The following is a 69606-nucleotide window of genomic DNA, read 5'->3' as shown; positions in this document are numbered from 1 at the left end:
ATTTTCTCTACCACAAATACACACACACAATTAAAGCAGTATGTCATTGGAGTGTGGGAGAAAACCGGAGCACATGGAGGAAACCCACCCGAACACGGGGAGAACATACAAACTCCACACACATAGTGCCCTGGTCGGAATCTAACCCATGACCCCAGCACTGTGAGCAATGTCTATATCAGTCTTGGATCTGTCAGGATTAGTTTATGCATGGTAGAACAGTCAGACTGGAGGAAGGTGTCTAATTATTATATGTATATTGTGCAACTTAAAACTGCATTACCACCTAGGAAAATATTTTCATACGATGCCCACTGGGCTCCAGCAAGGGCTGGGGGCACCTTCAGAACATATTTCCCTAGGTTCCAATGCAGTTTTAAGGCAATATAAATTGTGGACAAGAGGAGTACAGTGGATGAAGGCAGTGTGTGTACCTAGTGGATACGGAGGCTAAGGATGCTAAATTAAAGCATCTGGTGAATGGAATGAATAGGGAGAGATTGTGGACTGGGGAGAAATGTAATTAAAGTAAATCAGGAAAAGAAGGTTTATTGTAGTGACTAATAATTCAGGAGCTTATTGACTTTGGAGACCAGTAAATCTGGGATCATTGCGGGCTGTGAAGAAATTCAAAACAAGGACATATTGTTGGCTGAAATACGTGTAGGCATCACAATTTGTTGTGCTCCAGGAAATGACTGCGGGGCAGGTTGGGCTGGGAGCGGGGGGGGGACATCTGCCCCCCCCCCCCTTCACCCGAGGTCGGCCCCATAGTGGGCTTGGTCACTGGGCCCCCTGCACTTTTTTTGCTTTAAATTGTTCCTAATAGGCTGCTGTTCTGAGTCTCGTTCCCCCAGGCTAAACTTTACCAGCCTTTCCCTGAATGACTGTGAGCCAATTAATGTCAATCTTCTCCATCACTTTATATTCTTCTCACAATTCCACTATTATAAACACTGCGATGTTTATGTGCATGTTATATTTAATCACTTTAGCTAATAATTTCTCTGTGTTTGCATTTCATTCTGTAAGATTTCTGCTAGTGAAATGTTGTTGGAATAAGGTTTTATTTCTATGCTTCTTGTAGTAGTTACTGTACAGGATTTGTTTTGTTAAGTTTTTAAAGGAAAATATTGAAAACAGTTAAATAAAAACTGAAAGCTGACGTGATGTGTATTCTGTAATGTAATTATCTGCTGCTAACAATATTAAACCATTAAAAATCCTTATCTTTTATTATCAGTTCATAAATTACACCTAGATTTGTTTCCAGTTGAGCAATCCCTTGTAATTCCTACCAATCATTCTACCTTCTAGGACAGCCAAAGTAGTTGTAGGTTACATATTAAAAAGACAGTTGTTGTCCTCGATTGTCCTTAGCCACTAGCAAAATGAAAACATGAGGTTCGTATTTTGATCAAAACATTTAAGCCTGCATCCCAACATCAAGGGTACCTCACTGTATGCAGGTCCTACACTGACCTATATCCTTCAAACACGAATATGGCAAGAATATTCCTGTATTCTACCTCTAACTGCAGATGGTAAAAACACTACCAGAATAATTTGAGAAAGAAACATTTCCATCTGCAGACATCCACAGGAAATATAATTTCCATCTATATTCTTTATACATTTCTTCCCAGCTTTAGCTGTGTTTATGTATGCAGGGAGGTGCGCCCTTACACACTTAATGACTAGTTCAAAAATAAAAGGGTGTGATTCAATGGGGCGCTCCTGGATGTACTGTGACTATAATTAAAATATTTAATCTTGAGTTTCAATTTCCTTAAATATTTATACATCAATTTCAGAGGATCCCTCATATATAGAGAGCAAAATGACAAAAGCCAAGTTTGTGACAAAGTTATTGTAGACATGAAGTGGATGTGGATTCAAAATTGCAGGGCTTAATGCCATGTGCTGCCAGTTTTTTTTCTTGTACATTGAAATGATTGAAGATATATTGCCAATTCATTTTAAAATTGTAATGCTCCCTTTAAATGTAATAAATGGGGAAATTATATTAAATGTTGGTATTATTGTTTCTGTAATACTGAAGCAGCATTCTAACATATATGGATTTGGGCTCAGAAATCAGTTTGTGCTTTGTGTATATCATGCACTGAACTTGTGTGAAACAGGTGTAGACCTGCGGAAGCCATTTAAATAACATATTCTTGATTACTAGTCAATAAAATACCTTAGATCTCTCAGGTATTGACTGTTGTCTTAGTGATAGTTTGCTCACATATCCACCCCAAACACACATAAGTTCCATTCTCCCCATCAGGGGGATCCGTAATACCAGAACAATACCCTCTCTGTGCTACAGGACTATATATACATTGTATGAAATTTATATCCCTGCAGTATACATAGATATGACGACAGTTATCCTGTTGACCTGAAAATGTCATCAGGCTTAATGCCGGCAATTCCACTCTGGTGACAGCTTCAAAATGTTGACAGTGTGGTAGTCGACATTCACAATGTCGACAATCACAATGCTGACATTAAAAGAGCAATTCTGGCCAGTCCGGCTGTATAAACTAAGATGATCATGATGATAATAATAGCAGTGCAATGTGAACTACATTTATGATAATTAAATCGTTAAATAATTGTGTATATATGAACCTTAGTATTAACATTGAAAATAGTGCTTTTGGTAGTTAATGGTTCTAATTAGTAAGCATACGACTAACACAACAAAAATATGATCTAGTATAAAAAAATTATAAATTAATATGATCAGTCGTTAAAAACAAAAATACAATGTATTTGTTCCCCAATGGTTTGTATATACATTTCAGGAAGATGCTTTACTGTAAGTAATATATATTTGTCCTGAATATTTTGAGCCTAAATTATGCTAAAAACTGGATCTCAGATTGAAAAATATACCCTTGTTAATGTGTCGTTGGAGCTATTTGGCAAAAACTTAGAGTTTTATATGTCTGAGAGGAAGAAGAGGGAAGTTCATGGCAGGTGATGAAACAACTGATGATTCATATAGTAATTATAGTGTATGCATTGCGTGCAAGTGCAGCTTTGTTGTTTTACATTTATATATAGAAAGACTACACACAAAGTGATTCGGGTTTGAACCACCCACTTTAGCACCTTGCTACATAAGCCCAGGACCTGCATTCTGCAAGTCAAGGAGTCATGTTTATGAGGCTACATGAAGATACGCTTACAGCATATCTCTTTAGTATTTACTCAAGAGCTGGTGCAGGAAAAATACCTCACATACCTCCCTCCTCCGGAAATTAAAATACCCAGCACCAGTGCTGTAGACGAGTTGGTTACCGCTAAAGCAAGGGGACAAAAAGTACAGGGACCCTTTGCAGAAGTGTTAACCAACACCAGGCTTTGCTAGGCAGGGCTGGTCACACCATACCAGGGAGACCAACTGACCCACAGGGCTAAAGCTACTAGGCTCTAGAAAGACATGCACAGAAGGAAAACCAGCCCTCTGTTGAATAGCACTGCGAGATCGTTACTGTGGTCCCAATAAAATATGCAAATCCCGCCCACAAATGAGTATATTTGGACAAAACTCTGCCCACTTTCCTATTAATGCCCGCCCTGTTTGCTACCCGTGGTATGCCCCACCGAAATCAGGGCAGTTGAGAGGTACATTAAAGAGCATCTTGATCACACATGCCAACCTTCAAAATTTCTTAAAGTCATGTGACATGGGGTAGGAGGAGGGCTTTGCGACATTGTGGCGTCACCACAGCCCCGCCCCCACAATAAAAAGCCAAAATTCACGGCATTGAATGAAGAGGGTGGGGCTTAATGTCGTGGTTAAGCCCCTCCCCCTCCATTCAAATGCACAAGCTTTGCCTACTCTTTCGGGAGTCCGTGAGGACTCCCCAAATTTCGGGAGCCTCCCAGGAATTCCTGGTAGAGTAGGCAAGTATGATCTTGATGCAACCACATACTTACACACTATTTTGAGCCACATGTATCTAGATTCTTAATAAATGGACAGCTCAAAATATGCAGACAAGGCTAAAATTTTGTGGATGAAAGTTTAGTTTAATATTCAGGCAGCAAAACTATACCTACTCCAAGTCCGGCCCTTTCTGTCATTAGGTCTCTTATTTCATCCCCAGTCGCTCTCTGTCCCTGTCTCTCTCAGTTTTACCCCTGTCTCATTTACCTGTCTAATTTCTTTTCTATCCTGGATCCTTTTACCCTCCCTGCTGCCATGCAGTGAACTCAAGCCCTTCCTACCCCAGTCGTCGATTATATAACCTGGTTCAATCAAAATTCCTTTCATTACCTGGAACGAAGATTCAGCATTCCAAGCCCCTGAAAGAGATTTCAGACACGTGACTTTTAAGTCAAGCAGCCAACGGAATAAAATAAATACATTAATCCTACTGTCATGCTTTCCTAGAGTGAGGCATGATCTCCTTAACACACCTGGGGGCATATTTACTAAACTGCCAGTTTGAAAAAGTTGAGATGTTGCCTATAGCAACCAATCAGATTCTAACCATTATTTATTTAGTACATTATACAAAATGACAGCTAGAATATGATTGGTTGCTATAGGCAACATCTCCACTTTTTCAAACCCTCAGATTATACCCCCTGCTCCTTACCATGAGTAGAAGTACAGATAGACATGAAAAATAAAATAATATCAAGTAAATACATTGAGGATTATGTAATAAGTCCAGGGCAGATCATTTACCATATCAATGTAATAAATTCATGATAAGATAATTACAACCCATATCTTGATGTCATAAACAATATTATATAAAGAATATACAATATATACTTAACAGGTTGGGTAGAGCAGATTTAAAATTATATTTAATTGATTGGCTGTTAAGGCCAAGGTGAGCCAGAATTAAGGCTTACATAACAAAGTAGAATTATATGTGACTAAAATACTATAAATTATTTTATGGGGATCATTATTTGAATAGTGAAAAAAGAAAGTTCCTCAGCCTGTCAGTAAAGACATTTCACAGTTTAATAAATAAGACAATGATATGTTATGTTCAGTCTTCACAATGCCAGCATGATGGGTCACATCAAGCTGTATTATTTGTGTGTATAATAACAGTATATTAAATTAGCAACTTATTGCAGTTTAAGAGACAAACTAACAGAAATATATGTTGCTTGGTCATCAGCCAACAAATGGCAAATCATTGCCCTGAAATCTTTCCAAATAACAAAACATTGTGTAGGGAAGGGTTTCCCAAACCCAGTCCTCAGGGCTCCCCAACAGTGCAGGTTTTCTGGATCACATGTGACATAATTAGGACCACCTGTGGATCTGTTACAATGTGTCAGTCAGTAATGAATACACCTGTGCTCCAGCAAGGAGATCTGGAAAACCTGCACTGTTAGGGAGCCCTGAGGATTGGGTTTGGGAAACCCTGGTGTAGGGTGTTTATGCGCTGGCAATTTACAGAAACAGTTAATATATAAGACTTACAACGTTCTGTTTTTGGGGATGTCAGACATATTATTGGGGTCTGCCCCATAATTAAAGAGTTCTGGAGAAAGGTTGCACCTCTTGTGAAAAATAAAGTGTTTGTAACTTCGTCCCTGACTCCTGGTGGGCTGAACAAGCGTTACAATAAAGTTTCTTATTATGTGCAGATAAAAAGCAGCTTACGTCTGTCAGCTTGCCAATGGGCAAGTCATAGCTGCAGACAAAATATATAATATGATACGTTTCATCATTGGATGTTTGGACTGCTCATAGGATCCAGTCATTAGGTGATTATAAGAGTAACTGGATTGAGAATAAGATGTGTGCTTTTCTTCTATTATTTTAGAGTTTTATTAGAGTTTAGAGTTTTTTTATTTAAATACGAACGGTTAATATCTTATAAGTTACACAGAGCATAGAGGCACAGGGGTGCACGCAGGGGGGGGGGTTCCCCTCCGCGAAAGAATGGGCACTAAACATTGCCCTGTACTGTACAGCAGCCCCGGCGCTGTCACAGAAGCGTCCGCGGACGCTTCTTTGACAGCGGCTGCTGTACAGTACAGTATCCCTTTCTTTATTTATTTTTTTGGGGGGGGGAATCGTGCTTTGCCCCTGAGGCAGCAGATCATTTATACAGAGCACAGAGGCAGCAGATCATTTATACAGAGCATAGAGATTGCAGATGGTTTATACAGATTATAGAGCCCATACATCATTTATACAGATCATAGAGCCCACAGACCATTTATATAGAGCATAGAGGCAGCAGATCATTTATACAAATTATAGAGCCCACAGATCATTTATACAGTGCATAGAGCATACTTACCTACTTTCTTCAGCTCCCTTCCGGGAGCCAGCCAGTGGAGGGGGGCGTGAAGGGGCGGGGTGGCCGAAATCGCGTCATTTCGGCCCCGCCCCCTGTGACGTCATGACGCAAATTGCGTCATTTGACAGCGGGGGCGGGGCCAAACGCCGCGATTCACCGGGAATCGCGGCGTTTGGGATCTAATTCTGCCCACTTCACTAGGAAGTGGGGCACTTCCTAGTGAAGTGGGCAGAATTCGGGAGATTGCCACACTCGCCCGGGAGTCCGGGAGACTCTCACAAAATGCGGGAGTCTCCCGGACATTCCGGGAGAGTTGGCAAGTATGGCATAGAGGCAGCAGGTCATTTATACAGATCATAGAACCCACAGATCATTTATACAGAGCATAGAGGCAGCAGATCATTTATACAGTTCATAGAGCCCATACATCATTTATACAGAGCATAGAGGCAGTAGATCATTTATACAGATCATAGAGCCCACAGATCATGTATACAGAGCATAGAGACAGCAGATCATTTACACAGAACATAGAGGCCATAGATAATTTATACAGAGAATAGAGGCAGCAGATCATTTATACAGATCATAGAGGCAGCAGATCATTTATACAGAGCATAGAGTCAGGAGATCATTTATACAGAGCATAGAGGCAGCATATCATTTATACAGAGCATAGAGACAGCAGATAGTTTGCATAGAGGCAGCAGATCATTTACATACAGCATAGAGGCAGTAGATCATTTATACAGAGCATAGAGGCAGCAGATCATTTACACAGAGCATAGAGGCAGCAGATCATTTACACAGAGCATAGAGGCAGCAGATCATTTATAAAGAGCATAGAGGCCACAGATAATGTATACAGAGCATTGTCGAAGTCAGCAAATTGGATAAAGTCATTTCAATTAATATTGAGCAAACTTGGTTGTCTTTGTCTGAAAATTATGCATAGAGCACGTGGAGAAGCGTATCCAGCCGCAACACGTGGCAAATAACAAGTTTATACATTTACACGCTTTCACACGAACATACACATTTGTAATTAGTACACATTAATTGTAGTTGCAACACATAGTTATTTATGTCGAAATGTAGAAAAATTATGTTTAATATTATAAGTTATATACATATTAGTGAAATCAAAGGTTCAGGTTGCAGGAAATTTGTCATGTTTAGTATCATTTTGATCCCCTATTCATCCACAGTTGTCCGGTTCATTTGTTGAAGGGATCGCACATTGCATACTCTAGTTAGCGATGTTAGGGTATAAATGTTTAAAATGTTGCTGCCTGTATAATGTAAATAGACTAGTTTAAACTGGATTCTTGGCAGGAAAATCGGAGTGCATTCCCTGGAGAGCTGACCCCCACCTTTGGATATTTTGGTTTGAACTGGCCTATGACCTGGAACTGGACCTTCCTGAAGCCTGGATCAATAGAAGCAAGCCACATCATCTGCATTGTTTTACTGTATTCACTGACTGTATATAAGCAGGGGCTCCGGACCTAGTGGCCAGTCTACTTGACCACAGCCTTCAGACCTGAATGACTGTACACTGGATCCAGGGTGCCTGCGATAAGTAAAGGCTGTAATTATTTTATTCTGACTTGTTATTCTGATACTTTTGGCTATTAAATCACATTGTGCTTTGGAACCACACATCGGCAATCGACAATTGTTATTGGATTGCAATTAGACGTGCATAGAAGCATAAAGGCAGCAGATCATTTATACAGAGCATAGATACAGCAGATCATTTATACAGAGCATAGATACAGCAGATCATTTATACAGAGCATAGAGGCAGCAGATCATTTATACAGAGCATAGATACAGCAGATCATTTATACAGAGCATAGAGGCAGCAGATCATTTAAACTGAGCATAAAGGCAGCAGATCATTTATACAGAGCATAGATACAGCAGATCATTTATACAGAGCATAGATACAGCAGATCATTTATACAGAGCATAGAGGCAGCAGATCATTTATACAGAGCATAGATACAGCAGATCATTTATACAGAGCATAGAGGCAGCAGATCATTTATACAGAGCATAGAGGCAGCAGATCATTTATACAGAGCATAGAGGCAGCAGATCATTTATACAGAGCATAGAGGCAGCAGATCATTTAAACTGAGCATAAAGGCAGCAGATCATTTATACAGAGCATAGATACAGCAGATCATTTATACAGATCATAGAGGCAGCAGATTGTTTATACAGATCATAGAGACATCAGATGATTTATACAGAGCATAGAGGCCACAGATAAGAACACCAGGCCCTCATATAGTCTGCTGTAGATATGTTTACATTATTGTTTTACAAACCATATAATTTTGTTAGGCTGTAAAGTGCTTTGTATTGTTCATTCCTTGCTCATATCTTGGTTGTATATAATTATAGTAAGAAATGTGTTTGTTCATGTGGGTAATATAATAGCAGTGTTAGCTATAAGCATGCCGTGTGTTATTATATCAGTGTAGATACTCCCCCTTCTAAAGACAATCATCCTAGCTGGTAGTAGGATATTCTACCCACATCGCTTGTCCACTAGATGATGAAGCTCAGTGATTCACGCACAAGACAGCTAGTAGTTCCCGCTGCTGTATAAACATTGATGATACAGTCATACAAAGAACTGTGGATGACAAATGTGAATATAATTTCTAAGGATACCTTTTAGCTGCCGGGCTGATCCATCTCTATACATTGTATGCAATACCTGTCATGCTGCTACACCCTCACATTACAGGTATACTATGACCAGAATAAAGCCTCTATTGTATTTTACTCAGCTGTCACATATTAACCTACATTGTACACCGAGCACCAATATATAGAGAGAGAAAAAAGTCGCTCTGTGCGCCCCTGGGGATAAATGTATCACGCTGAGAGATTTCCGGCGGAATTGAAAAACCAATCAGATTCTGGCTGCCATTTATTTAGTACATTCTACAAAATGACAGCTAGAATCTGATTGGTTGTTATAGGCAACATCTCCACTTTTCAAACCCGCCGGAAAACTCTCAGCTTGATACATTTACCCCCTGTAGTGATTCTGTATTTGGTGACATGATCACAATTGTTGACCGTGATATTTGATACTTTGTTCATTGGTTCTAAATTTAGGGCAGCACGGTGGCTGCCTCACAGCGCTGGGGTCATGATTTCAAATCCATGGCCCTATCTGTGTGGATTTTGCATGCTCTCCCCGTTTCCTGTGGGTCTCCTCCCACACTACACTGGTAAGTACGTTAATCGTATACTAGCCAACTTTCTTGTTGACGGGATCTTGCCACCGTGGCCCTCCCCTGCTATGTAACACTGATATTCACAAGGTAGCACAGCTTGGGAGAGGGGGGGTTAGAGGGGCGGTGCCTGATGTCATGAATTGAGTCATTAAACCTGGGATGTGAGAAGGTGCCTGCTAGGAGGATTCCCTAAAATTTGGTTGCCACCCGGATATCCGGTTATGGTTATTTGGCTCCTGATAAACTTAACCCTATTGTGCGTGTGATATGGAATATAGATTGTAAGCTCCTCCGGGGCAGAGACTGGTATGAATGATTAAATATTCTCTGCAAAGTAATAGGATGGAGCTATGTAATTAACAGAAATTAATAATGGAATGAATAAGTAGAAGGATGATACTGTATTGTCCCCAGTAATACAATTTATAACTAAAATGGTAATTGCAAAAGGGATTATTTCTTTACATAAAAATTAAATGTTATTTAAGGCTTTATACAAAAAGTATTTGAAATACATTTTATTAGGTACTATACAAATATATGAGGGGGCTAGAGTTACTGAAAATAGGGATGAATGGAAGTGACGTAACAAAATTAATTTACAGACATACATTTCAAATGTCTAAAATAAGTTGTAAACCAGGTCTGTCCAACCTGCGGCCCTCCAGGTGTTGTGAAACTACAAGCCCCAGCATGCTTTGCCAGTAGACAACCTGTTGATAGCTGGAAGGGCATGCTGGGACTTGTAGTTTCACAACATCTGGAGGGCCGCAGGTTGGACAGGCCTGTTGTAAACTATCAAATGACTAAGATATGAAAATTTATAAATTCAAGAACAATATTACTTTGGATTGGTTGAAATAAATGTTTATATAACCCATATATGCATCTTAAAGAAGGTAGAATGTGATGAGGAGATAAAATAGGTGTAGGCTAGTAGAGGAGGGTATCTCTCTGGGGCAGATATATCAAACCTTCAAAAAGGAAAAGAGGAGTTGCCCATAGTGACCAATCAGATTCTAGTTTTTGTAGTACATTCTTGAAAATGAAAGCTAGAATCTGATTGGTTGCTATAGGCAACTGCTATACTTTACCTTTTCAGAAGGTTTGGTAAATCTACCCTTCGTCTGTGTCAGTGAAGGGGACAATGTTTTGGTAAATTTATTCTTATTATCTTTTAAAATACTGTAATTTAATACTGTCCCGTAGATGTAATTGCTATCAAATTAAAGTGCGTTCGGCTTATGGCCTCACTTGTCAGAATCACTGTTTGCAACAAATAGCTTGGTCTCACTTTATGATATGTATTTTTCTATTCAGTCTACCAAGAAAAGGAAAAACAGCCCACTCCCCACAGTCACTTTAATACTTTTGTGGATATAGGGTAAATACAGTCAAGTCCATAAATATTGGGACATCGACACAATTCTCATCTTCAGTTCCTGCTTGTTCTTGGGGCATTTTCCCTTCAGTTTTGTCTTCATCAAGTGAAATGCATGCTCAATCGGATTCAGGTCAGGTGATTGACTTGGCCATTGCATAACATTCCACTTGTTAGCCTTAAAAAACTCTTTGGTTGCTTTTGCAGTATGCTTCGGGTCATTGTCCATCTGCACTGTGAAGCGCCATCCAATAAGTTCTGAAGCATTTGACTGAATATGAGCAGATAATATTGCCCCAAACACTTTAGAATTCATCCTGCTGCTTTTGTCAGCAGTCACATCATTAATAAATACAAGGGAACCAGTTCCATTGGCAGCCATACATGCCCATGCCATGACACTACCACCACCATGCTTCACTGATGAGGTGGTATGTTTTGGATCATGAGCAGTTCCCTTCCTTCTCCATACTCTTCTCTTCCCATCACTCTGGTACAAGTTGATCTTTGTATCGTCTGTCCATAGGATGTTGTTCCAGAACTGTAATGGCTTTTTTAGATGTTGTTTGGCAAACTCTAATCTGGTCTTCCTGTTTTTGTGGCTCACAAATGGTTTACATCTTGTGGTGAACCCTCTATATTCACTCTTGTGAAGTCTTCTCTTGATTGTTGACTTTGATACATATACGCCTACCTCCTGGAGAGTGTTCTTGATTTGGCCAACTGTTGTGAAGGAGTTTTTCTTCACCAGGGAAAAAATTATTCTGTCATCCACCACAGTTGTTTTCCGTGGTCTTCCGGGTCTTTTGCTGTTGCTGAGCTCTCTGGTGAATTCTTTCTTTTTAAGAATGTTCCAAACAGTTGATTTGGCCACACCTAATGTTTTTGCTATCTCTCTGATGGGTTTGTTTTGAGTTTTCGGCCTAATGATGGCTTGCTTGATAGTGACAGCTCTATGGAGAGTCGACAGCAACAGATTCCAAATGCAAATGTCACACCTAGAATCAACTCGAGACCTTTTACCTGCTTAATTGATGATGAAATAACGAGGGAATAGCCCACACATGTCCATGAAATAGGTTTTGAGTCGATTGTCTCATTACTTTTGGTCCCTTAAAAAGTGGGAGGCAAATATAGAAACCGTTGTAATTCCTACACTGTTCATCTGATTTGGATGTAAATACCCTCAAATTAAAGCTGAAAGTCTGCAGTTAAAGTACATTTTGTTAGTTTAATTTCAAATCCATTGTGGTGATGTATAGAGCCCAAAATATGAGAATTGTGTCGATGTCCCAATATTTATGGACTTGACTGTATTTCATAGGTGACCATTAGCAGAGGCAACTTTCAGGGCTTATTGTAATGTACCGGTAAGTCCCCCCCCAAATTTCCCTAACAGCTGCTAATCCTAGAGACAATACATATAGAGCAGATTTTAGTGCACATTAAACACTATAATGCACATTATGCAGCTTGTCACAGCTACAAGATCTCATATATGTGAAATGGTATGGTAACAATCTCACTAATTGACGCAAAGTGATGAGCCAGGTGAGGTTGATGCCGCGAGAAGGAATATCACATCTGTATGTAAGAAGGGGGGCGTGGGTTGTCCTAAATCGGACATCCATTTTAATGGCCAGGTTAATGGCTCAGAGAACTAATGGGAAATAATGACAGTGACATGAATACTGAATTACCTCCATGTAAGACATGCATATAATAATTACCATGACATGTTTGACTAACTGTGCAATGCTCTAAGGGCTTTTCCTGTAAGAAGACAGTGATGTGTAATAGGACAATAAGAAAGTGTTCCTAAAACCTCCCAACTTGTTCTCTTTAATGGATAGTTTCACTTTCAGGCCAAAATTCCCCTTTCCTTAAAAATTGTCCTTCTTCTGTGTCTGTGGGATAGGTGTCTAAACAATAACATTTTCATTAAAGCAGCACCAGTAGAACATCCAGTAAGAGAACAAATGGCCAGCTGACCCTACAGCAGACCGCAGTAGAGTAGATCTGTACATAGTGGTTAGTACTTCTGCCTCACAGCACTTGAGTCATGAATTCAATTCCTGACCATAGTCTTAAATGTGGGGAGTCTGTATGTTTTACCCGTGTTTGTGAGGGTTTCCTCCAGGTGCTCCGGTTTCCTCCCACACTCCAAAAACATAATGGTAGGTTAATTGTCTGCTATCAAATTGACCCTAGTCTGTCTGTGTGTGTGTGTCTATGTTAGGTGATTTAGACTGTAAGCTCCAATGGGGCAGGGACTGATGTGAGTGAGTTCTCTGTACAGCATTGCAGAATTAGTGACGTTATATAAATAACATGATGACGATAACGATAATGATGAATAAAGAACATGATTAAAATTAAATTGTTTTATGCAAACAAAAACATTACAATACTAGAATACTGCTGGACTAACTGACTCCTTTTAGACTTTAGACTTTTAGGGGTAAATGTATCAAGCTGCGAGTTTCCGGCGGGTTTGAAAAGTGGAGGTGTTGCCTATAACAACCAATCAGATTCTAGTTATCATTTATTTAGTACATTCTACAAAATGTTAGCTAGAATCTGATTGGTTGCTATGGGCAACACCTCCACCAAACCTGCGGGAAACTCTCAGCTTGATAATATAATTTTACCCCTTAGACTCACGACTAGTCCAACACTGTTCAAGGGTAAATATAAAAAAAAAAATTGTTATTTGTGTTTGTTATCTAATTTTTAATTGCTTATTTTATGCTAGTGCTCTTTAACATCCACTTATGTTTATGTTTCATAGGAAACAAAACGTGAAACCGTTTTGAACAGAGAGGTATCGGCATGTGCAGTGCACCATTGTTTATTTATTCACGCATTAATAAATATTCTAAATATTACTAATGACGGGAAATAAAATTTAGAGGAACACCCCTCCTACTATAGGACCATAGAGTAACCTTGCCCGAGATATCTGTGTGATGAGCCATGATGAGAGATAGGAATTATTTTGCTGGGTGTCTTCCAAGGGAAGGTGTGTTTCCAAAGCTTTAAATAAGGTGCTCTGAGAAGAACATGAAACACAATTATTATCTCTCACCCAGGACAGGAAGAAGCATCTCTCACTAATCAGGAAGAGGAACACAATGGCTTTACCTGCAATATTGATACTGTCATTACTCAGCCTGCAGGCAATAGGTGAGGTCTAATGATACCTACTGGGCCTGTTCAACTCTCTCTCTGTCCCAGACAAGTAGCTGCTTATCAATCCTTGGTGTTGACATACAGGATATTGTGTAGATGGGGCATAGTCAGTATATTGTAATTGTACAATTAAATGTAATTGATTCTTCAAGTGTCTAAAACTAAGCATTTACTGAAAACGTATTACTACGAATGTGGGAAGCAATTAATCTTTTTTTTTTCATTTGCAATCAGATTAACAACAATTGTATTGTAATATGTGCCTTCAGACTATATTGATTTGTTTGAACAGTAATGCAATTGTTCATTGACAGGATTCTTGAAGGGTAGTCATAGGCTGCCACAGAAAAGTGGACGTGTTGTTAGTTTAGAGTGAGGCTGTGATTTTAGCATCTCTTGTGTTTTGTTTTGTTTTACCCTATGTAGGGTTTGTTCTGGGATTCTGGGTCACGTAGATTGGGGAAATTAGTGATTGTATCTGAGGTATCTTTTGCTATCTGTAAATCACATTAACATGTTACTAAATTGTGTCAAGCATATAGAAGCATTAGTAGGTGTGCGATAGTCATAATTTGGAGGTGTCTTAATTAGGGAACTGACCCAGATATTTTTGGGGTGACCCAGGATGTGACAGTGACCGATAAGGGTACCTTAACTCATTTTTGCCCATGCTAGGATTCCATATGCTGCATTTTGTTCGCTGTTAATCTAGAAAAAAATGTAACAAAATAATGAAAGGTTGTTCTCATAAAGTGATGTGTCTAAGGGTCGGTCTATGTGGATTGCATGTTCAAGATTTTGGGGTTCTTTTCAAGTGCCACAGATGTTCATATGTGTATGTAAACTGTGCATACAACACAGTGAGAGGCAGCGCTTCAAGGTAGACTCGGCTAATTTTTAAACAATTAGTAACACAATGATCTGCAATTATTCCAATTGAGAAAACTGTTGGTGAATTAGACATAATTGCTCTACCAGGATATTGCGTGCTTTGGCTCCTAATATATCTCTTATTCATGGAGAACAATTAACTAAAAAATAATAAACCCCTAAGCATTATATGTGCAATATAATATAGATATATTGTGCAACGTTTTTAACTTGTTTATTTGATATACCGTAGTTGCAAATTACATTTTCTTTTTGCATGAACTGAATATGTCAACCTATAAACCATCACAGGGCATCCACTTTAATTATACATTTTACATGATAATATACAATAATGCTGCATATTATTAATTCCATATTTATAAACTTGGATTATCCTCAATTCTCGGTGATGTGACCTTTACCTGTTAAATAAGTTGAGTTTAAAAAAAAAAAAGACTACTATTTCGCATAAGGCATAAACCCGTTTTAAAATTCAATTAGTGATTTTGCCATTACCAGGTGACGTAGTAAAGAATATCACAGCGTAAACACCCTTATAATATATTATTATGCTCTTGGTGGAACCATCTTTATCCTAATCACAATCTGATGTCCTCCTCTTTATGGTCCTTGCAATAAAACGTTAATTAGAAGAGCTTGGATATATTTATACATAGTAATTAGGTCACCTCTTTGGTGCCTTTAACTAAAGTAAATGAACTTAGTCTTTCTAACCTCTCTTTATAATCTTTCCATTCTCTTTATTACTGAGGTTGCCGACCTCTGAACCCTCCCCAGTTCTCCTATGTCCAACTTAGAGTGAGGTGCTCAATACTGTATTCCATATTCAAGATGTGGTCTAGTCCCTCTATGGCTTGTATGAATCCCTGACAATCACACAACCTGTGAGCTGCTATTCCAGTGTTTTTAAACTAATATTCCTAAATCCTTTTCCATCTCATTTTTCCGCAATTGTATTTCATTTACTTTGTAAGTAGCACAGTCATTACCACCTCTGCCATTCATTGTATGTTTGAATCGTGTTGTAGCAAGTTGTTATCCTACTTTGTGTTAATAATCCTGCATAACTTAGTGTTATCGTCAGATATGAAATCCCTACCTTTCTGGTTACTTAATACAGGAATGGAAGTTGCTCAATCAATTTTTAGGTTCACAGCAGGTGCTTGAAAGGGTGGGGTTATTCAGAAGCGAAAATACAGAGAAAAATCCCCCAGCACACTGCTGTGACCATTAACAAAGCTGCTATTTCTACTTGTGCATAAATATGCAGAATTCTCAGTTACACACATTTGCAAATGCATAATAAGCCACCACGCCACGTCACGGCGCTTCTGCTAATAGGGTGGTCCTAACCCTAAACAGTCCTTATATACTGGGTCATGTGTTTTTAAATTGAGAGCTAACTTACCAAGAGGTACCCCAGGAGGCTCCAAATGGCAATATAGGACCAGCACTCCCCATCAGCTTCTGATACCAAACATGCCTCTCAAACAACAATACAGGAATGGTAGTTGTTCAATCAATTTATAGGTTCACAGCAGGAGCTTGAAAATGTATTTACAGATGTGTGTAACTGAGAATTTACGCTAGGTGGTCTTTTTACATGTATATTTATTTACCCATATGGACTCTATATTGTCATAATGTTCTCTGTAGTCGAATCATTCCAATTCTCTAGAATCCCAAAAACTTACTTCCATCGTGAACATCTCAGCCACTTCTTTACCTCAATGCTCTTCTAAGCACGAATTGAGATTCATGTAGAGTTGGACATCCCTTCCAAAAATCTAGAAATCTGGTCCACAATAATCCGAACTTGAAGACCCAGGAGCCTGAAAACTGATGGGCATTCATGGTCCTGGTGACAGATTACCTTCTGTCCTCCTAATAATCAATCCCCTACAACAAGCACCTCTGCCCTTCACTACTCTGCTTCCATTTTTACTGTTGTAGTCATCCTCCTGGTTGTTAGCGGAAGCATGCTGCTTCAGCAATGCAACTGACATACTCAATATGAGCCATATTATTGGTGTGTGTCATGAAAAGAAAGGCCACCGACAGGGGTAGGCAGGCGGAACACATGGTGGTGGGCTTGTGACTATTATTGCAAGAACTTACATTATGAAGAAACTGTTGATGAGGGACCTATGTACTGTGTCAATGTGTGGCTTTGATAACCCTTCACTCAAGCAGAACGCATCCTGTTGCGTCCCATACTAGTAAGAAGACTAAAGACCGATAATAAAAGTCTCCCATTAGCTCCTTTGCATGAGATCCACAAAATTAAGCTGTTGTTATTTGTTTTAAGACCTGTGCATTGCTTTTAGATTTATTTGCACTCGGACATTCAGCTTTTCTACTGGAGAACGGAAATTTGGCAAACTCTCACAAATTATAAACCATCTGAGGTCCACATTAGGACAGGAAAAACTCAACAACCTGTTATCAATAGGGCATGAACTAGCTACTCAGAATAGTTTCTCAGATGTACTAGAACAATTTGTCACCTACAAGAACCAGAGATTCAGGATACTGGGTTCTGCGTCTTCTGCAGCCTCTAGTCCCTGGTCATGCTTCAGCTGCACTGTTTTCTATATAACTAGTTGTTTTTCTGAAAACTACTAATATAGATGTACCTTTACTTTGTAGAATAATCATTTGGGATTCTCTCTTTCCATGTGAGAGTTTAATAACCATCACATTCTTCTTTTCTTCCTGTTACTTCCCCTGTGCTATTACAGAACACCATGTAATATTGACATATCTCTAATTAGACGCACTATGCATATGAAGCTATAATTAAGTGAAATTCATATACTATGGCCTAGATTTACCAGAGGTCGATTGCTAATAAAAAAAATAACAATTGTTTGTAAGCCAAACTCATATTCACCTGACGTGAAATTTCACCTTATAAAATGTCATAAGTATCTTAGAGAACCAGATGTGGCTATTATTTGAATTACATAATGACATATCCCAGGAAATAAGTCAGACCTTTGCCATCTTAATGTAACTTGGCTCGTTGGCTACTAAGGTTTACAGTAACTATGTACCTTTTATATCATGTTGTTAAAGTGGTTGTCCACTTGTATATTACTTGACTTAATCCCCAATCTTTATTCTGAGCTTTTTTTTTTCCTTTTTTTTTTACTTATGTACAGTATTTTATGATAGGACACATAGAAGTCAAAAAGTAATAATTGTCTAGGGCTGGAAAAACACTTTAAATAAGATTTGAGCACCCAAGAGATGGATTCTCCCCAAAGTGTTTCAATAGAGAAAAAAAAAATTTCTTTGGGGAATTGAGGAGTTTTAAACAAAAAATCAGCAGATTTATTTGCACTGAGATCTCAAAGGACCTAATTTTGAAGGAGGAATCTTTAATATCATGTTTAGGTTCAGTCAAACCCTATCTACCGCATGGTAATCAGAGGGATTTCTGCAGTGTTAGCTTTCACTTTATAGTATACCTGAGGTTCTTGGAATGTTGCAAGAAGCAGCTCTTGGTTCTTCTGTAAGGCTAGATGAAATAAAAAAAAGGAATTGGAAGACCAGGATTGTAGGATATCAAGAATTGGTGAATATAGGTCTTTAGGTTGTGGAAGTATGTATTATTATAAGCAGCACAGCAGAACAGTTGCTGGGACTGGTGCCTCACAGCGCAGGTTTGAATCCTACCAACGCGTTTGTGTGGAATTTGGAAGTTCTCCCTGTGTTTGCATGTGGCTCCTCCCACAAATATTCTGGTAGGGTAATGTTAGTATGTGTTTGTTTTGAGGAGAATGCAGACTGTAAGCTCCACAGGGTGTGAATGATTAAACATTCTCTGTAAAGCGCTCTTTAGTTTGTTGCTATGTAGAAAAGGTTAAAATAATAATAATTACCAAACTCTGCTTTAGATAAGATGTCCATCCAGCCATCCTCTAGATAACTAATAAAGCAGTGGAGCTATTGTTCCAAATGCCGGATTGTGTGTTCCGTTTGCCAATTACATTGCGGGTAAAAGGCTGAACGTAAAGTTTATTCCCAGTGTCAAACAAAAACTTTACAAAGAGACAGATGTTATCAGCATTTGTCCTTACTATTGTAAATGTGTATATATCTAGCTAAATGAAAGTATGAGACATTAGTTCCTATTTTGATCAAAACTTTTAAGCTTGCAGCCCACGTCAAGGATCCTAGGCCCTGCAAGTCCTACTTGGACAACAGGCTTCAAATAAGATTGAAATCAGTTAAAATCAAATGAAGTCATCTCCTGCGCTTTGAGACTGAAAACCGCATCCAATGTGTGGTTTGAAAACCGGACAATAGTAAATTTACATCCAGGACACTAAAACCTGCCTCCCAACTGTCCCACCGTACTAGGTTGGGCAGTCCCGATTTAAGAACTCCATCCTGACATCCTGATTGGAACAGCATTGTCCCATGGGTCAGGAAGTTAGGAGGTATCTCACATGAACGAATGCCACACGTACCTGCCACTGGTGCGCACGGGAATGAATGGGTGATCGGAGGGAAGAGAAGGGGGAATGGGCCTACTGCTTCAAAAGTATTAGTTAGGCCTTCAGGTTGAACCACGCCCCCCATTATGAAGTTATGAAATAGTCACGCCCTTATCAAGATGTGGCCATACCCAATGTCCCAATTTCCGGCTCTCCGAAGTTCAGGAGGTATGCCTAAAATAGTTTGCTGTGAAAGAAAAATATTTGAAATAATCAGGCGCTAATATCATCTTGTAAACCTAGCATTCAACGTAAATAGTGCCTTAAACCTCAGATTAATATCGGTAAGTATCTTAGAACATACATTTGATTTATTAATGAAATACAATAATAATAAAACATTTATTATTTTTAAAGATAGTGATGGCCCTGGCTCTGCATAAATACCCTTTGTGGACTGGTAGAGACCAAGGGATCAGGGCAGTGATGTCACAGCAGCTCAAATTACTGCAGTCCTTGCTACTGGACCTGTATCAAAACATATTAGGACATTGTCCTAAAAATGTGGAAAGAACTGCACATGAATGCATAAACACAATTAATGTAGTCTTAATATGACAAGTCAATTTTGTTCAACTTCCGTGCTTCACGGGAGGAATGTTTTATATTTATGGAATTCTGTAACCTACCAAAACTTCATTCAAACATGTTTCTAAATGTGATTACTTTATTCACAGGGCCTGCAGCAGCTCAAACCACTAATACAGGTTAGAAAATGTATTGTTCTTTCCATATATCATATGTATTCTATACTAACTATATGATTATGTCTATCATTTTATAGCACCATAAATAATATAATATATGTGTTATGTAATATTTACGCTCAGGGGTAAAACTATAAATTTATACCCTGTAAAATGTGTTTAGAGTTCATGTGTGTTTCTAATTATATATTTGCAACCATTTGTGCAGTATGTATTGTTCGCGTCTCTAATTATGTATATTTCTATCACACCGACTACACCTGTAGATTCAGAAGGTTAAAGAATTCATATTAAAGAATAATGTAGAGTAGCACCAACGACACACTTATTATTTAATATTGTTGTATACAGCAGCAAAACTAATATTACGCACACATAGGGGCATATTCAATTAGGTTTCCGGTCCCCGGTAACGCGTGTTACCGTGAAAGTGCGCAGTATTGATGGTAATACGGTGCCGCAATAATACAGGGTTTCCTACGCAACCCTATGGGGTGCGCATGAAAATCCACATTATTGCAGTACCATGGATTGACTTTGCGTCCCGTTCCGGCACGTTACCGCGTACCGGAAACCTCATTGAATATGCCCCATAGTTTCCTTGCCAAGTCAGGTTTACAATCTAGTTTATTCGTTAATAATCCGATTGAAGCTCATTATATAATCTTCAGGCCTGTTGGTGACCCAGAAGATGACCACAGACCATCGTCTTACCAGACTTACAGGTCCTAGTCCATGCAGTTTTGCAACCCGCACATATATGTAAAAAATGGTCACAAAATTGGGTTCTTAGGTGTGTATTTTTAGAGACATTTTTCTCAACATATGTCCAACTGAAAACGCAGTGTAAGTCTGTGGTCTTAGTGTAACATATATTGATAAGATGCCCTTTAAGCATATTTTATTTCCACCGGGCCTGATTCATTAAGGAAAGTTAAGTAACAAAATTGAGGAAGTAGTCTCCTGCACAAAACCATATTACAATGCAAGGGCTGCAAACTAGTTTTCTTTTTTGCACGTAAGTAAAATACTGTCTGTTTTTCATGTAGAACACAAATATCAACTTTAAATTTCAGTGTACAAATAAGCTATCAAGTATTTGTGTGCTACATGAAAAAACAGACAGTATTTAACTTACGTGCAAAAGCACACTGATGCGGCAGTAAGTTTCGGACATGGGCTTTATCGCTACACTGGAGGAGGGAGTCTCAACCAGTAATGTTCTTATGGCGTAAGTTAATTATTATGTAAATATGGAAAACATAAGTATCTTTATATTTACATCTGATTTTATCTTTATTCAGCAACGACCATATCAAGTACAACAGGTCAGTGATCTCTCATTCCCATATAACACACATATATGAACATACAAGTGAGGGACTGAAGGTTAGCATGCCCAAGGCTGGTGTAAAACATTATACAAACCTGTAGATGGGAAACATGGGTACGCAGGGGCCACACAAACCATCCCTGACTTAGAGAGAGCACATATGCCTTGGTTTAGATGGAGATGGAAAGCTGAAAGATTCTTAAATAAGCACAAACTTCTGTACCTACACAAGACGGGTGCAGGTTCGGAGTTAGTGATGAGGATTGTTGTAAATCTCCCCTTATATTTTCTATATGTTGATGTTGCATTTGTAATATTTGACTGCTATAACCCCAGGAGCTCATAAACTAATTAAGTAAAAAATCATTTATGCCAAAAACACTAATTTTCCCATGACAGTGCCAGTGTTTGGCAGCCAAAATGGGTGTGGTCTAACTAAATTGTCTCTAGTCTATGCAGATCTGGGTGTAACCTAATGTATTCCAAGGTTCCATTCAGGAATGTTGGCTGTTACGGAATATTTTCATAAATACTATTTCATTTATCTCATTTTATATATATTTATTTCATTACAGCTTCCACAGGAAACACAACAGGTCAGTAAATATAGACTAAATATTATCTTTATTTATATGGTACCACTCTATTCCATAGTTCTGTATAATAGGGCAGAGGGGATAGTGGAGTCTGGCAGTAATATAGAGGGCACAGTTCCAGCTTTAAACACTGGGGGTAGTATAATGTAGAGCCTGGCAGTGGGTCTCAGAGGAGAGGTGCAGAGTTAGCCACTAGGGGGCAGTATAGTGTAGAGCCTGGCAGTGGGGTTCAGAAGAAAGGTGCAGAGTTAGCCAATAGGGGGCAGTATAGTGTAGAGAATGGCGGAGGGTCTCAGAGGAGAGATGCAGACTTATACACTAGGGGGCATTATAGTGTAGAGAATGGCAGTGGGTTTCAGAGGAGAGGTGCAGATTTATACACTAGGGGGCAGACTGGTGAAGCAGTGCAGCGTGTTCTAGAGGAGAGATGCAGCACTAGATACTGGGAGAGTATTATAGAATATAATAGTGAGTTGCAACATTAGACACATGGGGGGTTATTGTATAGAGGTGAGTGGCAGTAAGTTCCAGACATGGGCATCAGCTCCAGACTGCGAGAAGGGGAGACGCACCAAGTAATGCTCAAGTAGCATAACCTAATTATTATGTAAATATTTTACATATATTTTTATTTACCGTACATCATATTTTATGTTTATTCAGCAGTGACTGCAACACCAAACACAACAGGTCAGTGATCTCTCAATCCCATATAACACTCATATATAATGATGAAAGTCAGAGTTAAGGCTGAAATGACCGTGGATGCTGTGTAACATTATATAAACCTATAGATGGGAAACATGATGTTTCTCAGGGACCAGACAAACCCGCCCATACATATAGAGATAACACAGATCCCTGGGCGGAGGGTGGGAGATCTACAACGTTCTCAACCAAGAAATATACTGCACCTACACAAGACGGGTGCAGCTTCCGAGTTAATGATTGTCATATATATTTGCTCATATATATGTTGTTGTTGTTTTATTTATAACACTTGTCTGCTATAACTCAAGCGGCTCATTAACCCAATAACCAATGCCATGCTGTATAATGGGGCAGAGGGGAGTGTGGCCCTAAGTTCCAATACAGAGTTCCAACTTTACACACTTGGGGGCAGTATAGAGTAGAGAACAGTATAGTGTAGACTGTAGAGAACAGTCTTAGAGAAAAGGTGCAGAGCTAGACATTAGGGGGCAGAATAATGTAGAGAATGGCAGTGGATCTTAGAGGAGAGGTGCAGAGTTAGACAATAGGGGGCAGTAGAGTGTAGAGAATGGCAGTGGATCTTAGAGGAGAGGTGCAGAGTTAGACACTAGGGGGCAGTATAGTGTAGAGAATGGCGGTGGGTCTCAGAGAAGAGGTGCAGACTTATACACTAGGGGGCAGTATAGTGTAGAGAATAGCAGAGGGTCTCAGAGGAGAGGTGCAAAGTTATACACTAGGGGCAGACTGGTAATGCAGTGCAGCGTGTTCTAGAGGAGAGATGCAGCACAAGATACTGGGAGAGATTTATGGAACATAATAGTGAGTTGCAACATTAGACACATGGGGGGTTATTGTATAGAGGTGAGTGGCAGTAAGTTCCAGACGTGGGCATCAGCTCCAGACTGGGAGAAGGAGAGACGCACCAAGTAATGCTCAAGTAGCATAAGCTAATTATTATGTAAATATTTTACATATATTTTTATTTACATAATATTTTATGTTTATTCAGCAGTGACTGCAGCACCAAACACAACAGGTCAGTGATCTCTCATTCCCATATAACACACATATATAATGATGGAAGTCAGAGTTAAGGCTGATGTGACCGTGGATGCTGTGTAACATTATATAAACCTATAGATGGGAAACATGATGTTTCTCAGGGACCAGACAAACCCGCCCATACATATAGAGATAACACAGATCCCTGGGCGGAGGGTGGGAGATCTACAACGTTCTCAACCAGCACATATACTGCACCTACACAAGGCGGCTGCAGCTTCCGAGTTAATGATGATGATTTTCGTATGTTTGCTCTGGATGTATATATTGTTTATGTTGTTATTATTATTAATAACATTTATCTGCAATAACCCAAAAAGCTCATTAGCCAAATAACCAATATCATATCTGCCAACAGTCCTGATTTTCTTACGACAGTCCCAATTTTAGATCGTCTCATTTTAGACAGATCAGGGTGTGGCCTAATGTCTCCCAATTTTCCAGTTGATAATGTTGGTAGTTACCAGTACAGTATGTGTATGATCCCATTTGTGCTTATTTATCATTTTATAAATATTTACTCCACAACAGCTACAACAGGAAACACAACAGGTCAGTAAATCAAAACTTATTGTTATCTTTCATTTATATAACACCTGTATATTCCATAATGGTGTATAATAGGGCAGATAGTGGAGTGTTGCACTAAGTCCCAGGGCATAGTTCCAGTTCTATACACTAGGGGGCAGTCTAGTAGAGCCTAGTAGTGGGTCTTATAGGAGAGGTGCAGACCTGGACACTAGGGAGCAGGCTAGTAGAGCCTAGTAGTGGGTCTTATAGGAGAGGTGGAGACCTGGACACTAGGGGGCAGTCTAGTAGAGTCTAGTAGTGGGTCATATAGGAGAGGTGGAGACCTGGACACTAGGGGGCAGTCTAGTAGAGTCTAGTAGTGGGTCTTATAGGAGAGGTGGAGACCTGGACACTAGGGGGCAGTCTAGTAGAGTCTAGTAGTGGGTCTTATAGGAGAGGTGGAGACCTGGACACTAGGGGGCAGTCTAGTAGAGCCTAGTAGTTGGTCTTATAGGAGAGGGGCAGCACTGGATACCCGGAGAGCCTTATAGTGACTTAGAGAAGTAATATACAACACTAAACTCATGGAGGTTATAGGATAGTAGTGTGGCAGTAAGTTTCAGAGCTGAGCTCCAGCTCTTGACTAGGGGGTGGGAAGTCTAATAATGTCCTAGTGTAGTAAGTTTATTATTATGTAAATAATTAAAACATATGTGTGTGTGTGTATTTACATCATATTTTATGTTTATTCAGCAGTGACTGCAACATCAAACACAACAGGTCAGTGATCTCTCATTCCCATATAACACACATATATAATGATGTGAATGTGAGAGGGAAGGTTACCGTATCCTTACGCATTGTATAATATTATATAAAGCTCTGCTTTTGACTTAGAAGGAAAGCAAAGAAAAGGAGCCGATTATCACCTTGGCAAAACCATGTTGCATTAGCGGGGGAGGTAAATTTAAAATGGAGGGACAGATTTATAGTTGGGGTACAGCATGTCGTAGGTCAACTTTAATTTCAGTGTAACAATAAAGCTATCAAGCATTTGTGTGCTACATGAAAAAAACAACAATACTTTTCTTATGCGCAAAAATATAAGTCAGTTTGTACCCCTGTAACATGGTTTGTCCAGGTGCAGATTTGCTCCTTTTCTTTGCTTTGCTCATAACTAAAACTCAGGCCCATAGATGGGAAACATGATATTACTCAGGGGCCACATAACACAGATCCCTGGGCCGAGGGTGGGAGATCTACAACGTTCTCAACCAAACAAAAACTCTGCACCTACACAAGACGGCTGCAGTTTCCGAGTTAATAATGATTGTTGTATATTTGCTCTGGTCGTAAATATTTTAAACAGACTCAATTTTAGATCTGTGTGATTTAGGCAGATCAGGGTGTGGCCTAATGTCTCCCAATTTTCCAGCTGTTAATGTTGGCAGTTACCAGTACATTATGTATATGATTCCATTTGTGCTTATTTCTCATTTTATAAATATTTATTCCACAACAGCTACAACAGGAAACACAACAGGTCAGTACATATATACTTATTGTTATCCTTAATTTATATAACTCCTGTATATTCCATAATGGTGTACAACAGTGCAGAGGGGTAGTGGAGTGCTGCACTAAGTTCCAGCTCTATACACTAGGGGGCAGCCTAGTAGAGCCTAGTAGTGGGTCTTATAGGAGAGATGCAGAGCTGGACACTAGGGGGCAGACTATACAGACAAGGCAATGTGTTCTACAGGAGAGCACTGGATACCCGGAGAGCCTTATGGAGTATCATAGCGACTTATAGAAGTAATGTGCAACACTAAACACATGAAGTAAATTTATCAAGCTGTGGGTTTGAAGAAGTGGAGATGTTGCCTATAGCAACCAATTAGATTCTAGCTGTCATTTGGTACAATGTACTAAATAAATGATAACTAGAATCTGATTGGTTGCTATAGGCAACATCTCCACTTCTTCAACCCACAGCTTGATAAATTTACCCCATGGAGGTTATAGGGTAGTAGAGTGTGGCAGTAAGTTTCAGAGTTGAGGTCCAGCTCTTGACTAGGGGATGGGAAGTCTAATAATGTTCTAGTGTAGAAAGTTCATTATCATGTAAATAATTAAATCATATATATATTTGTGTATTTACATCCTGTTTTATGTTTATTCAGCAGTGACTGCAACATCCAACACAACAGGTCAGTGATCTCTCATTCCCATATAACACTCATATATAACGATGTAAATGACAGATGGAAGGTTATAGTGAACGTAGCTGTTGTTTATTATTATATAAACCTGTAGATAGGAAACATGATATTTCTCAGGGGTCGCACAATCCAGCCTGGACTATGGATAGGACAGATATACCTGGACCTAGGGTGGGAGAACTACAACGTTCTCAACCAAACAACAATTCTGTACTAGCAGAAGACGGCTGCATTTTCCACATTAATAATGATTGTTGTATATTTGCTCTGGATGTATTTATTGTTTATGTTGTTGTTTAAATTGTAATATTCTCTGCAATAACTGAAGGAGCTCCATAACCCAATAACCCATGTCATACCTGCCAACATCCTTGATTTTCTGATGACAGTCCCAATTTCAGGCACCCTAATGGGTGTGGCTTGGGTAGATCAGGTGGATTTTAGGCAGGTCAGCGGGTGACATAATTTCTCCCAATTTTCCATTCTGAAATGTTGGAAGTCACCCAGCATAGTTTCAATATGATTTGATTTGATTGTTTTTCATTTTATAAATATTTATTCCACAACAGCTGTAACAGGAAACACAACAGGTCAGTAAATCAATACTTATTATTATCGTTCATGTATATACCTATATTACATTATGATGTATAATAGGGCATGAGGGGGGGGGGGGGGGTAGTGGAGTGTTGCAATTGAATTCCCCCCATATCTTGCTTGGATTTGCTCTGCGCATGCTCTGAAACAGAACTTACACCAGTGAACGCAATTAAATGCGATTAATGTCTGGACACAAATGACACTTATGACTTAAAGAGCAGAACTGGGGTGGGAAGGGGGTGGACGAACGTAGGTAATGTACAGTAAGGGCGCACCTAGGGCGTTCTGATCAGATGCCGCTGATTCAAGTCCTGGGTTTATCATAAATGCATTGTTTTCAGTCATAGCCTTTGTACCAGCTACAGGAACGGTGTAAGTGCTCACTGATAGTGATGACTGTCACAGTATAGTCTTTCTATTAAAAACTACACTTATACGTGGAGGTAGATGGTGAAGAACATGTGTCTGCAAAGAAGAGAGACTATAAATACACATTGTATGTACAGTACAAATTAAGAACATCTAGACATTTTTTGTATATGTTCTGATGTGACTTTATATTACACATATACATGTGTGTGTATCCTGACTCCGTTGTGTCTGGTAACATACGACAAGTAACATTTAGGCAGGGCGTACTTACACCCTGATTCCAATCAAAACAAATCTCGAGATCCGCTGGGGTTTGAATACGGGGTGAATTCCACCCAAGTACCAACTGTACTTTTGATTTTTTTAAACTGCAAGTTGCCTCTTGACTTGAATCAGCCCCATGGGGTTTATAGGGTTGTAGAGTGTGACAGTAAGTTGCAGAATTGAGCTTCAGTTTTTGATTAGGGGGTGGGAAGCCTCAACAAATAATGTCCTAGTGTAGTATGTTTATTATTATGTAAATAATTAAAACATGTATATTTGTGTGTGTGTGTGTATTTACATCATATTTTATGTTTATTCAGCAGTGACTGCAACATCAAACACAACAGGTCAGTGATCTCTCATTCCCATATATTAAACATATATAATGATGTAAGTGAGAGAGGGAAGGTTACCGTATCCGTGGCTGTTGTATAACATTATATAACTCTATAGATGGGAAACATGGTATTTTTCCAGGGCCGCACAAACCAGTCAGGAGTTATAGAGATAACACAGATCCCTGGGCCGAGGGTGGGAGATCTACAACGTTCTTAACTAAACACAAAATCTGTACTAACACAAGACGGCTGCAGCTTCCAAGATAATGATGATGATTGTCGTATATTTACTCTGGATGTATATATTGTTTATGTTGTTATATTATTAATAACATTTCCCTGCTATAACCCAAGGAGCTCATTAGCCAAATAACCAATATCATATCTGCCAGCAGCCCTGATATGATCTTTACAGTCCCAATTTTAGATCTGTGTGATTTAGGCAGATCAGGGTGTGGCCTAATGTCTCCAAATTTTCCAGTCGTTAATGTTGGCAGTTACCAATACAGTATGTATATGATTCTATTTTTGCTTTTATCTCATTTTATAAATATTTATTCCACAACAGCTACAACAGGAAACACAACAGGTCAGTAAATCAAAACTTATTGTTATCTTTCATTTATATAACACCAGTATATTCTATAATCTTGTATAATGGGGCAGAGTGGAGTGTTGCACTAAGTTCCAGGGCATAGTTCCAGTTGTATACACTAGGGGACAGTCTAGTAGAGTCTTTTAGTGGGTCTTATAGGAGAGGTGCAGACCTGGACACTAGGGGGCAGTCTAGTAGAGCCTATTAGTGTGTCTTATAGGAGAGGTGCAGACCTGGACACTAGGGGACAGTCTAGTAGAGCCTATTAGTGGGTCTTATAGGAGAGGTGCAGACCTGGACACTAGGGGACAGTCTAGTAGAGCCTATTAGTGGGTCTTATAGGAGAGGTGCAGACCTGGACACTAGGGGGGAGACTATACAGACAAGGCAATGTGTTCTACAGGAGAGGGGCAGCACTGGATACCAAGAGAGCCTTATGGAGTATCATAGCGACTTATAGAAGTTATGTGCTAAACACATGAAGGTTATAGGGTAGTAGTGTGGAAGTAAGTTTCAGAGTTGAGCTCCAGCTCTTGACTAGGGGGTGGGATGAGAAGTCTAATAATGTTCTAGTGTAGTAAGTTCATTATTATGTAAATAATTAAATAAAATATATATGTGTGTATTTATATCATATTTTATGTTTATTCAGCAGTGACTGCAACATCAAACACAACAGGTCAGTGATCTCTCATTCCCATATAACACTCATATATAATGATGGAAGTCAGAGCTAAGGTTGAAGTCACCGTGGCTGCTGTATAACATTATATAAACCTATAGGTGGGAAACATGATATTTTTCAGGGGCTGCACAAACCAGCCCAGACTTATACAGATAACACAGATCCCTGGGCTGAGGGTGGGAGATCTACAACGTTCTTAACCAAACAAAAATACTGAACCTACACAAGACGGCTGCAGTTTACGTGTTAATAATGATGATTGTAAAATATTTGTTCTGGATGTATATATTGTTTATGTTGTTCCGTTATTAATAAGATTTCCCTGCTATAACCCAAGGAGCTCATTAGCCAAATAACCAATATCATATCTGCCAACAGCCCTGATTTTCCCATGACAGTCCCAATTTTAGATTTGTGTGATCTAGGCAGACCACGGTGTGGCCTAATGTCTCCCAAATTTCCAGTCATTAATGTTAGCAGTTACCAATACAGTATGTGTATGATTTCATTTTTGCTTTTTTCTCATTTTATAAATATTTATTCCACAACAGCTGTAACAGGAAACACAACAGGTCAGTTAATCTATACTTATTATTATCTTTCATTTATATAACTATATTCCATAATGGTGTATAACAGGGCAGATGGGGTAGTGGAGTGTTAGGGTGCAGAGTTCCTGTTTTATACACAAGGGGGCATTCTAGTAGAGCTAAGTAGTGGGTCTTAGAGGATAGGCGCAGAGCTAGACACTAGGTGGCAGTCTAATAGAGCCAAGTAGTGGGTCTTAGAGGATAGGCGCAGAGCTAGACACTAGGGGGCAGTCTAGTAGAGCCAAGTAGTGGGTCTTAGAGGATAGGCGCAGAGCTAGACACTAGGGGGCAGTCTAGTAGAGCCAGGTAATGGGTCTTAGAGGATAGGTGCAGAGCTAGACACTAGGGGGCAGTCTAGTAGAGCCAAGTTGTAGGTCTTAGAGGATCAGGGTGTGGCCTAATGTCCCCATATTTTCCAGTTGATAATTTGGCAGTTACCAAAATAGTGTATATATTATTCCATCTGTGCTTATTACTCATTTTATAAATATTTATTCCACAACAGCTGTAACAGGAAACACAACAGGTCAGTAAATGAATACTTATTATTATCTTTCATTTATATAACTATATTCCATAATGCTGTTTAACAGGGCAGAGTGGATAGTGGAGTGTTGCTGTAAGTTCTGATGAAGAGTTTCAGTTCTCTCCACTAGGGGGCAGTCTAGTAGAGCCTAGTAGTGGGTCTTATAGGAGAGGTGTAGACCTGGACACTAGGGGGCAGACTATACAGACAAGACAGTGTGTTCCACAGGAGAGGGGCAGCACTGGGGAGAGCCTTATTGAGTAGCATAGCAACTTATAGAAGTAATGTGCAACACTAAACACATGGGGTATATAGGTTAGTAGAGTGTGGCAGTAAGCTTCAGAGTAGACACTAGGGGGCATAATATGATTGCATTTGTGTTTTTCTCATATTACACATATTTATTCCACAACACATCCCTAAATATGTATTATTATCCTACATTTATGTAACACCAGTGTAGTCCATGAAGCTATATAATAGGGAAGGGATGGTAGTGGAGTGTTGCAGTTCCATTGAAAAGTTTTAGTTTTCGACACTAGGGGGCAGTCTAATAGTTGGTCTCAGATGAGAGGTGCAGGACTGGACACTAGGGGGCAGTCTAGTAGTGGGTCTCAGATTAAAGGTGCAGAACTAGACACTAGGGGGCAGTCTAATAGTTGGTCTCAGATGAGAGGTGCAGGACCGGACACTAGGGGACAGTCTAGTAGTGAATCTCAGATGAAAGGTGCAGAACTAGACACTAGGGGGCAGTCTAATAGTGGGTCTCAGAAGAGAGGTGCAGAACTAGACACTAGGGGGCAGACTATTCAGGGAAGTCACTGTGTTCTACCGGAGAATGGCAGCATATATAGTGGTAAAGTCTTGTGGAGTATGATATAATAGTGAATTATAGAAATAATGTGTAACATGGGGATTATAGGATACTAGAGTGTCGCAGTAACTTTCAGATATGAGCTCCAGCTCTTGACTGAGGGAAAGTCTCAAAAGTGATGTTCTAGTAGTGTATGTTCATTATTTTGTGAATATTTTAAATATATATGTGTGTGTGTATTTACATCATATTTTATGTTTATTCAGCAGTGACTGCAACATCAAATACAACAGGTCAGTGATCTCTCATTCCCATATAACACACATATATAATGATGGAAGTGAGAGAGGGAAGGTTATAGTGACTGTGGCTGCTGTATAACATTATATAACCCTATAGATGGGAAACATGGTATTTTTCAAGTGCCGCACAAACCAGTCAGGACTTATAGAGATAACACAGATCCCTGGGCCGAGGGTGGGAGATCTACAACGTTCTTAACCAAACAATTATTATTATTATTAATTTTTATTTATAGGGCGCCACTAGGTATCCGTAGCGCCACTAGGTATCCGTAGCGCCGTAAAAATGAAATTACAATACAAGGAGAGACAGCACATAACAGTAAACAATAAGCACAGTAACTCCGTGAGCTCAAAGCACAGCAAGGGCGGGGGAGGGGAGAGGGGAAGGTCTGCATACGACGGAGCCCAAGAGGGAGGGCACGGATTATAGGGAGACCCCCAGGGGGGGAGAGGAGGGAGCGGGAGGGGACAGGGGGAAGACGGTCCTCGAGGAGGACGGCAAGGTTGCTGGAGAGCAGAGTTAACAGTGGTGAGACAGGAGGAGAGGTGACCCTGCTCAAAGGAGCGTACAATCTAAGGGGTGAGGTAGACAGACAGAGAGACACGGGGGAGAGAGGGAGGAATGGAGGATAGGGGAAGGGGAATGAAGGGGAAGAGGCAGAAGAAAAGGTAGGTAATTAAGTGGGAGACTGGAAGGCTTTACAAAAAAGGTGGGTTTTTAAAGCCCGTTTGAAACTGGACAGATTAAGGGAAGTTCTGATGGAGGGAGGGAGCTTGTTCCAGTGGAGCAATAAATTACAATAAATTTGTAATTCCACAAGACGGCTGCAGCTTCCAAGTTAATGATGATGATTGTTGTATATTTACTCTGGATGTATATATTGTTTATGTTGTTATATTATTAATAACATTTCCCTACTATAACCCAAGGAGCTCATTAGCCAAATAACCAATATCATATCTGCCAACAGCCCTGTAATGATCTTTACAGTCCCAATTTTAGATCTGTGTGATTTAGGCAGATCAGGGTGTGACCTAATGTCTCCCAATTTTCCAGCCGTTAAAGTTTGGCAGTTACCAATACAGTATGTGTATGATCCCATTTTTGCTTTTATCTCATTTTATAAATATTTATTCCACAACAGCTACAACAGGAAACACAACAGGTCAGTAAATCAAAACGTATTGTTATTTTTCATTTATATAACACCTGTATATTACATAATGGTGTATAATGTGGCAGAGGGGAGTGTTGCTCTAAGTTCCAGTGCATAGTTCCATTTTTATACTCTAGGGGGCAGTCTAGTAGAGCCTATTAGTGGGTCTTATAGGAGAGGTGCAGACCTGGACACTAGGGGGCAGTCTAGTAGAGCCCAGTAGTGGGTCTTATAGGAGAGGGGCATATCTGTACACTAGGGGGCAGACTATACAGACAAGGCAATGTATTCTATAGGAGAGAGGGCAGCATTGGATACCCGGAGAGCCTTATGGAGTATCATAGCGACTTATAGAAGTTATGTGCTAAAGACATGGAGGTTATAGGTTAGTAGTGTGACAGTAAGTTTCAGAGTTGAGCTCCAGCTCTTGACTAGGGGGTGGGATGAGACGTCTAATAATGTTCTAGTGTAGTAAATTCATTATTATGTAAATAATGAAATAAAATATATATGTATATGTGTATTTACATCATATTTTATGTTTATTCAGCAGTGACTGCAACATCAAACACAACAGGTCAGTGATCTCTCATTCCCATATAACACACATATATAATGATGGAAGTGGGAGAGGGAAGGTCATAGTGACCATGGCTGTATAACATTATATAACCCTATAGATGGGAAACATGATATTTTTCAGGGGCGCAACAAACCAACCCGGACTTACACAAGACAGGTGCAGGTTCTGAGTTAATGATGATGTTTGTCGTGTATTTATTCTGGATGTATATATTGTTTATGTTGTTGATCTATCTAGTTGTATATATTTGTAACTCAAGGAGCTTAATAACCAAATTACCAATATCATACCTGGCAAGAGTCCTGATTTTCTTTTGACAGTCCAAATTTAGAATCACACCCTGATTTAGGTAGATCAGGGTGTGACCTAATGTCTCCCAATTTTCCCGTTGTTAATGTTGACAGTTACCAATACATTATGTGTATGATTCCACTTGTGCTTATTTCTCATTTTATAAATATTTATTCCACAACAGCTACAACAGGAAACACAACAGGTCAGTAAATCTTTTCTTAATATTATCTTTAATTTATATAACATTTGTATAGTCCATAATGCTGTATAACAGAGCAGAGGGGTATTTGAGTGTTGCAGTAAGTCCTAGTGCAGAGTTCCAGCTCTATACACTAGGTGGCAGTCTAGTAGAGCCTACTAGAGGGTCTGAGAGGATCAGGGTGTGGGCTTATGTCTCCATATTTTCCAGTCGATAATGTTGGCAGTTACCAAAATAGTGTATATATGATCCCATTTGTGCTTATTTCTCATTTTATAAATATTTATTCCACAACAGCTGTCACAGGAAACACAACAGGACAGTAAATGAATATTTATTATTATCTTTCAGTTATATAACTATATTCCATAATGCTGTATAACAGGGCAGAGTGGATAGTGGATTGTTGCTGTAAGTTCTGATGAAGAGTTTCAGTTCTATAGACTAGGAGGCAGTCTAGTAGAGCCTAGTAGGAGGTCTTATAGGAGAGGTGCAGACCTGGACACTAGGGGGCAGTCTACTAGAGCCAAGTAGTGGGTCTTATAGGAGAGGCGCAGAGCTGGACACTAGGGGGCAGTCTAGTAGAGCCTAGTAGTGGGTCTAATAGGAGAGGCGCAGAGCTGGACACTAGGGGGCAGTCTACTAGAGCCAAGTAGTGGGTCTTATAGGAGAGGCGCAGAGCTGGACACTAGGGGGCAGTCTAGTAGTGAGTCTTATAGGAGAGGTGCAGACCTGGACACCAGGGGGCAGTCTAGTAGAGCCCAGTAGTGGGTCTTAGAGGAGAGGTGCATATCTGTACACTAGGGGGCAGACTATACAGACAAGGCAGTGTATTCTATAGGAGAGAGGGCAGCTTTGGATACCCAGAGAGCCTTATGGAGTATCATAGTGACTTATAGAAGTTATGTGCTAAAGACATGGAGGTTATAGGTTAGTAGTGTGACAGTAAGTTTCAGAGTTGAGCTCCAGCTTTTGACTAGGGGGTGGGATGAGACGTCTAATAATGTTCTAGTGTAGTAAATTCATTATTATGTAAATAATGAAATAAAATATATTTGTATGTGTGTATTTACATCATATTTTATGTTTATTCAGCAGTGACTGCAACATCAAACACAACAGGTCAGTGATCTTTTATTCCCATATAACACACATATATAATGATGGAAGTGGGAGAGGGAAGGTCATAGTGACCATGGCTGTATAACATTATATAACCCTATAGATGGGAAACATGGTATTTTTCAGGGGCGCAACAAACCAACCCGCACTTACACAAGACGGGTGCAGTTTCTGAGTTAATGATGATGTTTGTCGTGTATTTACTCTGGATGTATATATTGTTTATGTTGTTGATCTATCTAGTTGTATATATTTGTAACTCAAGGAGCTTAATAACCAAATTACCAATATCATACCTGGCAAGAATCCTGATTTTCTTTTGACAGTCCAAATTTAGAATCACACCCTGATTTAGGTAGATCAGGGTGTGACCCAATGTCTCCCAATTTTCCCGTTGTTAATGTTGACAGTTACCAATACATTATGTGTATGATTCCACTTGTGCTTATTTCTCATTTTATAAATATTTATTCCACAACAGCTACAACAGGAAACACAACAGGTCAGTACATATATCCTTAATATTCAACTCTACATCTCTTCTCCTGATCTTTCCTCCTCCCTCCTCTCTCGTGTAACTGACTGCCTCTCAGCCATCTCATCCTGGATGTCCTCTCGCTTTCTTAAAATTAACATCTCCAAACCGAACTCATTGTCTTTCCCCCACCCAGGCTCCCTTCCCACCATGACCTCTCTATCGTTGTTAACAACTCCACTATCTCCTCTGTCACCCAACTCCGCTGCCTAGGTGTCACTCTCGACTCCTCTCTCTCTTTTGCCCCCCACATTCAATCCCTTGCACAAGCCTGTCGCTTCCAACTCTGTAACATTGCCCGTATCCGTCGCTTCCTCTCTCAAGATGCCACCAAAATTATCATCCATGCTCTCATCATCTCCCGTCTCGACTACTGCAACCTCCTCCTTACTAGCCTCCCCTGCTCCCACCTTGCCCCCCTCCGCTCTATACTCAATGCGGCTGCGAGACTCATCTTCCTCTCACGCCGCTCCTCCTCTGCCTCCCCTCTCTGTCTTTCCTTACACTGGCTCCCCTTCCCCTACAGAATCCTTTTCAAACTCCTCACTACCACTTACAAGGCTCTCTCTCAGTCTTCTGCCCCTTACATCTCTAACCTCCTCTCCATTCACACTCACGCCCGCTCCCTGCGCTCAGCCAATGATCGCCGCCTCTCCTCCACTCTGATCACCTCTTCCCACTCTAGAATCCAAGACTTCTCCCGTGCTGCCCCCTGCACTGGAACGACCTCCCTCGCTCCATTCGGCTCTCACCCAATCTGTGCTCCTTCAAGCGGGCTCTTAAAACTCACCTGTTCCTTAAGGCCTACCAACCATCCACTTAACCTCTCACCTCTTCTGGTTCTCCCCTGCCCCCTTTCTCTCTCCCCGTTGCTTCACTGACTCCCTTATGTACCTGATTCTGTTTACCCTCCCTTAGGATGTAAGCTCGTATGAGCAGGGCCCATCTTCCCTCCTGTCTCCATACCTGTTCTTCCACTCCGTCTCTACTGTATCTGCCTGCCTCGAGTTTCTAAAGTACTGGTACTTTGTGTTTATTGTTCTGTACTGTCTTACCCTGTATAGTCTACTGTTTGTACCATGTACGGCGCTGCGGAAACCTTGTGGCGCCTTACAAATAAACGATAATAATAATAATATTATCTTTCATTTATATAACATTTGTATAGTCCATAATGCTGTATAACAGAGCAGAGGGGTAGTGGAGTGTTGCAGTAAGTCCTACTGCAGAGTTCCAGCTCTATACACTAGGGGGCAGTCTAGTAGAGCCTACTAGAGGGTCTTAGAGGATCAGGGTGTGGCCTAATGTCTCCAAATTTTCCAGTCGATAATGTTTGCAGTTACCAAAATAGTGTATATATGATCTCATTTGTGCTTATTTCTCATTTTCTAAATATTTATTCCACAACAGCTGTCACAGGAAACACAACAGGTCAGTAAATGAATATTTATTATTATCTTTCAGTTATATAACTATATTCCATAATGCTGTATAACAGCACAGAGTGGATAGTGGATTGTTGCTGTAAGTTCTGATAAAGAGTTTCAGTTCTATAGACTAGGGGGCAGTCTAGTAGAGCCTAGTAGGAGGTCTTATAGGAGAGGTGCAGACCTGGACACTAGGGGGCAGTCTACTAGAGCCAAGTAGTGGGTCTTATAGGAGAGGCGCAGAGCTGGACACTAGGGGGCAGTCTAGCAGAGCCAAGTAGTGGGTCTTAGAGGAGAGGTGCAGACCTGGACACTAGGGGGCAGTCTATACAGACAAGTCAATGTCTTCTACAGGAGAGGGGCAGCACTGGATACCCAGAGAGCCTTATGGAGTATCATATCAACCTATAGAAGTAATGTGCGACACTAAGCACATGGAGGTCATAGGGTAGTAGAATGTGTCAGTAAGTTTCAGAGTTGAGGTCCAGCTCTTGACAAGGGGATGGGATGGGAAGTCTAGTAATGTTCAAGTGTAGTAAGTTTATTATTATTATGTACATAATTAAAACATATATGTTTGTTTGTGTATATTTACATCATGTTTTATGTTTATTCAGCAGTGACTGCAACATCAAACACAACAGGTCAGTGATCTCTCATTCCCATATAACACTCATATATAATGATGAAAGACAGAGCTAAGGCTGATGTGACCGTGGCTGTTGTATTACATTGTTGGGAAATAATTTTCAGGGACAGGATATATATATATATAGTTTATGTTGTATGTATGTTATATGTATGTTTACTTTGTAATATTTCCCTGCTACACCTGCCAACATCCCTGATAGTTTCACATGACAGACCCAGTTTTAGGCAGCCCAAATGTGTGTTGACTTGGGTGGATTGGGTGTACTTTAGGCAGATCAGCAAGTGGCCATTCTGAATGTTGGGAGTTACATGACATAGTTTATAAATGATTGCATGTGTTTATTTATCATTTGATGCATATTTATTCCACAACAGCTGTAACAGGAAACACTACAGGTGAGTAATTCTATACTTAAGATTATCTTCAATTTATATAACATCTGTATAATCCATAATGCTGTGTAATAGGGCAGATGGGATAGTGAAGTGAAGCCGTAAGTTCTAGAGCACAGTTCCAGCTTTACACACTAGGGGGCAGTCTAGAAAAGCCTAGTAGTGGATCTCAGAGGAGAGGCACAGAGTTAGACACTAGGGGCAGTCTGGTAGAGCCTAGTAGTGGATCTCAGAGGGGAGGTGCAGAGTTAGACACTAGGGGCAGTCTGGTAGAGCCTAGTAGTGGATCTCAGAGGGGAGGTGCAGAGTTAGACACTAGGGGCAGTCTGGTAGAGCCTAGTAGTGGATCTCGGAGGAGAAGTACAGAGTTAGACACTAGGGGGCAGTCTAGTAGAGATAGTAGTGGATCTCAGAGGAGAGGCACAGAGTTAGACACTAGGGGCAGTCTGGTAGAGCCTAGTAGTGGATCTCAGAGGGGAGGTGCAGAGTTAGACACTAGGGGGCAGTCTAGTAGGGCCTAGTAGTGGGTCTCAGAGTAGAGGTTCAGAGTTAGACACTATAGTCTGACATAAATCAGTATATCACCCCTTGCTGAGCTGACCTCTCTATCATTCTGCTATATCCAGAGGTTTCTCTCTCGAACTCTATCCCATTATACTCCTTTGTCAGTCTCATGTACCTATCTCTAACTGACCCCAGCTGTCTATTCTGACAGCTTTTTCCCTTGTTCTCCGTCACCTCTTTTCTCCCCTCCTCTGCAGGGTAATATCACTCACTGCTACTGTCTTCTTCCTTCTATCTGTGAGTATTGGGAACTCTTCCTACTCAGAAACTTATAAATTGCTTTATTTCCTCGCAGGATGTTGCCAGTTATACAACATAATATGATTGCATTTGTGTTTTTCTCATATTATAAATATTTATTACACAACAGCTTCACCAGGAAACACAACATATCACTAAATATTTATTATTATCCTACATTTATATAACACCAGTGTAGTCCATAAAGCTATATAATAGAGCAGAGATGGTAGTGGAGTGTTGCAGTTAGTTCCATTGAATAGTTTAAGTTTTAGACACTAACGGGAAGTCTAGTAGTGGGTCTCAGAGGAGAGGGGAAGAACTAGACACTAGGGGGCAGTCTAGTAGTGGATCTCAGAGGAGAGGTGCAGAACTAGACACTAGGGGGCAGTCTAGTAGTGGGTCTCAGAGGAGAGGTGCAGGACTGAACACTAGAGGGCAGTCTAGTAGTGGGTCTCAGAGGAGAGGTGCAGGACTGTACACTAGGGGGCAGTCTAGTAGTGGGTCTCAAAGGAGAGGTGCAGAACTAGACACTAGAGGGCAGTCTAGTAGTGGGTCTCAGAGGAGAGGTGCAGGACTGAACACTAGAGGGCAGTCTAGTAGTGGGTCTCAGAGGAGAGGTGTAGGACTGTACACTAGGGGGCAGTCTAGTAGTGGGTCTCAAAGGAGAGGTGCAGAACTAGACACTAGAGGGCAGTCTAGTGGTGGGTCTCAGAGGAGAGGTGCAGGACTGAACACTAGAGGGCAGTCTAGTAGTGGGTCTCAGAGGAGAGGTGCAGGACTGTACACTAGGGGGCAGTCTAGTAGTGGGTCTCAAAGGAGAGGTGCAGAACTAGACACTAGGGGGCAGTCTAGTAGTGGGTCTCAGAGGAGAGGCGCAGGACTGTACACTAGGGGGCAGTCTAGTAGTGGATCTCAGAGGAGAGGTGCAGAACTAGACACTAGGGGGCAGTCTAGTAGTGGGTCTCAGAGGAGAGGCGCAGGACTGTACACTAGGGGGCAGTCTAGTAGTGGGTCTCAAAGGAGAGGTGCAGAACTAGACACTAGAGGGCAGTCTAGTAGTGGGTCTCAGAGGAGAGGTGCAGGACTGTACACTAGGGGGCTGTCTAATAGTGTGTCTCGGTTGAGAGGTGCAGGACTGGACACTAGGGGGCTGTCTAATAGTGTGTCTCAGATGAGAGGTGCAGGACTGTACACTAGGGGGCTGTCTAATAGTGTGTCTCAGATGAGAGGTGCAGTACTGTACACTAGGGGTAGTCTAGTAGTGGGTCTCAGATGAGAGGTGAGAACTAGACACTAGGGGGCAGTCTAGTAGTGGGTCTCAGAGGAGAGGTGAAGAACTAGACACTAGGGGGCAGTCTAGTAGTGGGTCTCAGAGGAGAGGTGCAGAACTAGACACTAGAGGGCAGTCTAGTAGTGGGTCTCAGAGGAGAGGTGCAGGACTGTACACTAGGGGGCTGTCTAATAGTGTGTCTCGGATGAGAGGTGCAGGACTGGACACTAGGGGGCTGTCTAATAGTGTGTCTCGGATGAGAGGTGCAGTACTGTACACTAGGGGTAGTCTAGTAGTGGGTCTCAGATGAGAGGTGAGAACTAGACACTAGGGGGCAGTCTAGTAGTGGGTCTCAGATGAGAGGTGAGAACTAGACACTAGGGGGAAGACTATTCAGGGAAGTCACAGTGTTCTACCGGAGAATGGCAGCATATATAGTGGTACAGTCTTATGGAGTATGATATGATAGTGAGTTATAGAAGTAATGTGTAACATGGGATTTATAGGGTACTAGAGTGTTGCAGTAAGTTACAGAGATCTTGACAGGTGGGAAGTCTTAGTAAGTAATGTTCTAGTGGCGTACATTCATTATTTTGTGAATATTTAAAATATTTATGTGTGTGTATATTTACATTCTATTTTATGTTTATTCAGCGGTGACTGCAACATCAAACACAACAGGTCAGTGATCTCTTATTCTCATATTAGATTTAGGCTGATCAGGGTGTGATTTAATGTATTCCAGTTTTCCAGTCAGTAATTTTTGCAGTTACCAAGATAGTTTTTATATGGTTCCATCTGTGTTTTATTTCTCATTTTATATATATTTATTCTACAACAGCTTCAACAGGAAACACAACAGGTCAGTAGATCTATATTTAATATTTAATATTATCTTTCATTTACTTGGCACCTGTATAAACCATAATGCAATATAATAGGCAGAGAGGGCAGTGTAATGTAGCAGTATTAGACCCTGGGGTCAGTCTACTGCCTGCTCTCCGGAATGCCTGGGAGCCTCCTGAATTTTGGGTAGTTCTCCGAGACCCTCTGGAGAGCAGACCTTTCTCCCAGATCCCGCCCACTTCCTTGTGAAGTGCATATCCCTGCCCCCCGCAGCATAATTATGCAATATATATGTGTGTGCGCTTTGCGTGTATTTATCTCATGTTATATGTTTATTTTATGTTTATTCAGCAGTGACAATATCATCAAACATTGAATCTATGAGCAGTTTGATGTGCTGTTTACTGATCTTGCACTTAACCAGACACGGCATTTTGGCCCTGCCCCCCACGACAAAACGGCCTTCCCGTGGGGGGGGGGGGGGACAAAATGACACGATTTACCGCAAATCGCTTCAAGTAGGCTAGGCAATTGCATGGTCTCCCGGGAGTCCTTGAGACCGACCCGAATTTCGGGAGTCTCCCGGACATTCCGGGAGAGTTGGCAAGTATGGCTAAACCTGGAAGCTCCAGTTGAGTGAACATATAACAAGATAAACAAACCATGCAATGTACAATATATACCACACCTCATTACCCGCTGTCCCATCTTATACACATGGTTAGGGCTGTATTGGGTATACTATGATAACGTAATCTTTCTAGCCTTTAAACTACTACACCTCACTCTACATTTTTCTTATCTTCATTCAAAAACATGTTGTTTTTTTTTTGGTAGTAAAATTATATTGCTCATGTTATATTGCTCAACTGAATGCTATATGCATATATAAATAGCTGCTGCTGATGATGATATATAACATGAGTCTGCACTGGTTGAGGCTACAAAAGAATACTCTCTCTGTTTTGTAATTAATCCCATGAATAAGCAAACAATTAGCAACTAATTTACTTTCAAAAATTAAACTGTCCAACCTCTCATCCCTTTACGATCACCCCTTTCATTACATAATTTTTTCTCTTTCTAAATACTACTCATTACTCTTTGTTGCATTTTTTACTTTTCATTTATCATATTCTTTACATCTGAATGTCTTTGTATTTGTCTTTGTATTTTAATTCTATGCATCTATATTTTTCCAAAACAGCCTCAACGGCAAGCACAACAGGTCAGTAAACATGTAGTTATTATTGTGGCCTAGATAAAGGGAAATTGACACTAGGAGGGAAATGGCTGGTGGTTTAGGAAGTGGTAGAGTTATCATGAGAGGATGGTTACATTAAAGTAAGGTTGGGTACACCGTATAGGTTTTTATCCAATGATCGTGCCAATTTCACGATAAGCAACCATTAGGTCCGATATCTCATTAGGGTGTAGGCTCTCAAAGTTTCCTATGTTGATGACAGGGTTGTGCTTAGGTTTTATAACTACACTACTCAACCTTAGTCAATGTGTCGTTTAATAAAAATGAATAAGGAAAGAAAGAAGAATAATGAGAAGATCAACATGTATTTCATGACTTATCGCAAGTTCAGCGCATTGATAAAGATTTAGTTTCATCTAGATATAAGTATATAACCATCTATACAGCTTCTTTGTATTCCTGGCTCTTTAGTTAATGCACAAATGTTTTATAGAATCCGGTTGCTGCAGATGCATTGGTAATACTGTGCTTTGACACTGGCGTTATTCTGGGTAATGGGGTCACTTTACTGGCTACTGTGATAACTGTTCTGACCTTTTAGGGCTACTGGGGTAGGCAGTGTAGCTACTATGTGGAATGTTTATGGTGATAGTGCTGGATTTTGGGCCACCCGTAGTGCTGGGTTTTGGGACTACTTTGCTTTCATTTGGGCCAATATGGGAATACAATTAGCATTTTTATGAAGGCAGGAGGGATCAAGACGTTTATTGCAAGCAGGAGGTTGAACATCAGTTACCGACACCTGTATCTTGCCATATGACGTATTTCTGGTGTGTCTTGAATAGTTCAGGTTCCTTCAACACAACTCAAAAACCATTGCTATTTATTACCTTATACAGCACATAAAAATATTTAAATGTTTATATAACAAATCTTAACTGTTACTTATGTATATTTGTTGTATGTTGCTTCTAATTCTGAACATTTTTTATATATTTGCACTCCCAACATCACATTCATCAGTTGAGTAACACAGGGGTAGAAATAATTGGGTCAGATTCCACTAGTACACCCTGCGACCTTGCCTGATTGTAGTTAAAATTCTAATACTGTCTCAGCAGATGCTGCTATTTATCTTTACACTATATACTGTAACTTAGAAAGATACAGTGTGTGTATGTTATAAAGTATCCCATAGTATCAAAAAGATATACAGTGCTGAATAATAAGATTAATTAAACCCCAGAAATTCTATTTGAGAGGATTCACATGAGTTTAATAGACACATATGTTTTCGAAATTTGACAATCTGCTGTTTCTACTGGAGAATTGCCGATTCACTCCAGTTCATTGGTCCAAACTGTACCCAGGTTTTTCACATACAGTATGTATGAAATATTGCCAGTTAGTAGGGTCAAAATGTGAAATAGATGGAACTTGGGCAGTTCACAGTATTCCACCACATTTATACCTCTGTATGTGATCTGTTATAATGCACTCAGACAATAAAGTTCTATACTCCGTATACATCCAGTGTTTTGTGTTCTCCACTTTGTAGGTCAAACCACAAGAACCACAGCAGGGGCGGCAGCAGCAGCAGGTAAACTAATATTTAATACAGCTCAGCATCATTCATGTAACTTGCATTTACTCTTCAATTAAACGCTTTGCATGACATCAAATATGTTTCCCAAAATGTAATATTGAAATATTAATATTTTTCTACCACCAGAAATCTTGACAGAATCATATGATGCATATTAGATGAATGGAAAATATGCAGGTTATACTTTCTGCGCTTTGCGTGTCAAATTATTGTGTTTATGCCCTGGCTTAAATGAATGAATCATCAGCCTTTGTGGTCTGATTGGAGGAAAGTGTCAGTCACTTGCAGAATAAAACAAAGACACAATGCTGAAAAGCAGAGAATGTGAAGTGATTGACAGTTACCTCCACTCAGACCACAAATGGTGAACTGTGTAGTCCAAAACAAAAAATAAGGGTAGCATCACCAAATCCTCGATCTGCCCCAGCGCTAGATAATCTGGGCTGGATTCCGCTATTACAGAGAGACCATGAGCGTCGAGTCCCCTAGTCCCAGGCCAGCACAGGGTCAGTACAGGGCTCGTTCTATGGGGAGGGGTACTCTAAAAAACAAAGAGTCCCCTTCAATTCTCCCAACGTTTGTTAGTTGGTGTAAACGGCAGCTCTCACCACGACCTCACATATTTGCAGCTAGACATAGTATTGCAAGCAAAACGTATAACGGTAATGCTACACATGAAGGAATCTTGGTGCATGGGCTCTCTAGGCTTCTGCACATACACGCACAATAAGTACATGGCGGTTGTATATCAACACTTTGGGGTTAAACTGTTAAAATGTATTCTCTTGACCTTACATGAAATTAGCCATTCCTGGACCGTCATAGAAATGATAGGAAATTTCCTTGCTGATCATGGTCAGTTCCAGACTTTACATTGACGACACAGTTCTCCTCCTGATAAGCAGAAAGCATGCACTGTATTCATTGTATTCACCTGCACCCCAAAGCCTTGTAGCACCAAAGGCAGCTGCCTCTGCTTCTTAGCCCTTATTCCAGCCCTAGACAGGCTTTGGACAGGGCTGTGGTGCTATTCTTAGACAGGCTTACGATAGGCTTATAAAACAGACCATAGACAGCTTATGATTGGCTTACAGTACAGGCCATGAACAGCTTATGATACAAGATCGAGACATACTTTCAACAGGATTATGGTAGAAGCCATAGATACCGTTGGCATTATTTGCTAGGTAACGCCCAGATATGGTGGAGAGACCCTATTGACCTGATTCAAGTCTAAAGAACTTGATCGTAGTTCCGAAAGTATTCAAATTCAAGATATGTTTACCTTTAAATCTGGATGTACCTACATCTACATTGGTACTCCCATACTGTACATTGTCTACGTTGGTCAGCACCTTCTCTACCCCATTCCGCCTCTCAAGACGTAGGCAGTCGTGTCATTTGCTTTCAGTTGCGTAAAGTCCGTTTCTGAGTATGCACAAAGATATTTCACTCAAGATACGCTACGCTAATAGGTGTACATCCAGCCATGGATCAGCCCCTATGTCACGATCTGCCTACAGCTTATGCATTACATGCTGCTTTGCATGGCAGCTCCTGCCTTTTTGTCCTTATTATTGTATTTGTATTGGCAGTACCTCCATTCACCAGAGGTGCTGCTATTGTGCCTTATTGTGTGCATTAGGGGTTAACCTTCATGTTCACCAATTATCCCATGCACCTGCGTGTGGTTTTCCCTTTATATACCTGTCACTCCCAGCACACAGGGCTGGTTATTGTTGTCCCATCCTGTGATGTCATATCCTTGTTGCAACCTGTGGATTCTTCCTCCTGCCTTGCTCCTCTTGTTCATGCCTGCTTGGAATCTGTTCATACATCCTGCTTCCCTGCATTAGCTGTTTACATGCTGGTTTCTGAACATTCGTATTATTTCCTGCATCAGCTTGCACCTGGTATTTACTACTGCTCTCGATTACCTGCTATTTATACTTTTCTGCAAATAAACAGAGTGTTTTCACCATATTCGTGACTCCTAGCTGTACTTCTGTTTGTAACCGTGACACCCTATAACTCTGGGTTTCAGGGTGAGTACAGTGTGGACCTCCGTCATGGGTTCAGAATCACTGCTATGGTGTTTCTCAACCACTATAGACTGAAACAAAACATTGCCGCTAGTGGCTACATTTTTTTGTTTTATTTCATTTGTTAAATGCTTGTTTTGCAATGTAACAGTTTTGAGAACTTTAAACACGTATTATTCTCCCATTTTATTACTCAGAGGCTGAGCCGGGATTAAAGTACTGGGGAGTGATACTCATCGCTTTCTTTTGTTCAGTTATTGGCATTGGATGTGCAGTTGGAGCATTCTTTTTAATCGGTTTTGTAAGTATATACCTGATTAATATTCAGCCTTATTATTACTACAGACACAATAATCCCATGACTGTTAATATCTGAGATTCCACAGTACAGTGGAAACCATAACATGTTGGCAAAGTGTCCAATTAATTTACAATAGGCTACAATTTCCAACATGCCCCCAACCAGTGGTGCATGCAGGGGGGGTTTCTGAGTCTCTAAACCCCCCCCCCCTGCGCTAACTAAGTGGCCACTGTCCTATACAGCAGCCGCGGCGCTGTCAAAGAAGCGTCCGCGGCGGTGCTGTATTGTATACAGCACCGCCGCAGACGCTTCTTAGACAGCGCCGCGGCTGCTTTATTGGACAGCGCTGGCGAAACGGAGCTGCTGCGCATGAAGTCAAGCTCCTCCCATGTACATTGCTTCCCAGACTCCTCCAGATTAATGGCTGGAATCCTCAGACTTCCAATATCAGTGGTAGAGTATAAATAGTGTATCTGGTTGACTGTGGATTTACTGACATGCATCAGATGCAGTAAAGCTTCATTGCAGATTCAAGCTTGTCTTTTGTGCATGCAAGTTTGCATCATCTATTATCTGCTTCTACGTTTAGCAGGATGATAGATAGATTTCGGTGAACAGAACACAGAAATTTCTATTAGTTTCTTGCGTGTGACCTTAGTCTGTGCTAAGAGACCTAGGACATTTGCCTGATTAGTGCCTACTTACTGTTGATCCCGTTTATTAAATCTCAATCAGGGGTAGAACAATATCCGTTGCAGGGGGGGTGGTGGGAGCCAGACGATGTTCCTTCATTCTTTACGACAGGCTCCAATCTGCTCTTCTGCAGAGCAGAGTAGGGGCTATGAGAAAAAGAAGCATCGCCCACTCAAATTTTGGGGCCCACAATTGCGGGTTACATCGCTGATCGTAACAGTCTATTATAATAAGAGGTGGTAGGGAGGTGAGCACCAGCCTGACAGAAAACATGTTTTGTGGGACAGTACCACTTGAATTGTGTGACAGAAGATAAAGTGAAAGATGGAAAATAAATATTTAAATAAAATTACATTAAACAACTAACGTTACCTGTCCATCCAAGACAAATTGTATGGAAACATAAATGGGTACAAACAATAATATTATAGTATTTATTTTACTCTTAAGACATATTTCCACAGACAATATTTCACACCTTATCAGATATCTCCTGTAACCGAGTTCGATGTCCGCTGTGCCAGTTGGGCTCTTCTCTACCCTATAATATTAATCTGTCTTGGTGTAAACCACGGCATTATACTAATACTTTGGCTGGTTGTATGAATCCAGAGACACGTTTAGTCCAATGGAGTGAAAGTCAAGTACATCCCTTAATAGAGATGACAATACTGACGAAAGTGAACATTTGGTGGACATACCAATAGGATAACATCAGCATATCCAGTGCAATTCAAATGTACAAACTTTTATTAACATTACTTTTGGTGTTTTTTGCAGATATTCTAATAAGACATCGGATCCTGGTCCCTCGAGATAGGACTTTCTATCTTCTTCATTCTACACAACATCCTTGTCTTCTCCAGAACTAAAGTAAAATAAAGATAACACAAGTAAAATCGTTCTACAATGTCAGTGGAAAAAGAAACGAAAAAGCAAATGCTGCCCTGTCTTATGTCTGAATGAATTTTGTATTATAATTTTTTTTAACTCAAAAGGTTTTTATTGAAGTTTAACCAACAGCGTAACTGACAGGTAACAAACACGTTCAGATGTGAAGCAAAAAATAATTGAAAACAATAAAGGAAAATAGACGCAATATAGGACAAAAGAACAGGGGTAATTTTTTTTTATTTTTACGTTTATTAAACCCTGGTATTTATTTTTTTCTACTCACAGTTTTTGTTAACTTTTTTCGCGATCTAGTATCGTAATGATTACTACAACTATTCCCCGCTTATCTTTCTATCTTTACTTTTCACACTTTTTTACTTTCTAGCCTCCATAAGCTGCATCACTTACCAATGCCTTTGTGTCTCCATTGACACCACGGCTACAACCCATTTCTGTCCCATCTGAAATATATTAAACATTCAATAGATCAGTTTTGAAGCGCTTTGCTAGCCGGCTCCCAGGGCAGCTATGCAAGATTTGGAGCGGCTCTACCTCAGGATTCTAACACAGTTCCAACCCTTTCTCATCAGCCAGAAACGAACCTGCTCAGAATTATGCCATCTCCACTGATCAATGGTTAATTAGGTTTTTGCAAAACAATTATTGCTCTATTACAATGAAAAGAAATAAAAAAGAATTCATGGATGAAAATAAAATGGCAAATTGCACTTTAGTTAATCGTACACATGTCATAATGTAGTGAAGGGATCGGAAGGTGCAGGGAGGATTTGATCTAAATGTTATACTCTCTCCCTACTCTATATATATATTGTATACATCTTAATATATACCTCTTATTTATAGTAAGCTGTATGATTGTAGGTATACCTGTCAATACTATATTTTTACATACATAATTTATATACTACTATTACTGTTTTTCGAGTATGCTTCTAGTAGTGTTTGTGCCTCTATGGGGCAGATTAAATTACCCGTGAGTTTCCATAGGAACCACACGTGATGTATTTATGCGCAAATTGCCAGTATTTATGGTACAGAAAACATTGTTCATATTGTTCATAAAGAATGCTAAAAAGATGATATCTCCAAGTTGCTTTGCTAAGAATATATGTTAACAGAGAGGTTATAAATCTATATTAGTATAATGCATGTATTTTATGCTCTTAAAACCCAACCCTGGTATATGTACTGTAGATCTGCTATTTCACTCTTCCCTTCCTATGTCATCTGTCTTACACATCATGTTTTACAGTAAGGGCATCCACATTTGAATGTTTAATTTTATTATTCAGTGTAATAAAAAAAAATGACTGTACTTTGTTATTGGAAACAAAACTAAATAAATCTCTGAAATCTTTACAGAATGTTTTTTCTTTAAATTTTATATTATTTGTCAGTGCAACTAATATCGTTATTCAGTAGTTTGCAATTTCTAATGAGCTTTAAAACGCTGGTAAAAGCAAATGTATCAAATGTATGTGCTTTTCCTAGCAGTTAACTAACCTTTAGAATGCAAAATAATGTCAGTAAGAGGCTTTAAGCTGCAGAACAGAATAGAATTGGAGGAAGGTGTCGGAGAAGAAGAACAAAATGGAAATTATCGGAAAGACTGGGACAGTCAGATGTAAATCTGGGAGAAAGCTGAATAGCTTCTCCCTCTTTATCAATGGCTACCGCTGTACAGAAGCCCTCTTCAGTGAAGATATTAGCTTATTTAACAAAGATTGTGTCGGTACTTGTAACATTACACTTACTTCTGCCAACCAGAATCACTCAGCTGCTTCGGAGATCAGTGGCGGATCCAGGGGGGGGCGATCGGGCTGATCGCCACCCCTAGCAGACACTTGCTGCCGACGGCTACACAGTATGTGCAGGTCCGTGCAGCCGTGACAGGCAGGGACAGTGTGCTGCCCGGCTGCTCTGATTGTGCTTAAAACACAATCAGAGCAGCCGGGCAGCACACTGTCCCTGCCTGTCACGGCTGGACGGACCTGCACATATAGTGCAGCCGTCGGCAGCCTAAGATTTTAGAAAGGGACGGGGCCTAAATCGCCCCCCCCCCCCCCCCCCCTAAATCGCCCCGGGTGCAGTAGTTTTCTAGATCCGCCCCTGTCGGAGATATTTACTTAGTAAATAGCAATGATAACTGCTTTTCTATAGCTACAATAATAATCTGCTCTAGAAGATCTTAGTTATCACCACATATAGTAAATAGATCTGAAAGTGAGAGACAGAAGAAAGAGAGGAAGCTGGAGAAAGCAGCACAGTTTAAACAACTGACAGCAAGAAAGCAAAGAGAGAGTCTGTTGAAGTTGAATGGAAACTAAGCTCTATAGAGGTTACACTATATTTGTCTTTACTAACAAATGCACATCACAGTCCGTGAAATACAAATCTAATTAAAAAACATGTGAAATGGTGTCACAAGATACAGGAAATGAAGGCCACTTGCTGATATTTGCGCTGCTAAGCTAAGGAGTCCAAACACGCCCCCGGTCTTCACCAGGGACCCCCACAAGCAAGTTTGGAGTTTGCTGCAAAGGATGTGCAGGTCGCGGCCCTCCAAGTTAGCTATCAGCGTAGTGGATGGTAAACAGACGTGGTCATGCAGGCAGAGGTTAAACCGTTCGGACAAACGTGGTATCAAAGGAGAAGGCAAATCGGAGTCAGCAAGCCAAAGGTCACATACAGCTGGGGCAGTCAGGCCAAAGGGGATCCAGGAGCAGAACCAGAGGAAGCCAGATTGGTACACAGGAGGTCAGTCAGAGAGCAGGGAAACAGGCTGAAATGCTGGAGCATAGGGAGACCTAGATACTCTGGTGCCTACCTAGTGTTGGAGGCAGGTTAAAATAGAGGAGCCAACTCCCTGATTGGTGGCAGTGGAACCGGCAGAACAGCTGACCGCCGACAGGAAGTGCAGAGAGGCGTCCCATTGCCTAGGAACGGAGACACAAGCAAACTGCACGTGGGCACAGCAATGAGAGGCCCGGAGGAAGAAGAAGATATCCCGTTGCCTAGCAATGGGACAAGCTGCCGGCAAAGGAAGGCATCTGTCCCTAGCACTGATGGTGAGTATGGGGACGGCGCCTGACAAGTTGCACTGACTAGTTAATGCCTATGTGTGAGGGAGAGTGACTGTGTGTGTATCTTCCTGCTACTCACATTTTGTGATAAAATCACTGTCCTATTAGTCTTGATTCTGGCTTTGATAGTGAGCCCTGACCTACCCCCTGTCCCCCCTCCCCCTATATTCCTCATCTGTGCTAAATATGCTACTGGGTTTGTAGGTGCTACTACAGCTGCACTGCTATTCAGCTCTCTCATGTAATACTCATGGGTCAGTACCTCTAAACTACCACAGGTGGCGCTGCTATGCTCACATTGTGTGGGACTCTGGAGCTGATCATTGAATTATATTGTCATGAGTCATTCTCCTGGCTCAGTGGTTCAATAGTTCATTTAGTTCATTTGCTCATTTGAGTCATTTGAAACATTTAGGTTACAAGTCACAGTGTCTTGAGCTGACAAATTCCTTTTCAGCTCAAGACACAGTGCTGAATGCTGCATGCTATATACTGCAGTTATGTTTACTCCACCATATATAGGGGGAGATGTATAAACCCTTCAAGAGAGATAAACTGGAAAAGTTAATTTTTTTTCCAATTACTGTATTTTAAAAGCAAAACAAGTAACATTTTATAATACTCTGGATGTGGGTATTTCTCATTTGCATTTTATGGAAGTAAAAAATAATAATGAAAACTATATTAACTTTGCAGAGCTCAACATGTTACTGCTAGTTTGCTATATAAGTGATTGCCCTTTTTAAAATATTAAAAATGATATCTGATCATTTTAACAGGACTATAACTCATCCAATGAGGTAGCAGTAGACCTGCCTACTGCATGTTTAATAGACTACTAGCTCAATGTTTCCAATCACTTCTCTCAGCAGTGTTCCAGCCAGTGAACAAACTGAACTAAATTAACTAAATTAACTAAATGAAATAACTGAAATAAATGAACTAATCTTTTGAGCGAACTAGATCAGAATGAACTAATCCCCAAAATGAACTAGATTTCCCATCACTAGTTTGGATTGGAGTACAGGGCAGCCTGGCACTTTTAAAGCGCTAGGCACGCCCTGGTGCATGACCACGCCCCCTTGCGCCCTGGTACAAGGGGGCGTGGCCCTGCCCCCATCCTGCTGTCGGAGAGAAAAGTATAGGGAGGTATGGTAAAACAGAATACCAAGTAATAAGCAAAAATATGATTGAAAATGAAAGGTGAGTGCTCTATATATACATTTTATTGATGGGTTTTTTAATGCAAATTTCTTGTAACTAAAGTTATTAAATTTTTTACATTAATGACAGAATTTAAAGAATGGATTGTTAAGAAAATAAAAATAATTTAAAGTACTACAAGAGACAAAGTAAAAGGGAAATAAATGAGAAAAATCACATTAAGAATGGTTGAAACAAACTTTATTATAGGTATTTACAAGTGTTTTTATACAGAAACTGGTGGAAATGGAATTAAACACTAATAAATCTACGTAACTGGTGTCTGTGTTTAACCATGCTATCCGCTTCATTACTATAGCCAACCCCTACAAGATAAAAAGTCAGAGACCTGTTCACTTGCATTGTACAGTATGATGCCCCAGAAATTCTGTTTGCTACAAATATAGATAATTTAATTTGTTTTATTCTGCTTGTGAATCGTAATTCATTTTGCTTTGCTTTGAATTGCCAGACACCTGCCCTGCTTTACCCCTCCCACTTACTATAATCCATTTACAATCTCTTTGGCAGCAGAACAGGCAAATCCTGATGAGCGAGAATTACAGCTGGTGCTTAAAAGTTGAAATTTAACACTTTTAAAGTGTGTAGTTTTGTTGTTCTTTGTCTATGTAGTACTTTAAGTTTTATTTCCTTTAGTTAGTTTTTTTTTAGATGTTAGTCTGCAATTTTTAAAGATCCCCGAGATCCTGATAGTGGAGAAAAAGTTCAGGAATCTGGAGTGCCAATACGTTCTCCTGAGGCCACCACCTGCCACTGCTGTGTGACCTCAATCAATTAAAAGACCAGACATGGGGGTAGCCATCAATACCTATCGCTCCTATTCCCAGTGGTACATAAAGAAGTAATCTCTCTCATGCCCCTCACTGCTCTCTCCCTCCCCACCAGAGATATGCTGCAGATTTCTAACATCAAAGACTGCAAATAATTAATGAACTGGTTAACATAAAAGGTTCTGTTACAAAAGCAAAACTTCTCTTTTTATGTGTTTTTGGTAGTTCTGTTTTCTCACCATTACAGCTGAGGATTGATGCGTTAAAATGCCAGTCCATGAGCATGGCATTCTGGGGCATCAATCTGCTTGTCAGTGCCGTGATAATAAGCATCTTTCTGCTGCTGATCACATTAACACTGCGTGATGTCTCCTATGCTGTAGACAGATTAGCCTTATGCACAAGGCAAACATGTGGCACAGCCAACGGGACCATCTTTGCCCCTAACTACTCCAATAGTTGGCTGAAAAACCTGTAGTGTGTACAATCTTATACTAAATTTTTCTACTTTTTACAAGCTATATATAAATTGAAGAGTATATCAAACCATTAACATACAAAGGGCCTGATTCACAGTGAGACATACGTCTGTTTGTGTAGTGTTTTTTCCATTTTTCGCACTTTAAATGCTCAGAAAGTGAACGAAGGCAACAACAGCTGTTCACACTGCAATTTTTTTTGGTACTTACAACTATTTATACCTGAAGAGGCGTGAAAGGGGATGGAAGAAGTGTTCTAGTGTAGACAATGTACAGTATGGGCGTGTTTGAGCAATTGTATACAGATTCAGATTGTGTTGTAGTCGCAGATATGACTGAAAAATAAATTCTGGTTGTACAGATGTAAGTAGCGGATGATGATGACGAAGAACACCCGAACTAGCGAACTGCTGCATGTAATTAAAGGTTTGCTAATGATTTGCAGAAGCTTTGTTAAGACTTTAGTATTCTCTCGGCCGTAGATTAGGATTTGCAGAGTGTGTTGTACCAAGATAATTTTAATTTTTTTTTGTACGCATGTTGGGAAGTTGTTCCTGCTGTATTAGCTAGCTTACATTAAAATGATGCTTCATAGCAATTGCGTTTGCGACATATAAAGGAAAAGGTTTTTGCACATGTCTATTGTTAAGCAGATGCGTCTGCAGCTCATTCAGACCTGGATACATCTTCAGCTGAATATGGTGTACATACACATACAACTGCTTGCGCTTGTGTTTCACTCTGATTTAAGCCCAAAATGGTTGCTCTAATGCTAACAAAGAGTGAAAGTAAATACCGCATGTCTGTAGACCTCAATAACTATGCTGCTTACAGGAGTGAATGGCTGGACAATTAGAAAGACAATGGTTTCACCTTTCAACTACACTTTCCTAGCTTCTGTGCGACCATCTGAAGCCACCACTGGTCACTTCAGGTCCCAACGTTGTACATGACTACCGTACACTTTAAAACCCTTTGCGACAGTGTTTAAGTGAGTTACTTATTATTATGTAGGAAATATAATGGAGGAGGGAGTAACCTAGATCATATTATACTAGAATTACTGAGAAGTTGCCACTACAGGGTTCTGATATTTTACCTTGGAACCCTCTGTAGCCTCTCGCTGAGCTGGTTGTTGCAAAATCAAATTGCAGTGTGACTGGGGAAGCCAATTCTGTGACTAGCAAGTGAATAGGATATGGGTTGTTGTTGTTGTTTTTTTGTTTTTTTGGGGGGGAGGGGGGTGTTAGGCTGTTGGTTATTTCTTTATGTGTTTATTTATTTATTTATTACAGAGTATTCCCAATTAGCCTGATGATAATGTACAGTATAATGTATAATCTGTACTATAATAAATATGGGCCTGATTCATTAAGGATCTTAACTTAAGAAACTTCTTATTTCAGTCTCCTGGACAAAACCATGTTACACTGCAAGGGGTGCAAATTAGTATTCAGTTTTGCACATAAGTTAAATACTGACTGTAAGATAAGATCCTAAATGAATCAGGCCCCATGTTTTTAAAATTGTTGCTTAACTGATCCAATGGTAACAACAAACATTTTTTGCCCTTTTCTCTATTCATTCATTAATTACCGGTCTGTATAATGAGTGCATGGACTGTACGTTAAGAACATCTTTAGTGCAGTGAATAAAATATGGAAGTCACGGAGCAGCAAGGAATTAAATCTATTGGTAATAGAAGCAATGTGGTGCTTGCTAGGTCTGTGGAAATTGCATTTTCAAATTCTTTCCGCATTTGACCTTAAAAGTTTGCTTGTTTCTTTGGTGGAATTTGTCTTTGAGTCTTCTGCATGGAATTCTCTCTGTAATGCTGGTTTTCGCTGGACCATTCTCTGTTAATACCCCGATCACACCACTGGGAAAAATGAATTGACATTATTGAAGCTCCAGGTCTATTCATAGTCCTATTTCGGGTGGGGTACGTTTGTCCATCAGCAATAAAGTCGACAACAGTTAAAGCAACTTAAAAAATGCAATAATTGCAAGGCCAACAAGGATGAACTATAGATTTACTATATAATTTACAGCCAACACCCCCTACACGCGCCTATAAAATCCGACTTTGTGAAATGGCTCCAGGAGTTCTAATGTGCGGAGTCAACTTGTCGGCTATAAAGCAGAAATGTCGGGACCTGCCATCTGGATTACATTATACAGGCGGTGGGTCCAGGCATTACCGCTTTAAAACCGGCAATTTCTCTCTGCCAATTAGAACCGACGTCATTTGCACTGGAGACAGTTTCCTCCCACACTCCAAAAAACATACTAGTAGGTTAATTGGGAATCAATGTTTACTGTAACCTGGTCATACTTCCACTTATCCTCATGACAAGTTTAGTCAGCACAACCCTGATACTATAAGTTTCAGGATTGCTGCAAACTTGCTATGACTAGTTGTACGGGAAGAATGAAAACGAAACAAAAAACAACATGTTGGACTAATGCCAGTTTAAGCACAAATTCTACTTGCTTTTGAGTGTATGTATAATACTGAATGGGCAAATGACTCCGCATTAACACAATGAAAAGTAATACAGTATGAAGGAATATTATCTGATATAATTTTAACAAAGCGAACGCCAAAGTGTGACACTATCCTAGACAGACGGGTGACATGACAGGGTTAAAGAAAAAAAATTGTAATTTGAAATAGAGAGGAGAGATCTGGGGTGCGAAAGGCTTATGGCTAACTAGAGTACAGGCATAGTGATGGGTCACTCTGTCAGAGGAAAGACAGCTAAGCAGTTAGTCGTACATTTTCATGTGCTAGGTGGGCTCCATCCTGCTCTATCTCAGAGATTGGGCTGCGGATTCTGCACAGCTTGCTGTCCTGTATCATTGTGATAACATAAATTCCTGTTTACCACGCAAGTTTCGACATAAGATTTTGCCTTGGAGCTCTGTTTCGGTCCCTCTAGCCACCAATGAAGACACTAACAATCTGGACGTAAGTGGACATAATTTCAGGCACTACCTTTAACACTAAAACATAAAAGTCACAATGGAAAATAGAAAAATGTATAATGATATCAAAATTGTATTATATTTGTAGTACCGACCACATGGTCCTGATTCATATATTTCTGGAAAAGTTGATCCACTTTTCTTTCTCCTTCAGACTACAAGTGCAATGGTATGCAGGTTCAGGGACACATTGCAGGTGGATCTCTTTGCCTTGTATGTGGAATTATCTATAGAGGCAGAGAACACTAGACCTACCCAACATGGCTTGAGCACTGAACCAATCTTAAAGAAAGACTAAAAAGGTGGCATATAGAGAGCTGGACATGAGCAAACAGAAGATAAAATAAGAAGGGGGCAAGAGGGGCAAGGACTAGAGCTAAACAAGAATAACAGAGCCTACAAAGGATAGGTTACATTTTTTTGTATTATATCTGACCTCATATTGAATATTTGGATAAATTATGGACTATAAACCACACCTGCCAACAGTCCCAGTGTTCTCAGGAAAGTCTTGTCTTTTAGCTCCCATGGGGCTGTGTCCAGCTCTAAAAGGAGTGTTGCCTCACCAAATTTGCCATGATCTCGGTGTATAGGAGCATTGTTTGGGTGCATTATTGCAATATCTTAATATGTCCCAATTTTCCACTCGGAAATGTTGACAGGTATGATAAAGCCAATTTATTTATTTATTGTTTATTACCACTTACTTATATAGCACCACCACATTACACAGTACTGGAAGAATAATATTTAATACCTTACATCAATTACTGTCCCATTAGAGCGTACACTCTAAATTCCCAACCACACTATAGTCTTATACAAACCCCCAGCAAGGAAGCTGTTAATTTTGTCTCACAATCAAAAAATAATTCCCTCCCAACCTCAAAAAAGATGTTTAATTCACTGGATCAGTCATCCCAGTTACACAATCTAATATTATCAGTACAGCTAGAGATACCATCCAAAGGCATCCAATTCACTTTTAAATCCAGTTCACATATAGGCCATCACCACCTCCATAATCTGGCTACCCTTACAGGGAAGAACAGCTTAAAATCATAATGTCGAAAGTGACTGTCTTCCAGTTGAAGTTGATGTTTTCTTGTCACCCCCAAAGTCCGAGGTATGAGAATCTTTGTTTTTCTTTCCATGTTTTGACCTTGGATATATGTTTACATACTGCATAAAAATAACTGCTGAACATTTAGTGTTAGGGTACACTGCATGACTCCAACAGAGAAATCCCGAAGCACTGCTATGGAGCTCAACGCTGCCCCCTTCCTGAATACAACATGAAAAGCATTTTTCTAGAGAGGGATAAAGAGTGGATTAAATATGACTTGTGGGGGTGGAAGAAAAATGATTTATTAATGGTTTATTTACTGGTCCTTTAATATTTTTATATATATATATTGTAACAAAAGGAGGCATTTAGATGGCAATATGCAGAGAAAGTAGGGAAGTAAAGTAAAACATTTGTGCAGCAATGCACCTAGATTGAATGTAAAGACCTATGTGTAACAAACAATAGTTTAAGTTTGGTTAACTTACATGCAGAGAAATCCTTCCTCTCAGCAAACAGACAGGGTGTGTCTCTTTAGTGCAAAAAGAGGCAGTGATGGGGCGTTTCCTTTTAAAGAGAAGGTGGGTGTGTCACCTGTCCATCAAGCTAAGGCTGGGGGAGGAGTATCAGGTATAAAAGCTTGTTTGTATCATTTGTGCACTGAGATCAATGCTGGGGAAGCTGGCTGGTCTTGAGAGAGCTGAGCTATGTCTAGCTAGCGTTTAGGGTCTCCAAGTATTGCTGTGAAATCTGTACGGTGTCAAAACATTTACCATCCTGACAATAAAATTACATAAAAAGGAAGAAGTTGTTTGCGTGTGCTTCAGCAGTAGCGGGCTCTTGCCACAATATATATATATATATATATATATATATATATATATATTTATTTATTTATACATGAAGTTATATTTATTATATATAAATATATATGTTTAGTTTTAATATTTCTTTACTGGCTGTTCTTCAATAGCTACCTACATGGTGTGCCTAGATGACCTAATGTTGATTGGCAAACCGTTATTGGCAATGATTATATCGCGTTTTACAGTTGTCGAAGTGAAACTACAGAAATGTGACACAATTTGTTGAAAAGTATGAAAATTTACAGAAAGTTCAAGCAAGGCAGAATGACCACTTCCTCAATATATTACAGAAGTGTCTACTTTCACACACACATACACATGTACATTTGTATACATTGTAGGACAATTGCACAAGATAAATAAAACCATTACAAGGTTGGCATAGAGCACATTCTGTGAAAATTCATTCCGAGAACTAAATCTACAATTGATTTCATCTCCCCAATCACTTCCTATAGATCAAATGCAAAAATATTTAGGATCTTTATCAGGACTGCTTTGTTGTCTCACTCCGGGTCTGCCCTGGCATGCCTAATTTACACAAATATATGACAGAAAGATAATTTGTACAAGTCTCAGCTACTTTACTCTTTATGATAGTATTTTTCATGATCTTTCCAAATTTATTTTACAATTACAATAATCTGGAGAATAGGCGGAAAAAGCAGAAACAGATTGTTATCATACTGTGTAAGAAGCCAGGATGCAGGTATGTAATGACTAATAACGTGTACACACTGAGAATGTAATGCAATCTGCTCACAAGTGATAGAAAGAGGCTGTGCACTGATTGGTTGGCATAAAGTGGGCGCTGTCAATTTCCTGTTTTCTACATTTATAAACCACATTTTTACATCCAGTGTTTAGAGATAAAGGGAACTTAGCAACGGTGATCACAGCCCGATATTATAGAGTCTACAGACATCGCAGGTGAGAGGGTTAGATGGACAGACTGCATATAATTTATTATAATTTATTATTTATTATTGTCACTGCTGGGTTGTGAAACATGAACTTTGTTTTCTATCATAGGACATCTTTAAATTGGTTTGAGTTAATCTGTTATGTGTGTCTCATATTACAGATCTGTTGTGTTACCAAGTCAAAGGATACAAGATCTTAAACGGAAGGTACGTAGCACGAGGTAAAGGCTGAAATGGAAAGTGCTATCAAAACTGTGTATGATTACATCTATGTCTAAAGGACAATGGCACCAGAAACTGAAAAGTCTGCTTTAGGTGCAAATAATCAGCCCATATCAATATATATCTTTTAAAAAAAATTAAAAATAGGGGGATCTGTTAGAAAGAAATCAATCATTATACATATGCTTTTTAATGATTTAATAAAGAATCAGAATGTAAATAATTATGGTATATGCTAGTGGATTAGGAGTGCTTGTGTTGTGCAACATTCTGGTCTTTCAGATTGATTATTAACTTTTAGCTAATGTTTACAGAATACCCCTCTAATCATAGCAAGGCATAAAATTGAGAAATATAATATATGTAATAATATATAGAAATTATACATAAATATACGATTTGAGGACAAGCCTTCCTTTCTTTAGTGTGAATAAACCCAATTTCTAAACACATACAGTATATCTCGTCATATCTGAATTGACTGAATTTTATATACAGAATTTGACAGCTTTCAGCCCAGTTGGGTGTACAATTTAGATTTGGTGCCTAGTGTTTGGTTTTACATATATATATTATTCAGACCCTGCAACGTGATCCCCTCCGCCCTCTATAAAATCTTCTGCTCCCGGATGTCCCACTTATTTTACTAGTGCTGATGACTGTGCTGAATTAATGAATTAATGCAAAAAAAACACACACCCTTTTCATCAATGAAACTACAGTAGTAAATTGAGTGGAAAGTTTGCAGTGGAGCATTTTGTAGCAGGTGGAGAGACTGCACATGTATATTCTATATAGACAAGAGGACGGGTATGTCACTGAGGGGTGTGGATGAGGGGACATTATCAAAACAAGAAATTACTTTACAAAGGTTGACGACTGCTTCCAGCGGGTCTTTATATTGGCCCAGAAATCAGATAAGGACTACACATGAGAACTGTCTCAGTTCAATCATCATATATATATATATATATATATATATATATATAAAATGCTTTCCTGCTGAGTCATAGATATGAGTGATGCACAAACTAGCTACTTGTCATTGCTGGGCTTTTCATGTTGGCTACATTCAGTTGTGTTCAAATAGTTTTTATTGATGAATGAGTGTCTATGGTAATGCTTACCAAGCATGTTTAGGAATGAATTATTAATTTATGCCTATCAAATGCTTAAAAATTAGCTTTTCAACTACACCCATTATACATTGGATCTATTCTTGCTGGGAATAGGGGAAATTAATTGGAGTCTCATGTGATTTCTAAAAGTCTGCTCCGGTTAAAAATAAAAAAATAAATTATCTTTTAAAAGTAAAAGAATAAATAAAAATATAGGTCTATTTTTGAAATAAAGCAAGTTTTACACTGCTCAATGTAAAAAAAAAAGAGTCAAAAATAACCTAGAAGACAAACCCCGGCAAGTAATGAACCAACGTAACGGGGTCAGCTGTAGAAGTGGATGAAACCCCAGAAATTCTATTTTGGTTGAATCCCACAAATTTGGACAAAAATTCACTAACCACACCAAATTTTTCAAATCGTCTTTCCTGCTTTTCAAATTTCAAGTAGTGTTTCCAAATGGACATGACTGTGAAAAACAACAAATAGTATTTAGTACATAGCTTTCTTCTCAATCTAATGAGGTGGATATTTAAGAGTTTGCTGATTCCTTTCCAAATTGGTTTTCAATAGCTTCTGCCAGTATTCCAGAAGGTGGAAGTACTATAGGGTAATTCAGGTGTGCCTCCATTATTGTCTGTCCATTCGTTACCGAATCAGGTGGCTCTTCATTGTCTTTTAAAAAAAATAATACTTTGTGTAAGTATTTCTTGCAATGTACAAGCATTGACTCCCTCTAGATGCTAGAAATTTGCCCAATTTCTAACTGTAACATTTTACCAGAGACGCCGTTTGAGATCACAATGGGGAAGTGCTGCAATACTGTTTACACAACTCTGTAGCAATGTGTGCACAGGGGCTACAGCAGCCTGAACTATAAATAGAGAGATCATCTAAAGATGTTTCCTCTAGTAAAGTCCATAAAAAACCAGTGTAGAAGGAATTGTGAACAACTTTAATGCAGCTATAGTGATTTATAGATGCTTGTGGATTGGTCACTTTAAGTTCCCTGCACTGTGATTAATCTCAATCTCCAGTGGGCATTATTTTTTTCGCACATTGTTGGTGAATTTGAATCTTTTTGCAAAATATTTCACAGATGGTGAAATTCTGAAAATCGCCCAAACTACTATACCGGTCTTCAATTGCCACTTGAAGTGGTGGTTTTAAGTAGAGATGTTCATTGACCCCGTGTTTTGGTCTTGGATCTGGATTAACTTCGTGTTTTGGTTTTGGTTTCGGCAAAATTGTCCTTGCGTGTTTTGGTTTTGGAGCTGTATTTTTTAGAAAAAAATAGCTAAAATATGCAATAATCACATCATTTTGCTCTTTTTTTGTTCCTATATAATTATTAACCTCAATAACACTAATTTCCAGTCATTTGCAGTCGATTTTGACCACCTCACAGGTCACAATATTATTTTCATCCACTTTCGGACAAATACTGCAGCGACCTGGCTGGATGCTAAGCGACAGAGCAATGACACAAACACACGGCAGTTCCTAGCACATCTAGGACACATTAGCACACAGTAAAATGTCACGGCCAATGACATACTTTACAGCTGGCAGTTTAACAAAAAAATGTTTTCGGTAATGTGGAGGTATGGTGAGAATGGTTCTGTCTTCAAAATGACATTTCCCCCCACACCCCACATGCTAGGATTACATATTTATAGTTTTGACAATTTCGTTCATCTCTGCTCCTGCTGCTTGTAATACAAATTCAAGACCCAACAATGTGCAAACTTGGAGTTTATGTTTTTTTGGGTTGTTTTTTACATACAGTACTTAAATACACACAGACAAAAAAAACATTAAAATATATTTCCCCAAAGTCAAAGACTGGGTCATTTTGCTAGTAATTAAATAAAAACTAATACTGTTTCTTCCAGTATAAATACATAAAATGTTTTATAAAAGTAAACAAAGTATCAGTGCCTAGCTAATAAAGGTGTGTGGTCAATTAATGGGATTGGCATATTTTTATTAACATAAACATTGATGAAATCTCAAAACAGTGTTTCATTATTGTCACCCCCCCCCCCACCTAATTTTGTCCATACTGGGTCTGATTCATTAAGGAGAGCAAGGCAAAACAAGGAGTAAATTTGCTCCTGGACAAACCATGTCACAATACAAGAGGTGCAAATTAGTTTATTATTTTGCATGTAAGGAAAATACTGGCTGCTTTTTCAGGTAGGACACAAATACTTAATAGCTTTACTTTTACACTGAAATTTAAAGTTGATCTAGGACAGTGATTGCTAACTTGTGACACTTCAGGTGTTTGTGAAACTACAAGTCCCAGCATGCTTTGCCAGCTATCAGCTAGTTATCTACTGGCAAAGCATGCTGGGGCTTTTAGTTTCACAACACCTGGAGTGTCACAGGTTAGCCAACACTGATCTAGGACATACGCTATCCCAATTATAAACCTGTCCCCACATTTTAAATTTATCTCCCAAGGTCAGGCGTGGGCTGGGAGAGGGATGGCCGGGGGGCACACAGACGGCCGCATCACTTGACAGGAGATGCGGCCGCGTCATTGATGAAATCAGATGCGGCCGCGGGTACAAATGTGTAATATTGCATCCGGGGGGCGGCCGGCCGGCCTACCCCCCCCCCCCCCCCCGGCCCTAATAGCGGCCTTACTGAGCGGCTCGGGGGGGGGGGGCGCTGCCCCCCGGGCCAGCCCGCCCCTGCCCAAGGTACATATTTGCTCCTATTGTTTGCTTTACTTTCCATAATGAATCAGCCCCACCGTATCTTATAATTACATTAAAAATATATTTATTTAAATATGCTACCCAAAGGAAACCCTATTTCTCCCAGGAAAACAAATAAAATTTGCTTTTGGTACAGAAAAAAATGTGTCACTCGTCTTTGACATTGATAATATACTTTCTATGCCTTGGTAAGCTTGTAAGAATCTCTGTACGATTTTGATCAGTTCATGACTATATGAGGTAAAAACCTTTGTCATATATCACATTTCAACTAATAAATTGTCTGGAAGAATAACCAGTGAGAGATTTCGTGAGTTATGAAAGCATTTATTTTGGTGGCTGTGTGCGATTTCTGAGCCAAATTTAATACATATAACGTCACATGGCAATACTTCAAATTTAAAAGACTGTCATCCAGTGTTCATGATGATGATTATTGAGAGTGATTATTATAAAGAAGATGATGATGATGATGATGATTATGATGATGAATGATGTGTATGAATATGTGTATTAAACATGTCATATATTAACTGCAGGAAAGATGATATGAATGGTCCTTAATTCATAAACACATTAAGAAAAACCTAGAAAATATATACACCCAACATGTATTGGGCAGATAAATCCTCAGGGGGAAGAGTTTACTGTATAGATTTATATGTAATTGACAAACACTGAAAAGTTACATTGACTGTGAAGTTTATGTAATTGGAGTAAATTTTTAGGGTTACCCATTGTTGGTTGTTTCTTATAAATGTCAGTAACTAAGTTTCTTTTACAATTATATTCTCATTTGCTTGACTGTGATGCTAGAAGGACTGTGATTTATCCAAGGTCACAAAGACATCGGGACTTGAACGACTGTCTTTTAGTGTCATTGTAATAATGTTGATTGTATTTACCATGTTAAAAAAAATCCTATTATATAGACTATCTGCCACACAGTATATTATATTCTAACTGTAACCTCCCCCTTGTTTCAGATAACACCTGCCGGGATGCCTTCAACATCATCATTTATCCTGATATTCGGGATCCTCCTCAGTGTCTCCCATCTGTCCACATGTCAGAATTGGCCAACGTTTCAGAGAAAACACATTACTGGCTCAGCGACCATCGACTGTAATACCATCATGCGTCAGCCTTTGTTCATTGTAGGTGGGCGCTGCAAACCAGTCAACACCTTCATTCATTCCTCTACTGCCGGCGTACAGGCTATCTGCAGCAGTATCTTAGGCAACAGAGAAGTAACAAGTACCACAACGTTCACCCTCACCACGTGCCTTAGAACAAGTAATATAACTCCTCCATGTCCATATAATGCTAGACCTGAGAGAAATGTGATATGTGTAAAATGTGAGAACAGACTTCCTGTACACTTTGTAAAAGTAGGAAGATGCTGAACTCTGTCCTCTACACATTACACTTCTTTTATTTCCTGTAATGTTGCACTGCAGAGTAAAAAAATGTCACCCTGCTGTGTATAACACATAGCAAGAGATAGACACTCCTCTGTATAATATATAGCAATATATATGCTTTACCTTAATCTGTATAAAAATAGCAAGATAGAGACCCTCCTCTGTATAACACATAGTAGTTGATAGACTCTGCTCAGTACAGCACATAGCAAGAAACGGACTGCCCTCCGTATATGACAGAGATATTGTGATATTACTGTAATAAGAATGTGACACAATTGAATAATACTTTGTATAACACATGTCTGTATGTTGTATACTCAGAGTCTGTATGTAGCCATTATATTACAAGTATTGCTTATCAAGCTTCTACTATTAATAAATATTCAAGCTGATTATTCATTTATTCACGTTGCAGTGTATTCTTTTAATAGAGATGAGCGCTTCAGATTCTGATGAATCCAACAATTCAGGAATTCATCAAACTGAGTTGAGACGAGTTGAAATTTACATTGGTTTTTATATCTAACTCTCCCTCCTCGTGATGACCTCTCCCTCCATCATTATGTGATGGGAAACTGGTGAGCAGGAATATATAGACTCTACAGCAATCTGATCTGCAGCAGAGAGCAACACAACTGAGTGTAACATACAAACAACTTTATATATTAATATTAATAATTACTCAATATTAAGTAATTTATTGTGACTCACAGCCCTATAGAATGGGGGAATCAAAGCTATGTCCCTCTCTGTGCCAGGAAAGGTACAAAAGTGGGGTGTACTGCTACTATACAATGAAAAGGGGTACCATTATTAAGAATAATAATATTTCAGAAAGTATTGACTGTTGCTTACACTGGTGTCTTGTAATGTTTAAGTTTAATAATTAATCAATACACAGTGCAGCAGCAAAACATTATCGTTAAATGAACTTATGATACTCTTAGAAAAGTAATCAGAGAGCATAAACAGCTATTCAAGTTGTTATGTTCGTCTAATTGTTGTCCAATAATGATTGTCCACTTTCAGTATTGTGGTTCCAAAGCACAATTCGATTTATTAGCAGAGTAACAAGCGAGAATAAAACAAGTACAGCCGTTACTTATCGCAGGTGCTCTGGATCCAGTGTACAGTCATTCAGGTCTGAAGGCTGTGGTCAAGTAGACTAACTACTGCGTCCAGAGCTCCTGCTTATATACAGTCAGTGAATACAGTAACACAATACAGATGATGGGGCTTGCTTCAATAGGTCCAGGCTTCAGGAGGGTCCAGTGTAATGCAGGTCATTGGCCAGTTCAAATGAAAATATCCAAGGGTGGGGGTCAGCTCTTCAGGAGATGAGTTCCAATTTTCCCGCCAAGAATCCAGTTTAGACTAGTCTATTTACATTACACAGACTATATTGTTCTAATCATTTATTCCCTACAATCTATAACTACCATACGCAATGTTCGTTCTGTTTGGCGATTGAAGCGGACTTGTGCGAATAAATTGGGGATTAGAATGATACCAGACATGATATGTTTCCTGTAACCTGAAGCTTAGATTTCACTAACATGTATAAAACTTATAATATCAACCATAAATATTGCTACATTTTGACATAAATAACTATGTGTTGCAACTACTATTAATGTGAACTAATTACAAATGTGCATGTTCGTGTGTATGTGTGTAAATGTGAAACTAAAAGTGTTTGCCATGTGTTGCGGGTGAATACCCTCCTCCACGCCGTAGCATGCTCTACGCATAATTTCGGACAAAGACAATCAAGTTGTTGGATATTAATTGAAAAGACTATATCCAATTATACGATTTCGACAAAGTCAACAAGGCTACTAGTATTACTTAATAGTATAGAAATAATTACTAAAATGTGTGTGTGTTGGTTTTTGTGTTTGTGTATCTGTGGCAGGACAAAATGATATTTTTGAAAATAGTAATTGTTGATTTCAATTAATTTCACTGCAAACGTGTCAAATTAATCAAATCAATATTGTGCGGCAGATGTGGCAGAACGTCAGCAAAAACTGGTTAGGAGAACAACATCTAGAGTGAGCACTGAGGGTCTGATTTAAGTCTGGACATACGACCGTGTGTGTAACGTATCTTGTGTGATTTCACACTGCACATGCCCAGAAGCCAAACTTACATACGTGAGCGCAATTGCACAGCATTCATATCCGCACACATCTAACATTTACGATCCCTTATGACCTGAGAGACAGAGCAGGAGGGAAGGGTTGGACTAACGTAGTCCATGTACAGTGAGGGCCTGTTAGCATTGTATGTACTGTACGCATTGAAAAGTTAATTATTTAGTTAGTTAATGTCAAATAAAATATGAAACTGACAAAAAAAATTGGATTTTATATGAAAACTTATTTTGTATTTATTATATTATTAGCATTTATTATTTTAATTTAAGATCAAAGAAACATTAAGTGCGTTCTGATGTGAATTTCTTGTACATACACATGTGCGTATACTAGAGATGGCGTATACTAGAGATGGCGTATACTAGAGATGGCTCGGCTCGGTACTCGGGTCTGCTAAGTTCGGATGTGTTCGGTTCTCGGGGAACCGAGCCTGAGTATCTCTAGCGTATACTACAGTCTGTGTGTCTACGTAGGATAGCACTGTTTATATAGAGCGTATTTCCACCCATTCACAATTCATAATGTATCTTAACAAACGCTTTCATTTGAATACGGTCAGAACTATGCAATAGTTGGATGCTCCTTTTAAACTGGTAAATTACGGCCAATTTGCGTCTAGACTTGTATAAAACGCTAAGAGAGTAGAAAAGAAATTCAAGGAAAAATGAAAGCTATACGTTATTATTCAGCATTATTGATTATTAAGTTGAAAAACTTCTCACATCATTGAATAATATTGTGGGTGTCAGTGGCAGAGCAAAATGTGTTGAATGCTGCTAATTCCAATTAAATGCATCATTGCAAATGTGTCAAATTGATCAAAACAATATTGTGTGGCAGACGTGGTGGAGCAAGCAGCAAAATTAGGTGAGAGAGCAACATATAGAGAGATCGCTTACATGAAATGAGCAAGAGTAAAACACTATCTAAAACACTATCTAAAATAAACTTATGAAACTCTGAGAAAAGTAATCAGAGAGCTGGAAAAAGCTATTAAACAATGATGTGTGGCAGTGGCTGATTTTTAAGGTAACACAATTTTGTCGTCCCTCCTTTCTGTACCTCACCCGGTGTGGTGACAGCTAAAAAGACAATATTGTCATTTGATTTATTTAGCAGTGACACACACTGTACTGTTGTTGTCATGGATCAGTCTATGGTACAGGAGAATCTGACTATTAGCACCGGCAGAAGGACTGTTTCTACTAGTGAAGGTCATGTAAGAAGAACATCTCAAATAGAGTCCTCTACACTCAATGATCTGTCCCTAACAACAGCTCTTCCAAGCACAAGGGCAAAACATAATGATAATAAAGATGGGATACATTTCCTAAAAAACAAAACAAAATAGCCCATATACACCCTTGGTGGCAAAAATGTCTCAGACTATGACTATTTCTTATTACAACTGGCCTTGCTACTGCTAAGCTAAACTCTAAACTCAACGGGCCTGAGACATTAAGGAAAGTAAGACAAAAAAAGGAGTAAATGTTCTCCAAGACAAATCATGTTACAATGCAAGGGGTGCAAATTAGTTTATTATGTTGCACATAAGTTAAATAGTGGCTCTTTTTTCATGTAGCACACAAATACTTGATAGCTTTATTTGTACACTGACATTTGAAGTTGATGTAGGACATGCCCTACCCCAAATATAAGTCTGTCCCCACTTTTTATATTTACCTCACTCTAAAATGCAACATGGTTTTGCCCAGGTGCAAAGTTACTCCCTTTTTATGCTTTGCTCTCCTTAATGACCTAGGCCCAACATATCCAAGACAGAGTTTAACATCTCCTCCCAGTCACCACATCTCTCTCACCATCAACAATACCACAATTTTCTCAGTCTCCCCAGCGTGCTGCCTTGGTGTCACACGTGACTCTGTCCTGTTCAACAAGCACAGACAGCTGTTGAGGATATGTGAGAGGGTCCCCTCCGGCTCTGGAGCTCGTGAAGAGGACGAAGAAAAGAAGAAGATACTCACCTGACAGCGAATCGGCAATGATTCGCTGCCAGCTAATCAGTGGCCGGATCAGTGAGCCAATCAGGGTGGTCAAGCACAGAAGATGCAGGAAAAGCAAGAAGACACTAGGATCAACAAGGAATATATCGGAAGAAAAGAAGACCTTCCTTCTGAAAGGCACAGGAGTACAGCAGCGAGAGAAGCGCCGAGGAGGAGAAGAGGTGCCACTGGCTGGAGGCTCTGGAAGGGATGGAGAAACCGGAGAGAAGCAGCAGAGGGATGTCAAAAGAGTTATCACGGTTTCCACCTGCTGCCAGCGAAGGCTGTGGAACTAAGGTAAGGCCAGGGAAGGGCTTGCAAATCTTAGCCTGGGGGCAAGACTCGACTCAGCAGCCTATTTTAAAGGACAAAAATGCAAGTGTCCCAGTGACCCAGCCCAAGGTAGTCCACTATGGGACTGGCATGGGGGTGGGAGCAGATGCCCCCCTGGGTAAGACCCTCTGGGCAGCCCTATTTCAGGCCCACTCTTGCACTCTGTCTTTCCTTACTCTTGGGCACATAGCCCTGGGCATTTGAGTGGAAAAAGTGGGCATAAGGCCCTGGGCAATTAGGAATGTATAGATTCCAGTGTGGCACCAGCTAAAATACAGGAGAAGCCTGTGGCCGCATGTAATAACCAGGAGTAGTCTGTGGCACAAGTAAATTTTGGATTATGCTGTGCACCATTTAATTCAGGCATTAGGCCTGTGAGTTCCTACTAGCATTAGGCATGGTAG

The 69606-nt window shown here is 39.8% G+C and overlaps 2 protein-coding genes and 1 long non-coding RNA gene across 52 annotated transcripts; all 3 read left to right on the top strand.

Moving 5' to 3' along the window:
* The first annotated feature begins 13997 nt into the window (after positions 1-13997).
* LOC142102104 (uncharacterized) lies at positions 13998-49168 on the top strand. Of its 50 annotated transcripts, none has more exons than XM_075186678.1 (31): positions 13998-14132; positions 20215-20244; positions 21549-21572; positions 22153-22173; positions 23894-23920; positions 24478-24498; positions 25213-25236; positions 25979-25999; positions 26640-26666; positions 27248-27268; positions 28235-28261; positions 28821-28841; positions 29500-29526; positions 30084-30104; positions 30628-30648; positions 31729-31755; positions 32913-32933; positions 33475-33501; positions 33983-34003; positions 34298-34318; positions 35096-35122; positions 35604-35624; positions 37068-37088; positions 37702-37728; positions 38111-38131; positions 40860-40886; positions 41047-41067; positions 42259-42279; positions 43814-43855; positions 46101-46204; positions 47678-49168. In XM_075186678.1, the coding sequence occupies exons 1-31, from the start codon at positions 14081-14083 to the stop codon at positions 47684-47686; spliced, it is 843 nt and encodes a 280-aa protein (XP_075042779.1). In that variant the 5' UTR covers positions 13998-14080; the 3' UTR covers positions 47687-49168. The 50 variants fall into 50 exon arrangements, with proteins under 50 accessions (XP_075042779.1, XP_075042786.1, XP_075042778.1 ...); XM_075186685.1 differs by having other exon boundaries at positions 25210-25236; positions 28238-28261; positions 29503-29526; XM_075186677.1 differs by having other exon boundaries at positions 25210-25236; positions 28238-28261.
* LOC142101399 (uncharacterized) lies at positions 38190-40853 on the top strand. The gene is made up of 3 exons (XM_075185861.1): positions 38190-38196; positions 39202-40214; positions 40367-40853. Exons 1-2 carry the CDS (start codon positions 38190-38192, stop codon positions 40209-40211), a joined length of 1017 nt encoding a protein of 338 aa, XP_075041962.1. The 3' UTR covers positions 40212-40214; positions 40367-40853.
* A 9944-nt stretch (positions 49169-59112) lies between the features above and the next one.
* LOC142102096 (uncharacterized) lies at positions 59113-65110 on the top strand. Its single transcript, XR_012679199.1, has 3 exons — positions 59113-59218; positions 59373-59418; positions 64267-65110. It is a non-coding gene; the product is annotated as an uncharacterized LOC142102096 (long non-coding RNA).
* Positions 65111-69606: the final 4496 nt, after the last annotated feature.

This window comes from Mixophyes fleayi, chromosome 9 (genome assembly GCF_038048845.1).
Source record: "Mixophyes fleayi isolate aMixFle1 chromosome 9, aMixFle1.hap1, whole genome shotgun sequence".
NCBI classification, from domain to species: Eukaryota; Metazoa; Chordata; class Amphibia; order Anura; family Limnodynastidae; genus Mixophyes; species Mixophyes fleayi.
The sequence above is the reverse complement of the archived record's forward strand: the minus strand, read 5'-3'. Positions and strand labels throughout refer to the sequence as shown.

Excerpts from the sequence above, each read along its gene's own strand:
- LOC142102104 (XM_075186676.1), top strand. The coding sequence starts at position 14,081 with ATGGCTTTACCTGCAATATTGATACTGTCATTACTCAGCCTGCAGGCA. Across the intron at positions 25,237-25,978 it reads TGCAACATCAAACACAACAG|CTACAACAGGAAACACAACA; the intron begins GTCAGTGATCTC and ends ATTCCACAACAG. Across the intron at positions 34,004-34,297 it reads TACAACAGGAAACACAACAG|CTGTCACAGGAAACACAACA; the intron begins GTCAGTAAATCT and ends ATTCCACAACAG.